The sequence below is a fragment of the Oncorhynchus nerka genome, linkage group LG7 (assembly GCF_034236695.1).
Source record: "Oncorhynchus nerka isolate Pitt River linkage group LG7, Oner_Uvic_2.0, whole genome shotgun sequence".
Classification (NCBI taxonomy): Eukaryota; Metazoa; Chordata; class Actinopteri; order Salmoniformes; family Salmonidae; genus Oncorhynchus; species Oncorhynchus nerka.
The window spans coordinates 48,333,260-48,405,348 of NC_088402.1; the positions used below are offsets into that span (position 1 = coordinate 48,333,260).

Here is a 72,089-nt window from a genome sequence, read left to right on the forward strand (position 1 = left end):
TAAAAGATCCCTTGGGTTTGTAGTCTAGCCATGTTTTTTGAGAGTCAGCAGGAAGATAACTGTGGGCTAATTTGTCATGTAGGGTAGGACATCTGTTAAAGCTTATGACTGGTGGCTCTGGGAAGACTTGGCGTTGTAGCCTATCACTTTGGATGATTCCCTAATTATTTTTTATGATTATCTTAATGTTCTCTGCTTCAGTGCTGTATTTTGTAACAAAGTACACTCTCTCTGATGTATCATGAGGCACTCTCCTTCACAACAAGTTCTCTTTGTCAAGTCATTGGGCCCTTATATCTGCATCTTTCAGGACCTGAGTGCTGTAGCCCCGATTCAAGAAGCAATTCTCCAATTCAGCAGATTTGACACTGTAGTCTGTTTCCTGATCGCAAATTCTGCGGACTCTTTGGAATTGGCCTTTATTTAACCAGATAGGCCAGTTGAGAACAAGTTCTCATTTACTGTAACGGTATTCCTGTGGTGAAGTAAAGGCGGACCAAAATGCAGCATGGTTTCTTTGATTCATGTTTAATAACAAAAGATAAACACGAACAATAAACGTGGAAAACCAAAAATAGCCCTATCTGGTACAAAACACAGAGACAGGAACAATCACCCACAAACATACAGTGAAACCCAGGCTACCTAAATATGGTTCCCAATCAGAGACAATGACTAACACCTGCCTCTGATTGAGAACCATATCAGGCCAAACATAGAACTAGACAAACTAGACATGTAACATAGAATGCCCACTCAGATCACACCCTGACCAACCAAAACATAGAAACATACAAAGCAAACTATGGTCAGGGTGTGACATTTACAACTGCGACCTGGCCAAATAACACAGTTACGCATGGGATAAACAAACGTACAGTCAATAATACAATAGAAAAGTCTACATACAGTGTGTGCAAATGTATTAAGATGTTGGAGGTAAGGCAATAAATAGGCCATAGTGGCGAAATAATTACAATTGAGCAATTAAACACTGGAGTGATAGGTGTCCAGAAGATGAATGTGCAAGTAGAGATACTGGGGTGCAAAGGAGCAAAAAAATTATTTGTTCCAGTCATTGGCAGCAGAGAACTGGAAGGAAAGGCGGCCAAACGAGGACTTGGCTTTGGGGGTGACCCAGTGAATATACCTGCTGGAGCACATGCTACGTGTGGTTGCTGCTATGGTGACCAGTGAGCTGAGATAAGGCGGGGCTTTACCTAGCAAAGACTTATAGATGACCCGGAGCTAGCGGGTTTAGCGACGAATATGATGCGAGGGACAGCCAACGAGAGCATACAGGTATTATATGGGGCTTGGGTGACAAAACGGATGGCACTGTGATAGACTACATTCAATTTGCTGAGTAGAGTGTTGGAGGCTATTTTGTAAATGACATCTCTGAAGTCGAGGATCGGTAGGATAGTCAGTTTTACGAGGGAATGTTTGGCAGCATCAGTGAAGGATGCTTTGTTGCTAAATAGGAAGCCGATTCTAGATTTAATTTAGGATTGGAGATGCTTAATGTGAGTCTGCAAACAACTTTTGACATTTTTACTGATGTCAATGTCCGGAAAATGAATGTTATCCTTGCTGTACTCCATAGTTAGTTTGATATTAGGGTTAATACTGTTAAGGTATTGGTGGAAGGAAATAAGTTTATCTTCTGAGACGGACCAAAACAGGCAAACATCATCAATATAGCGTCCCCACCATATAATCCGGTCAAAGAAATGGTTATTAGAAGGATCCAAAATTAAGTCACTTTCCCATATACCCAAGTACAAACCAGCGTAGGAAGGGCTGTAAGCAAACTCCCATGGCACACCCTGTTAAAAATACGTTCCTAAAAAATAAAGATGTTATGATTAAGAGTCCATTCAGTCAGTGAGACAATAAATTCTGTAGGAGGCATCTCAGTTTCAGGTCGGGTACTCAAGAAATGGTGCATAGCTGCCAAACCCTGTTCATGCTCAATGGTGGTGTATAGAGACTCCACATCCATGGTGACTAAAAAGGAAGCTGTAGCTATATTGTTCAATTCCTTAATTTTGTTCAACACATCTGTAGTATATTGAAGATAGGCTGGGAGTGACGGCAGAAAAGGCTTAATAAAGCAATCAATGTACTTAGAGATGGGTTCTGTCAGATTTTCATTACCACTAATGACTGGTCTGTCTGTTTTTTTTTCAAGATTCTTGTGGACATTTGGAAGAAGGTCAAAAGAAGCCATACGCGGACTGCCATTTAAAAGAACTTTGAACTCCTTGTCTGAAATGTAGCCATTCTCCTTAGCTTCTGTGAGGATCCCTTTCGATTCAGTTTTTAGGTCCTCTGTAGGGTTGAAGGTAAGAGATTGGTAGAATTTGATGGTGGTAGGCTTCTGTCACATATTTGTCCTTACTCCACACTACTGTCTGTTTTTTTTAACCACAATCCATCCATTTTTGAACAATGATTGAACTGCATCCCTTTCTGTCTTAAATTACGTTGTGTTTGGTTAGAGTCAATTTTACCCCTAAAACATATTCTCCAGATCAAAATTCACCTTCTTGGCAAATGTATTTAGTGTGGCATTCTGGACGATGGGACAACTGCGCCCAATGTTAAGTGCCCTCTCTGCTTAGCAGCATACTCTGCTCAGTTTGGCAGCCGCGCAAGTGGGAGATCTCCGTGTGCTTCAGTTTACCAGATCTTTTTTTCTCAGTTAACTTGAAGATCACTCCACGACCCACATGTTGCAGCGCTGTCGTTCAGCAGCAGATGATGCGCTGTCTCAGCCACTGCCTTGTCATTCCCACTCGCCTTCACTCACCACTGTCATCAAATGGACTCAAGCTAGCCACAAGTTCTGGCTGAGCTCAATCGTCATGAAACGCAAACACAGCGATGAGTTTCTCTCTCTTGGTTTCACACAAATTTGAGAACTAACGAGGAGCGCCCACAAAACAAATAATTTCTAATTTGGGTCCCAGGCTGAAAAAGTTTAAGAACCCCATGCTCTAGATCATCATGGTATTTGTAGTTCTTTGTGATAGCCACATTATCAGCTAATTAGCGTTTCACTTTTTGGGGGGTAAATACAGGTGAACATATTTATAAAAGTCACCCTGTCCTACCTAGAGAGATTTACACAGTTATCAAAACAGCACACCAGGGTAAACATAAGCCCTTATTTGAAGTGTTTCTAAAATCCCATATGGGAAAAATATATGATGGAAAAACGGTTGGAACCATTTCCCGTGTGACCGCTAGGTTTTATGGGTAGTATGACAAAGATTAGCCGTCGAGCCAGCTCTATGATCCACTCTAATCAAACAAGTAGTTGAGAAGTCTAAATGTTATCTCAGCACGCCATCTTGTGGCAATAATCGGACAGCGTTTGTTGTAAAAGTCACAGGTTTGGCAGGAACGCAAATCACAGGTGACAACTCCGAGTAGCACAATATGGCTGAACAAGCCTTCTTTATCCGCGTTTATTGGTTTTGCAAATGGGTTTTTAAGGAAACCTGGTGATAGGACAGGTTCATTTGCACACAGTTTATGTTGAACGAAGTGTCCGATTAACTCCACCAACGGTTCATCGGGTTACCAGAAATTGACTCCACCATGGAGTTGAGTTTAGTCAGCTAATATTACCCACTCAGTGGTGTGCTGTCTCTGGAAAGCTTACCTACACAGCCTTTTAAAACGAGAAGTTGAATGTCCACAAGGGACCACTAGGCTACACCTTCTGCATTTCTCGCATAGAAATCGAAACCAAAATGAAGCTGTCTCGAAAGAAATCCTGTGAGGTGACAATTAAACGAATGTCATAGAGCAATACAAGACGAGACTTAAAGATCAAACGTGCGCTGCTGGAGACAACACAATTAAACTGGCTCCTCTAAACAAAAGAAATGGATCCACGGCAGCAGGAATCTTCACAGGGCAAGGTAAATAAACCCGCTATTATGTCCTAATCATTCAAAGCCTCCTCTGGTTTGTCTCATTGAAGGAAACATCTGTCAAACGGTCAGTTCGTTTGTTATGTTATTAACCAAGTGTTTTACACAAGAAGTGAAGTGCACCCTAATTCTGTAATCCCTACCCAAAACTCCACTTCCTGATTGTTTCATTGTGAATGAATTATTGTCCAGCCAATGCAATATCCTGTTCACAACTGAAACAAACATGCATTGTTTTGGGGGATCGGCTAAATTATTGTTGCAAGAATATTATTCAAGAATTGTGGTCATTCTAGCACAAGTAAATATTGCACATTCGGTTTGTACTGGCAGTCCCATCCCAGAAACAAATGCATTAGTTACACATCAGCTAAAAACACTAGAGTAAAGTTCAACACCCCCCCATATTATTGATATGATTGTACTTTCACTTTCAAGAGCTCCACCATGCCACACAAAGAACGCAGTGAAGAGTCACGTGACAAGAGGCCCAGCGACGTACCTATCAAACATAACACTGAGGTATATAATCCATACACCAATCAGTCATTCAATCAATTTAACTGTAGTTGTGTTTGAGTGATTGTGTGTAACGGCCGCCTTAGCATGGTCCCAGACAGTCTCAGATCTGTATGTGCTTTTGCCAACTCTTCTGTCATATTCATTTTATTGTGTTTACTGCATAAAGATCTGGCAAAAAGGCTAGAGCACTGTGAAAATAGTTTCTCATCCGGAACAGTAATTAGCTTACTATGTGACATTTTCAGGAGGAGAAACAACCTTTCAGAAGAATGAGAAGTCCACCTAGACCCAGAATAACTGGTTCATTTAGACCAAGATTTGGAGGAAGATTCTACAGACCGCGGTAAGATTAGAGGGCATTTCAGAGCAACCTTGTAAATGTTCAAGGGTTTGCTCTTGATAATTTCAACATTTCCTTATCTTCACCCACTTTCGTCCAATTCAGATTTAGGTTGTAGAAATATTCACTCACTCACTCATCCATATACACTACTTTTCAAAAGTTTGGGGTCACTTAGAAATGTCTTTGTTTTACATGAAAACATGCATCAAATTTACATTTAACATTTACATTTAAGTCATTTAGCAGACGCTCTTATCCAGAGCGACTTACAAATTGGTGCGTTCACCTTAAGACATCCAGTGGAACAGCCACTTTACAATAGTGTCTAAATATTTTAAGGGGGGGGTGGAGAGAAGGATTACTTTATCCTATCCTAGGTATTCCTGAAAGAGGTGGGGTTTCAGGTGTCTCCGGAAGGTGGTGATTGACTCCGCTGTCCTGGCGTCGTGAGGAGTTTGTTCCACCATTGGGGGCCAGAGCAGCGATTTTGACTGGGCTGCGCAGGAACTGTACTTCCTCAGTGGTAGGGAGGCGAGCAGGCCAGAGGTGGATGAACGCAGTGCCCTTGTTTGGGTGTAGGGCCTGATCAGAGCCTGGAGGTACTGAGGTGCCGTTCCCCTCACAGCTCCGTAGGCAAGCACCATGGTCTTGTAGCGGATGCGAGCTTCAACTGGAAGCCAGTGGAGAGAGCGGAGGAGCGGGTGACGTGAGAGAACTTGGGAAGGTTGAACACCAGACGGGCTGCGGCGTTCTGGATGAGTTGTAGGGGTTTAATGGCACAGGCAGGAGCCCAGCCAACAGCGAGTTGCAGTAATCCAGACGGGAGATGACAAGTGCCTGGATTAGGACCTGCGCTGCTTCCTGTGTGAGGCAGGGTCCACTCTCAAATGAACCTACAAGAACGGGCCACCGCCTTGATGTTAGTTGAGAACACAGGGTGTTGTCCAGGATCACGCCAAGGTTCTTAGCGCTCTGGGAGGAGGACACAATGGAGTTGTCAACCGTGATGGCGAGATCATGGAATGGGCAGTCCTTCCCGGGAGGAAGAGCAGCTCCGTCTTGCCGAGGTTCAGCTTGAGGTGGTGATCCGTCATCCACACTGATATGTCTGCCAGACATGCAGAGATGCGATTCGCCACCTGGTCATCAGAAGGGGGAAAGGAGAAGATTAATTGTGTGTCGTCTGCATAGCAATGATAGGAGAGACCATGTGAGGTTTGACTGAGCCAAGTGACTTGGTGTATAGCGAGAATAGGAGAGGGCCTAGAACAGAGCCCTGGGGGACGCCAGTGGTGAGAGCGCGTGGTGAGGAGACAGATTCTCGCCACGCCACCTGGTAGGAGCGACCTGTCAGGTAGGACGAATCAAGCGTGGGCCGCGCCGGAGATGCCCAACTCGGAGAGGGTGGAGAGGAGGATCTGATGGTTCACAGTATCGAAGGCAGCCGATAGGTCTAGAAGGATGAGAGCAGAGGAGAGAGAGTTAGCTTTAGCAGTGCGGAGGGCCTCCGTGATACAGAGAAGAGCAGTCTCAGTTGAATGACTAGTCTTGAAACCTGACTGATTTGGATCAAGAAGGTCATTCTGAGAGAGATAGCGGGAGAGCTGGCCAAGGACGGCACGTTCAAGAGTTTTGGAGAGAAAAGAAAGAAGGGATACTGGTCTGTAGTTGTTGACATCGGAGGGATCGAGTGTAGGTTTTTTCAGAAGGGGTGCAACTCTCGCTCTCTTGAAGACAGAAGGGACGTAGCCAGCGGTCAGGGATGAGTTGATGATCAAATGAGTTGCAAAATGAATAGGAAATATAGTCAAGATGATGACAAGGTTATAAATAATGATTTTTAATTGAAATAATAATTTTGTCCTTCAAACTTTGCTTTTGTCAAAGAATCCTCCATTTGCATTAATTACAGCCTTGCAGACCTTTGGCATTCTAGTTGTCAAGTTGTTGAGGTAATCTGAACAGATTTCACCCAATGCTTCCTGAAGCGCCACCCACAAATTGGATTGGCTTGATGGGCACTTCTTTACGTACCATTCGGTCAAGCTCTCTCTCACAACAGCTCAATAGGGTTGAGATCCGGTGACTGTGCTGGCCACTCCATTATAGACAGAATACCAGCTGACTGCTTCTTCCCTAAATAGTTGTTGCATAGTTTGGGGTGGCAGGTTAGGGGCAGCAGGTTTGGGACAGCAGGTAGCCTAGTGGTTAGAGTGTTGGGCCAGTAACCGAAAGGTTGCTAGATCAAATCCCCAAGCTGACAAGGTAAAAGTTAACCCACTGTTCCTAGGCCGTCATTGTAAATAATAATTTGTTCTTACCTGACTTGCCTAGTTAAATGAAGGTTAAATAAAAAATAATAATGATAGTTTGGAGCTGTGCTTTGGGTTGTTGTCCTACTGTAGGAGGAAATTTGCTCCAATTAAGCGCCGTTGCAAAATGGAGATATAGCCTTCCTTCTTCAAGATCCCTTTTACCCTGTACAAATCTCCCACTTTTCCACCACCAAAGCACCCCCAGACCTACACATTGCCTCCACCATGATTGACAGATGGCGTCAAGCACTCCGCCAGCATCTTTTCATTTTTTCTGCATCTCACGAATGTTCTTCTTTGTGATCCTTCATTTCTCAGAACAAGAATAGACTGACGAGTTTCAGAAGAAAGGTCTTTGTTTCTGGCCATTTTGAGCTTGTAATCACCCACAAATGCTGATGCTCCAGATACTCAACTAGTCTAAAGAAGGCCAGTTTTATTGCTTCTTTAATCAGAACAACAGTTTTCAGCTGTGCTAGCATAATTGCGAAAGGGTCTTCTAATGATCAATTAGCCTTTTCAAATGATAAACTTGAATTAGCTAACACAATGTGCCATTGGAACACAGGAGTGATGGTTGCTGATAATGGGCCTCTGTACGCCTATGTAGATATTCCATTAAAAATCAGCCGTTTCCAGCTACAATAGTCATTTACAACATTAACAATTTCTACACTGTATTTCTGATCAATTTGATGTTATTTTAATGGACAAAATGTTTTGCTTTTCTTTCAAAAACAAGGACATTTCTAAGTGACCCCAATCTTTTGAACGGTAGTATAAATATTTTTTTTACTGTTTTCCTTCCTGTATAGATTCATAAGGGACGATCATTCATTCCGGAAGCCCCGCTTCAGTTTTGGGTTCCAAAGGTACCACCCTTTCACCCCTCGCCCACGGTTCAACTGGAGGGACCAGTCCGACCCACCACAAGGCCCCCCGTGCCCTAACAACCAGTACAACAACCAGAGGAACATGGACAGGAGCGGTCCCGCCAGGGCCTCTACTCCTAAAGAACACAGCAGTAGGTTTATACTCACGTAGCAGTTTAGGGAGGGTTAGACCAAATGACTCGGTGGTTACAGGGTAAGAGCTCTACCATCTGTGCCATGAACCAAATATCTTGGCAGTTTAAAAGTACAGGCAATACATACTTAGACCTATATCACTTTCCTCTTGTGAACACTAGAGAGCAGTGTGAGCAAGCAGTGGCCATGTTGACTAGGAATAATATTTCCATTCTAACATATAGGCTACGTTTGGAATGTGTTTTGCTCATCAGCATTCCCGGTGGTTGATATTCACCAAGCAATAACATGACAATGTTACATAATGCTGGCTGCACAAGGCATTGGTAGATATTCATCAAATTATAGGTGCTGTCTTTGCGTTTTGAATCAGTGGATAACTAATTGGTCTCTAGACTCTACCCACACACTCACACATACCATTTTGTTCGTGTTTCTGTTTCATTTATTTGTTTCCTGCAAATATTTGTCTTACATTTGAACTCTGCATTGTCGCGAATGGGCTCGTACTGTAAGTAAAGCCTTTCACAGTAAAGTCTACACCTGTTGTAATCGGAGCATGTGACCAATAACATTTGATTTGGTCACTATTAACCATTTGTATTTAGCCACTGTATATTCCTACATGTTTCTGATCATCAGATTTCTCCTCATCACGTTATTATCATGAAGAGTTTTGTAAGACCACAGTCGATGTGCTTGCAAGTCAACAATTAGCACTTATGGTTTAGCCCCATTCTCTTATCATGTTTGAAAGTGTTTTCTTGAATAACTTTGCATTGCCTGAAGAAGAACTTTGTCTTGTTACCTGCAATAGAAACCATACATGTCATCTTTACTCTCTTTGGTGTTGATAACATGAGCTGTATTGCTTTTCTCAACCACAGTGGTGTTTTCTTCTCCTATTTAATTCAGCTGCTAAGTCTCTGCGCAGACTGCAGTGCTGTGGAAGTGTGTGAGAGAGAGATTGTGTGAGGAACAGGTTGCTCTATGTGCCTGAGAGATATGCTATTATGGTGACTCATCTCTATAGTGTGTTACAGAAAGAGAGAGAAAATGAGAGCGAGAAAGCAAAAGAAAATGAGGAGAAAGAGGGAGTGAAGTACCGGGCAGACAGCCAGCTGTATATACTGAGCCCTAACAAAGCTATCGCCTCATATAGGCACACTGCAGTCAAACGTTGCTAGGCAGCTTTCTCAAATCACACCCAATGGATTGTGCTTAAAGAAACATTCATTTTAGCCCCTGCACACTGCCTGTAGACAATAAACCTCCCGCTGCCCGCAGAGAGATGGGGAAGCTTAAGCCTGAATTGTACCTGCAGCTAGAGACACCAATGTGATGAGAGTTGAGGACACTGGGTAGATTGAGGAGTCCCAGCATCAATCAGAGATAGTTAATTTAGAGATACCACCTATGCCAATCAAAGATTTTCGAGTTTATCACAGATGTCAGCTGCTGTAGTTTAGCTCTAACTTATCCCCCCATCTGTTCCCGAGCTGGTAGAGTGTGTTGTGTTGAATTGTTGTGAAGACGTGGTTTGTCTGTGTTATGTTGCAGGTGCTCTCAGGTCTTCTGCAGGCCCCAGCAGAGAGAAGGAGAAGCAGCCTGTGTCGTTCATAGTAAGTCCACATTCCACCACTCCTCTCTGCCTCTTCTGGGATGGGGGGAGTCTGCGCTGTACACAGTAGTGCACACATACTGTATCTGCTGTCCTACTCCCGTAGTGTATGGTGGTGGCCGAAAAAGTCTAATCATTCCCTTCATCTTCCAAAAAGTACAACATGCAGGCCTCTTTCATCATAAAAAACTTTTAGCCACTAAGGTAGCTTCACACAAATGATCCCTCCCTGCTTGACTGCTGCTTCAATTTCTCAGAAGTGAGATGCTCCACACTGGGAGGTACGCATTGCAACACATTTCCTCATGTTGAATAGAAACCTGAGTGCATCTCTTTTCCCATGATGTTCGCGATCAAAAATATTTAGTACACACACAGACTTTCACAGTCCTTCAAATCACAGAATGAAAAGAACCCTCAAACATTTGAGCAATCTTGGCTAGACTGCTCGGGAAGATTATTAACGTGTGTGTGTATGCATGTGTGTGTGTGTGTGTCCTCCACGCCCCTTGGTGTGATAGGAATTGGAAGGACAGAGAAAGCACAGACGCAGCATAAAGAATGAGAAAGTTGGAGTAATTGTGTGGTCTGACTTGGAGAGGAGCACAAGGTCGTCGTCGTCTTCAGTTTAAACATGCTCATTATTCAAATAGCCTGGCTGCCTGCTAACTTTAATGAGAGAGAGAGATGCACTTTTAAGGAACTCAACAACAGTCAGATGGGCTCTGAAAGGCAAACACAGGCAGACTAGCCACGTGCTGCCAGAGTACTGACGGTGTGTTAAGGTCTTAAGGAATACTTATAACTGTCTCTCACCCCTGTGTTTCTGTAGGTGGCTCAAGAGAAGGAGAGATCCCACAGCAAAGAAAGAGAGAGGGGTAGAGAGCTCCCCTCCACCATAAGCAGGGCCACAGCACGAAACAGAGCCATCCAACAGAAGAGGAGAGAAATCGAGCAGGTATAGCACCATTCACAGTACAGGGAAACAGATCGAGAAAGAGAGGGGATGTACCACATTGCAGCAGCAGGTGAGGAGAGAGGTAAAAGGATTTACACTAGTGTAAACACCAAAAACCGAGATTTGATCACTGCGGCGCCAAAACTAATTGAGAAATGGCCAGCTGAAGCTGCCTCGAATTTATCATAATTTGTTTCTTCCTTTTAGTAGCTGAAATGTTGAATAGGTAATCAGTCATGATCAGAGCCAATACATGGTGATGTTGTACATCCCTGGGTTGTTTACCTCCAATCACTCTTAAGCGCCTATCAGAGTCCAAAATGTGTACACGTGCACACAGCAGTGTTCTAGAATATTGGACCGTTGGCTTTCATACTTTTTGAATGATCTGTGCGGCTCAAGCAATTTCTCCAACTGTCAACACATTGAAATGGATAGAGGACGCGTACACGGAGCCATGTTGGATGGGAATTGTGAGGAGGTGTGCATTCGGGCTGTGCGGATTGTGTTCTCAGAGCAGCTATGTCACAATGGGACCCCGGACTATCACCTCTCTGCGTCTGTGGACTCTGAATTATGCCGAAGATGGAGCTCCTGTTATTGTCAGGTTGTTTGTCCAGGTTTTTTCATCATAAATCAGTCATCAGATGGGCGTAGTTCGGTTGTCTTTCAATAGGTTTTTAAACACGCGCTGTAATGGATACGTCACAGTTAATATGACAGAACATCACATGAAGCGTTGTCAGTGGGAGGTGTGTGTGTGTTGGGTGTTGTCTCTCCATCCACTCGACTGATGAGAAGTTCACTCTCGCTCTTCACATCTCCATGGTAACTGGAGAAGGTAGGCTCTGTCAGAGAGCAGTCTGGCAACAGGTAGCTGAAATACTCGTCCTCCAAAGACACACACACAATAAATATAACATTTTTGTTGTGGGGGATTAATTGCTTTGCTATAAAGGGCAGAATGACAGATTTTTCCCGTTGTCGGTTCGGTGATTCGAACTAGCCACCTTTCGGTTACTGGCCCAACGCTCTAACCGCTAGGCTGCGCATTCATGCACCAACCAACCCTAATTGTAACCCTAACCTTAAAATAGCCTTTGTCCTCATGAGATGTGGGAAATGTCCCCAAAAGAATCGAAGAACCAACCAACATACACCTTTGCATGGTGTGAACAGCTCTCTGTGCGTGAGTGCTGCTACCTTGGACTATTAATCCACTCCGTGGTAATGGCACACACATGACGGGACCTCTTGCCCCAAGCATCTCTCCCAGAACTCTCTCTCCCTATTTCCCACTTTTACTTTCTAACCTCTCTCTTTCACCTTTTTTCTTTCACCCTCTCTTCACATCCGCTCTATCTCTAGTGATTATTCTCTCTTCACCCCCCCTCTCTTTCTCTATCTCTCCCTCACTCCTATTTCCCCCTCTCCAGTCTCTTGTTTGCCTGCTCCTCTCCTGTGTCTGAATACTTCTGGTAATTCTGTGAGCTGAGTTTCTTTAGACCATCTGTGCTAAGCTCCTCACTGGAACAGGAGCCACAAAACAACCTCTCACGTGCCATGAAAATATGTTTGTGTGTGTGTGTGTTTTATGTCACGCTGGTGTACAGTTAGGACTGTGCCATCGTTTGGTTGCGTTTAGAAGATATAGTTTAGATTAGAAGATGATGTGGTTTAGTAGATAGATTTAGTGTGTACAGTATGTGTTTTAGGACTGTGATGCACAGTTAAGTGTGGTGGTGAAAATGCTGACTGTCTGTGTTTTTTATGCAGGTGTACCGTCAGGACTGTGACACGTTTGGCGTGGTGGTGAAGATGCTGATTGCCAAGGACCCGTCTCTGGAGCGGCCCATCCAGCCGTCTCTGAAGGAGAACCTCGGGGAGATCGGCCTGCGCTGTGTAGAGGCCATGCAACAGTTCATAGAGGAGTATGACACCAGGGAACCATCACCACAGTGACACACACTCCCCTTTGTCTTAACCTGTGTAAGTGGTGTGCTTGTATACCAAAACATACACACACAGTCATATCTCACAAAGCTCAGAAATGAAACTCAATATTGTATACGTGCTGATTGGGTATGTGACATTGCCGATGTTGAATAGCACGAGTCTATGTCATGACTCATGAGCTGGCCTGTCCTAGTGTCCTTGGTCAGTCAGGCCAAAGTCACTCCTGGTGCTCAGCCTTCTGGAAGCTCTGTCTTGACCAGTGATCGTGACTGCTACTGAAACTCAATAATTTATGATGTGTTATCAACTTTCAATATTGCTCTTGACAATGTGATGGAAGATATAGCTATTGCCCTTGTGTTTCCTACTGAAGTATAGCTAATGAATTCTAAGCCCTGTGACATATATATATAAAAAAATAAAAATACATGACATGATAATTGTACATATATGAGCTATGTTGATATACAAGGATGATTATATCTAATACAGAGGAAGAATCTATTTACACACAACGTTTGAATGTTTTCACTCTAATAAAATAAATCTGCTCTTAAAAATGATATGGGTGTTTGATTCAGTGTTGTATTGTATAGTGCTATTCCCTAGACCCCCTGATCTGCAAATCACCCCGATCTACCAGTAACTGCAAATTCTCTGTACCTCAGTTGGTAGAACATGGCGCATGCAATGCCAGGATACTGGGTTTGAATCCCGGGACCACCCGTATGTAAAATGTATGCATTTAACTTGCTAAATGGCATAAAATTATATTTACAGTATTAAATCAACCTGATCTACATATTTTTCTCATTTACCCAATAAAGGTGGTCAATGTGTGCAGCAGTCAGCTCAGGGCCATCGTATTGAGCATGTAAATTCAGCAAAAAAAGAAACGTCCCTGTCTTTCAAAGATAAATTGTAAAAATCCAAATAACTTTACAGATCGTCATTGTAAAGGGTTTAAACACTGTTTCCCATGCTTGTTCAATAAACCATAAACAATTAATGAACATGCACCTGTAGAACGGTTGTTAAGGCACTAACAGCTTACAGACGGTAGGCAACTAAGGTCACAGTTATGAAAATTTAGGACACTAAAGAGGCCTTTCTACTGACTCTGAAAAACACCAAAAGAAAGATGCCCAGGGTCCCTCATCTGCGTGAACGTGCCCTAGGCATGAGGACTGCAGATGTGGCCACAGCAATAAATTGCAATGTCCGTACTGTGAGACGCCTAAGACAGTGCTACAGGGAGACAGGACAGACAGCTGATAATCCTCGCAGTGGCAGACTATATGTAACAACATCTGCACAGGATCGGTACATCCGAACATCACACCTGCAGGACAGGTACAGGATGGCAACAACAACTGCCCGAGTTACACCAGGAACGCACAATCCCTCCATCAGTGCTCAGACTGTCCACAATAGGCTGAGAGAGGCTGGACTGAGGGCTTGTAGACCTGTTGTAAGGCAGGACATTACCGGAAACAACTTCGCCTATGGGCACAAACCCACCGTCGCTGGATCAGGCAAGACTGTCAAAAAGTGCTCTTCACTGACGAGTCGCGCCAGGGGTGATGGTCGGATTTGCGTTTATCGTCGAAGGAATGAGCATTACACAGAGGACTGTACTCTGGATCGGGATCGATTCGGAGGTGGAGGGTCCATCATGGTCTGGGGCGGTGTGTCACAGCATCATCGGAGTGAGCTTGTTCATTGCAGGCAATCGCAACGCTGTGCGTTACAGGGAAGACATCCTCCTCCGTCATGTGGTACCCTTCCTGCAGGCTCATCCTGACATGACCCTCCAGCATGATAATGCCACCAGCCATACTGCTCGTTCTGTGCGGCATTTCCTGCAAGACAGGAATGTCATTGTTCTGCCATGGCCAGCGAAGAGCCCTGATCTCAATCCCATTGAGCACGTCTGGGATCTGTTGGATCGGAGGTTGAAGGCTAGGGCCATTCTCCCCAGAAATGTCCGGGAACTTGCCAGGTGCCTTGGTGGAAGAGTGCGGTAACATCTCACAGCAAGAACTGGCAAATCTGGTGCAGTCCATGAGGAGGAGATGCACTGCAGTACTTAATGCAACTGGTGGCCACACCAGATGCTGACTGTTTAATTTAGATTTTGATCCCCCCTTTCTGTTAGTCACGTCTGTGGAACTTGTTCAGTTTATGTCTCAGTTGTTGAATCTTGTTATGTTCATACAAATATTTACACATGTTAAGTTTGCTGAAAATAAACATAGTTGACAGTGAGAGGACATTTCTTTTTTGGCTGCGTTTAGATTGATGTATGATCACTAAGCAGCCAGCCAGTAAGGCAGTCTAATAACAGCAGACTGGTAATGAACAGATCGTATTTCCACACCAGTATTTGGAGCGGTGTCCGGAGGAACGGAGACTGTCAGTCAACCAAAACAACATGGGATTCCAGCTAGAACCAACCACAGAAATCTGGAACAAGCAGCATTACAGCATTCATATACACTTATAAACATTTATAATGGCCTATTAAACATGGTTATTGTTATCGTGTCACCAAAAGATGTGACATTTCCATTGCTCATTGAAATCCACTTTAATTCCAATATGACACAACATCAACAAATAAACATGCAAGCCTTTTCTATCTCTACATCATGTTATACAAATAATGGTTCTGTAGTTACAAAATATATATAAATATTTAGGACCATTATGTACAGAACATTTACATTACTACATCCAAAACTTAAATAACATTTATTTTACTGTTATATACATTTAACAGGTATTATTATTGTTATTATCTGTTTTATCTAGTAGTAATATTATAACGTTGAAAAACAAAGCATGTTGCGGGAGAAAACAGGACTATACAGGACGTTACTGTGCCTGAATGGCCAAGGAGCGTAGGCTAGAGCTGTCCTTGGTAAGCGTGGAGAGCAGGGCAGTGTAGTTAGGTTCAACGGCTATTTATACAGGATGATAACACAATCTGCTAGCCAACTGTACTGTAGATCCAGCAGCTCTTGGTTTCCACTGAGGTAAACGACAACACTGTATGGCATCTATCTAGCACACATCGTCCGCAATCGCACTTCCAGCTGACTGGTTTTGGAGGGCTGTGGTGTTTGCCAGACAGTTTTTGGTTCTCCTTAGTAAGTGATGGACTGATTATAAGTCATTGGTTGGTCAATGCTATGAGAGGGTCCACTCAGGTGGTTTTCCAAGGTCCAGTAGATACATAAAATATGTGAGCACTTCAGCCATTAGTGCTCTTGGAGTTGTGTACCAATACTTATTTGAAACTGAGTCATTTAGGAGCATTCATTAAACTTTACAGACATGGTGAATTTATCCCTTGTCGGTTTCAAGACAGAAAAAATAATGCTAAAGAGTTGGTAAACTCCAGCATGAATTGCAATGAATTGCTCTATTATCTGTATGCCTTGTTGACGTACTGAACATTATGCATGCATAAACCCAATTTCTAGACATTGTTAAACTGGTTTTAAATAACAGCTGGTAAATTCACTACAGCAGTAAAATGTTATGAATTTGTCCCATATTTCTGTTATGTATCTGTGGAAGGCACACACACACACACACACACACACACACACACACACACACACACACACACACACACACACACACACACACACACACACACACACACACACACACACACTCTATTTATCAATCAAATGCTGTGACCTTTCTTGGGCTATATAATAATATACGGTTAACAATACAAATGTGATGTTTTTGCCAATTGTTAGTCACCTGACTCCATTGCAGGCTTCTTGTCCTGATTAGCTCATACTGTGTAGGTGTATACCCCCCCCCCCCCACCGCATAGAGCTAGTTGTGTAACTCACACACATCAAATATATATAGGCCTCTCTTTGACACACACACACGATCACTATTTCATATACTCTCTCTCCCCCCTTTCTCTCCCCCCTCCCACTCCCTCTCCTTCCTTTCTTTCTCACTTTCTTTTTCTCTGTCACCCTCCCACTCCCTCTCTCTCCATTCTCACAATCCCTAACTCTATCTATGAGATGATGCAGTTCTTGCTCTTCCTCCTCTGGCGCATGTGGAGCTGTCCGTGCAGCTGCCCTTGGTTTCCTCCATGTAGGGGTCCATGTATGGGTCCATGGGGGACCCCCATCCCTCCCATCCCTGTAGGGCTGTATCTGTGGCGCAGCTCCTCATTGTGGAGGTAGCGTAGCTGGACAGGTCTGGGGATGGGCTCCCCCAGGAAGTAACCCTTGTCTTCTTCAGACTCAGAGGATGAGGAGCAGCTGGAGCACCAGGGGTCTGCCCCCTCCCCGTATCCCTCCCCACCCAAGTGTGGTCCCCCAAGGCCCAGCGGCTGCATCCCCCCACCCCCCGCTGCATTGTGCAGGGTGAGGTCTGAGGTGGTGCGGGGGCAGGGTCTGTAAGGCTGCTGTCTGTACCCGCCTATGCCCTCCACCCCAAACAGGTCCCGGGCGGTACGGCCGGCGGGGAAACGGTCATAGTCCTCCTGAACACGACGGTGCGGGGGTTCCATCATATGACTTCCCCGGTCGGCCGTCAGGTGGAGGGCATTGTCAGAGCGTGAGCGTCGAGAACGCCGGTAGTGGCGACCGCTGCTGCGGTGGTTGCCGTTTCCATCATTACCATTGCCACAGTGTTTGCGTCGCCGTGATTGTGTTGGTTGTTGTTGCTGTATGGGCTCTGGCCCTTTTGGCCGACGACGAGGGATCCTCTCACTCATGGGGGTCATGCGGAGGTTACCACTACTCCCTATTAGGCCCACGCGACCTGTACCCTTAAAGGCCAGGGGCTGGGGGGAATCCCAGTACCCCAGGGGGTACCCCACCTGCACAGGTGCATTCAGGTACCCGTAGGGCCGAGAGGTCAGGGACTCAGAGCTGCGGAACTGGACAGAGGAACCCAGTGTGCCAATGTTACTCTTCTCAGACACATTCATCCCAGAGTCCTTACTAAGGTCTGGCATGGAGTATCGGGACAGGTGCTCTTGACGCTTACTTACCCCATCCAGTGAGTTACCTGGGAAAGATACACACACAGGTTATTCATGTATATAGATATTGAAGGTATTAAATAATCATTCATGATCCCTATTATCATATTATCAAATATTTGTACTATTTTTACTGAGGGAATTATAAACTCAATAGCTGACAGTGGCTCGAAAGGGCTGGGTTTTGATGAATAAATAAATGATAGGTGTGACGAGTCCTTGACCCCTCACTGGTCAATACTGCATGCCATTGTCTCAAGTTCTGTTGCTTATTGATGGTCTTTGCGTCATCATCAACTCCAATTCGGCTGTGGTCACCGAATATTATTTTCCTAGTCCATTGTGGATTGATACAGTTTATTAAATAGCATCGGCTACAGTAACAAGTAACAGCAATATTAAAACAAAAAAAGATCTGTGTTTGCTCAATATGTTTTGAGTGTTGACAGTCAACGTTGTTGTAATTGGCTTCAGTATAGTATAGGCCTTTACTCGTCGCACTTATCCTCAAATAAAAAATACTAGGCTCCTGTAAATTGTATTCTATGTGTGAGGCACGTAATCAATAAGCAAGATATAACCTAGGCCTGCTGTTATAGGACTGAATCATTTGCATATGTTTGGAGGAGCCGCACATATGTTGGATTACCGGACAAGAGGTGGGGGTGGATACAAGCCAAATGGAGTAGCCTATACACTGCAGGTAGGCCTATGTGAATAATGCCTCACAAGTAGACCATTTAGAAACAGGCTACTTGACGAATGCATGGAAATACAAATACATTTAGCAGATGCTCTTATCCAGAGCATTAAGGTCTAAGTGCCTTGCTCAAGGGCACATCAACTGTTTTTTCACCAAGTCATCTCAGGAATTCAACCAGCGACCTTTTGGTTACTGGCCCAATGCTCTTAATCGCTAGGCTACCTGCCACCCTAGGCCAGTATAAGAAAGTCACTAGACTCATTGCTGTTGAACCAGCTTTCAATGTACTGTAGTAGGGTAAGGGTGGCCTATTAGGCAGCATTTCCCAAACTAGGGGTCGCCTGATAAGAAAATGAGGTAGCGGGAGATTTTCCAAAATCCTGGTTATACATATACAGTACCAGTCAAAAGTTTGTACACCTACTCATTCAAGGGTTTTTCTTTATTTCTTTATTTTTCTACATTGTAGAATAATAGTGAAGACATCACAACTATGAAATAACACATATGGAATCATGTAGTAACCCAACAAGTGTTAAACAAATCTAAATATATTTTATATTTGAGATTCTTCAAAGTAGCCACCCTTTTGCCTTGATGACAGCTTTGCACACTCTTGGCACACTCTCACATCAACACCTTTGTCAGATTACACTGTGAAACTAAGAATTGATTCTATAGCTAGCAATCAAGAGGGCGACACAAAATGGGGCTCCATCTATCACAGGATGGCGGGCAGGCCTCTGCACTCTAGTTATGAATGTCTCCTCTGCAATATGGACGCATTGTATTATACACCCACTGTGCTATAATGGATACACTGAGAGCAAATGGCAGGCAAAAGAGCTGAGCGCCAAACTTGGAGATATGTAAGCAGGTAACTGTCACGCCCTGGTCTTAGTATTTTGTGTTTTCTTTATTATTTTGGTCAGGCCAGGGTGTGACATGGGTTAATTATGTGGTGTGTTTTGTCTTGGGGTTTTTGTAGGAATTGGAATTGTGGTATAGTGGGGTTATCTAGAAAAGTCTATGGTTGCCTGAAGTGGTTCTCAATCAGAGGCAGGTGTTTATCGTTGTCTCTGATTGGGAACCATATTTAGGCAGCCATATTCTTTGAGTGTTTCGTGGGTGATTGTTCCTGTCTCTGTGTTTGTTTGCACCAGATAGGGCTGGTTCGGTTTTTTCACGTTACGTTTTTGTAATGTTCGTTATCATCTTTAATAAAGATGTTTAATAATCGACCACGCTGCAATTTGGTCCTCCTCTCTTTCATCGGAAGAAAGCCTTAACAGTAACTCCAATTGTAAACTACATTGCCTATGCCTGTTTGTAAAACTGCAGTGCATTTGGAAAGTGTTCAGACCCTTTGACTTTTTCCACATTTTGTTACATTACAGCCTTATTCTAAAATGGATTTCCCCTCATCAATCTACACTCAATACCCCATGATGAAAAAGCACAACAGGCTTTTATAAAATTTTGCAAAAAAGAAAATCACATCACAAGTATTCAGACCCTTTACTCAGTACTTGATTGAAGTATATTTGGCAGCGATTACATTATTGAGTCTTCTTGGGTATGATGCTACAAGAGTGGCACACCTGTATTTTGGGATTTTCTCCCATTCTTCTCTGCAGATCCTCCCAAGCTCTGTCAGGTTGGATGGGGAGCGTCACTGCACAGCTAGTTTCAGGTCTCTCGATTGAGTTCAAGTCCAGGCTCTGGCGGGGCCACTCAAGGACATTCAGAGACTTGTCCCGAAGCTACTCCTGCGTTGTCTTGGCTGTTTGTTTAGGGTGGATGTCCTGTTGGAAGGTGAACATTCTCACCAGTCTGGGGTCCTGAGCGCTCTGGAGCATGTTTTCATCAGGGATCTCTCTGTACTTTGCTCCGTTCATCTTTCACTCGATCCTGACTAGTCTCCCAGTCCCTGCTGCTGAAAAATATCCCCATGCTGCCACCACCATGCTTCACCGTTGGGCCAGAGAATCTTGTTTCTCATGGTCAGAGAGTCTTTAGGTGCCTTTTGGCAAACTCCAAGCATGCTGTCATGTGCCTTTTACTGAAGAGTGGCTTCTGTCTGGCCACTCTACCATAAAAGCTTGATCGGTGAAGTGCTGCAGAGATGGATGTCCTTCTGGAAGGTTCTCCCATCTCCATAGAGGAAGTCTGAAGCTCTGTCAGAGTGACCATTGAGTTTTTGGTCACTTCCCTGACCAAGGCTCTTCTCCCCCGATTACTCAGTTTGGCTGGGCGGCCAGCGCTAAGAACAGTCTTGGTGGTTCTAAACTTTTTCCATTTAAGAATGATGGAGGCCATGGTGTTCTTGGGGACCTTTGATGATGCAGAAATGTTTTGATACTCTACCCCAGATTTTTCCTCGGCACGATCCTGTCTTAGAGCTCTACGGCCAATTCCTTCGACCTCATAGCTTGGTTTTTGCTCTAACATTCAATGTCAACAGTGGGACCTTATATAGGCAGGTATGTGCCTTTCCAAATCATGTCCAACCAATTGAATTTACCACAGGTGGACTCCAATCAAGTTGTAGAAACACCTCAAGGATGATCAATGGAAACAGGATGAACCAGAGCTCAATTTCGAGTCATATAGCAAAGGGTCTGAATACTTATGTAAATAAGGTCTGCCTGTTAACATACACTGCTCAAAAAAATAAAGGGAACACTAAAATAACACATCCTAGATCTGAATGAATGAAATATTCTTATTAAATACTTTTTTCTTTACATAGTTGAATGTGCTGACAACAAAATCACACAAAAATTATCAATGGAAATCAAATTTATCAACCCATGGAGGTCTGGATTTGGAGTCACACTCAAAATTAAAGTGGAAAACCACACTACAGGCTGATCCAACTTTGATGTAATGTCCTTAAAACAAGTCAAAATGAGGCTCAGTAGTGTGTGTGGCCTCCACGTGCCTGTATGATCTCCCTACAATGTCTGGGCATGCTCCTGATGAGGCGGTGGATGGTCTCCTGAGGGATCATCTCCCAAACCTGGACTAAAGCATCCGCCAACTCCTGGACAGTCTGTGGTGCAACGTGGCTCTGGATGGAGCGACATGATGTCCCAGATGTGCTCAATTGGACCTGGAGGAGATTTGGTTAGCATCAATGACACTGACACACTCCACCATAGTCTTTGTCCCCTCTCAACCCGCCTCCGTGGCCTCTTTAGGCAGCAGAACGTTCTCCACGGAATCGGCAACCTGCTTTCATCTGTGAAGAGCTCACAGGGCGCCAGTGAATGACCTCTGGCAAATGCAGGACTGGGGACCCTGACCATTTGAGCCACGGGTCCCGGATGGACGGGAGATTCCGGCAGCTCCGGGAGTGAAAATTTCCCTGTTGTCTATTCCATTTGCACAACAGCTGAAATGGTTGACTTGAGTTACATTAAGGTTCCCTTTATTTTTTTGAGCAGTGTAGATTCCGGACACTCCGGGTGAAGAGGCGCAGCGCCGGAGAGACGGGTGATTCCGGCAGTTCCGGAGTGAAGGGCGATTCCGGCAGCACCGGAGTAACGGACGGCTCTGGCAGCTCCTGACTGACAGGTGGCTCTGGCAGCTCCTGACTGACGGGAGACTCTGGCATCTCAGGACAGACGGGAGACTCTGGCAGCTCAGGACAGACGGGAGACTCTGGCAGCTCAGGACAGACGGGAGACTCTGGCAGCTCAGGACAGATGGGAGCACCTGTAGGGAAGAGACGGAGAGACAGCCTGGTGCGGGGGGCTGCCACCGGAGGCCTGGTGTGTGGAGGAGGCACCGGATAGACCGGACCGTGGAGGCGCACTGGAGGTCTCGAGCACCGAGCCTGTACAACCCTACCTGGCTGGATGCTCCCCGTAGACAGGCCCGTGAGGCGAGGTGGAATAGACCACACTGGGCTGTGCTGACGAACCGGGGACACCATGCGCAGGGCTGGTGCCATGTGCCTCTGATTGACCCCTGCCCACCCCAACTCATGCCCTGACCATACTAAAACAAAGACAAAACAAAGGAACTAAGGTCAGCCCGAGGAGACGACGCACTGAAGTAAGTATCCCATGTGTTATTATCATGAACACAAAATAACACAGAGATCAGATGCGCTGAGCCGGCTTCATGGCACCTGGCTCAATGCCCACTCTAGCCCGGCCGATACGAGGCGCTGCTATGTAGCGCACCGGGCTATGCCTGAACACCGGGGACACCGTGCGCCTCACGGCATAACACGGTGCCTGCCCGGTCCACCTCTCTCCATGGTAAGCACGGGGAGTTGGCTCAGGTCTCCTACCTGACTTAGCCACACTCCCAGTGTGCCCCCTCCAAGACATTTTTGGGGCTGCCTCTCGTCCTAGCCGACTCATACCACCGCCTTTCGGCTTTTGCTGTCTCCAGCTCTGCCTTGGGGCGGCGATATTCTCCCGGCTGTACCCAGGGTCCCTTGCCATCTAAGATCTCCTCCCAAGTCCAGGAGTCTTGAACCCGCTGCTCCTGGGTACCACCGGTTGTGGTGGGTGATTCTGTAACGGCCGTTGTTGTTGGAAGAAGAGGAGGATCAATGCGCAGCGTGGTAAGTGTCCATATTGATAATTTATTATCATGAACACAAAATAACGAGAACGAAACAAAACAGTCCTGAACGGTAAATACAAAAAACACTGAACAGAAAAGAATGACTCACCACTCAAAGGTGAAACCAGGGTACCTAAGTATGGTTCTCAATCAGGGACAACGATTGACAGCTCCCTCTGATTGAGAACCATACCAGGCCAAACACAGAAATCCCAAATTATAGAAAAAAGAGCATAGACTGCCCACCCCAACACACGCCCTGACCATACTAAAACAAAAACAGAACAAAGGAACTAAGGTCAGAACGTGACATTGCAACTCATGGTACGCTGATTCAGTACTCTCGTCTGCATTAAAAACAAATATCGATCCAGGTTGGATGAGGTGTGCACTGTCAACCACGCCCCCTGACTTTGAGAAGCTCCGACGGGACATGCATTAAGCACACCCATCTCATTAGTGCTGGTGAGATAAGAGAAATTATGTCAGACTAATTTGCAATTGTCATAGCCCCACATTTAAAGTACATGATGGTGAGTTCAGAAATACTGTTAGAAGGTTTTGCAATTGACTGCGTAGCCCCAATTAAAAAAGTAAACATAGGCTGTTAATTACATAATTTGTTTCACATGGTTCGGGTCACGAGAATTTTTAGACATCAAAATGGGGCCACGGGACAAAAACGTTTGGGAACCCCTGCAATAAGGGCTTGATTTTTAATCTAAAAAAAACAGAAAACGAGCTATTGTTACAGGATATTCACTTAAATGTTTTTAAATACGAGTGTCACCGGATCATCCTATCTCTCGTTCAATGATGGGCATGGAGGGGTTTTTACATACATGCAAATAATAACAGTAGCTGGATAAAATAATGTACAATAGCCCACATATATAAAACATAGATGCTCCCCAACTTGGTAATTAAGATTTATTTCAAAGCAGTCACATGAGCCAAACCTTTTATGATAGTCTTCTCAGCAAACCGGGAACATTCCCAGAACATTAGCTAAGATTCCCAATACGTTCTAGTTCTAGTTTTATCTAACATTAGGATGATAACATCCTAAAAACGTTTTTTTTTAAGGAAATATCATTGGTATGTTCTCCTAACATTCACTAAAATGTTGTGCACAACATCTGTAACAACCACCACAGAACATTCCCCAAACATTCTCAGTAGGTTTCTAGGTAATATAATAACACAATGTACCTGTAATGTTTTCCCAGCAAACCAGAATTGGTTCTGTGAAAGTTCCCAGAACATTTGATAGGTCGTGGCAAATGTTTTCATGACACACAAACTGTCCAGCCGTACTGATGATTATAGAATGTTTGCATAAAGCATTCGCCAGATGTTGCAAGAATGTTCCTAGAACACATTTAATTTGTTATTTTTTTACCTATTTTTTCTCCCCAATATCGTGGTATCCAATTGTTAGTTACAGTCTTGTCTCATCCTTGCAACTCCCGTATGGAATCGTGAGAGGGGAAGGTCAAGAGCCGTGTGTCCTCCGAAACACAACCCACCCAAGCCGCCCTGCTTCTTCACACAACCCAGAAGCCAGCCGCATCAATGTGTCAGAGGAAACACTGTACACCTGGCGACCGTGTCTGCGATACAGTGCCTTAGACCACTGCGCCACTCGGGAGGCCCAATTTGTTCTTTAACTTCTTGGATATAGGGGGTGCTATTTTAATTTTTGGATGAAAAACGTTCCCGTTTTAAACAAGATATTTTGTCAGGAAAAGATGCTTGACTATGCAGATAAATGACAGCTTTGGAAAGAAAACACTCTGACGTTTCCAAAACTGCAAAGATATTGTCTGTGAGTGCCACAGAACTGATGTTACAGGCGAAACCCAGATAAAGATCCAATCAGGAAGTGCCACATTTTTTGAAACAGCCTCATGCCAATGACTCCTTATATGGCTGCGGAGGAGCTAGGAGTCAGCTTACGTTTTCCACGTTTTCCCCAAGGTGTCTGCAGCCTTGTGACGTCTTTTTAGGCATTTCCATTGGAGAATGGCTGTAAGAGACCATATAGGGCGAGTGGACGCATGGTGTCTCCCGGAGAAAACGTTGCGTAAAATACTGAGGTAGCCATTTTTCCAATAGTTTCTTATGAGAAACCAACTGCCTCCACGGATATATTATTGAATACATATGTTAAAAACACTTTGAGGATGGATCCTAAACAACGTTTGCCGTGTTTCTGTCGATATTATGGAGCAAATTTTGAAAAAAGTTCGGCGTTATAGTTGAAGTATTTTCGGTCGATTTCTCGCCTCCAAAAATATTATTTTTAGAAAAAAGGAACATTTGCTATCTAACTGGGAGTCTCCTGAGTGAAAGCATCTGAAGTTCTTCAAAGGTAAATTATTTAATTTGGTTGCTTTTCTTATTTTTGTGAAAATGTTGCCTGCTGCCAGCACAGCCTAGCATAGCATTATGCCATGCTAAACTTACACAAATGCTTGTCTAGCGTTGGCTGTAAACGCATATATTGAAAATCTGAGATGATAGTGTTGTTAACAAAAGGATAAGCTTGTGTTTCAATATATTTATTTCATTTCATTTGCGATTTTCATGAATAGGAAACGTTGCGTTATGGTAATGGGCTTGAGGCTATGATTACGCTCCCGGATATGGGATTGCTCGTCGCTAGAGGTTAAACATTGCCAGAATGTTTCATTAGATCGTGGGGACCAGCGTTACCTGAAATTTGCACAAGTTTTTAAGGCTACACCCCAAATATTGCCAAACCTCCCACCTCAGCGCAAGCTAGGTCATTTACCAATCCTGATGCTAGGGTTTGAAAACAGAAGAGTGCTGGCTTTAACAGGTCGAAATTGCAAAACAAGCATGCATTTGACAATTGTGCTGGCTTAACACCCGCCGAAAATAAAGCCCCTTGTCTACAATGTAGCTTCTAAACTCAGTTGAGAGGGTACAGTACCTGTAGCATTGGACAGGGCCAGAGACTCCATAGATCCTCGGGGGGTCTGTTCCAGAGGGGTGAGGGGCTCTGTGAAGCTCATGCCATTGCTCATTGCTTTCCTGTTCTTGGTCAGGGGGGGCCTGCTGTCCTTCTGGAAGCCATGCATGCTGATGTTCCTCTTGTCCGAGAAGCCCTGGCCTTGGCTGGACACCTCGTTGAAGCTCATCTGGGTCCTCAGCTTGGGTGGGCGGAACTCGTCTTGGCTGTGGTGGATCCAGTTGTCCTGGAAGGATTGACCCCTCAGTGCCGCCATGGGCGTTCGCTTCGTGTTGCCCTGCACTTTAGCTCTGGACTCAGGCCTTTTTCCTGGGTTGACAGGGCTCTGGGCTGGGGGCAGGGGGTTGTGGGAGCTGGGGCTGTAGCCTTTCCTGGGGTTACACAGGCCCAGGAGCAGGGAATTGGGGGTTGGAGAGGCATCCTGCTGGGAGCCCTCGTTGGCTGTCTCATAGGCTGGGGGGTAAGGTTCATCCCGGCTCATCCACACTTGGTTGAGACTAGGGGTGCAGCTGGGGGCGTGACTGGGTGTGCGGCTAGAGCCAAGGCTCAGACGGTCCATTTGGATAGACAGCGGTTCCACCTCAACAGATAGACGATCAGTCATGGGTGCTGGCTGGCGACGCTCCTGCTCGGCATTTCGGCGCTCCGGTTTTAGAATCTTGATGCTGTGGTGAGACTCACGGGAGCGGGCACTCTGGAAGGCCGAGTCAGATGAGTCTGACTCGTCTGGGTCCTGATTGATGGAATTTATAACATATAATTGAAATACATATAAAATACACATACTATACAATGGTCAACTGAACATTCAGTCAAGTGGTGGTTGTTCACCTGTCCGGTGCTGCAGGAGCGTGAGCAGTAGATCTGTCCCTGTTTGGGCAGGAAGGGGCGCCCCAGGAGGGAACGCTTACAGCGGGCACAGCAGAAACACTCCTCTGTGGCGTGCCAATGCTGCCCGTCATATGTCATCTGGCCCTGGTCAATGCCTGGGGAAAGGATTAGATCCTGTCATTATGGGCTTCCATCCCTCTCCTCGCCCCTACCTGGGCTTGAACCAGGGACCCTCTGCACACGTCAACAACTGCGACCCACACATCATCGTTACCTATCACTCCACAAAAGCCGCAGCCCTTGCAGAGCAAGGAATACAACTACTTCAAGGTCTCAGAGCGAGTAACTTCACCGATTGAAATGTTGCTAGCGTGCGCCCCGCTAGTTAGCTAGCCATTTCACACCGGTTACGATTAGAATTTGAAATAATACTACTACTTACTACTAATAAGGTGTCAGTGTTGGGATATCACATACTGAGTCTAATAAACCCATTATCTACAGTGAGACTGTATCACTCCTCAGTAAGCCAACAGCTAATCTGTAAAATATGAGCCTGCAAAATATTTTAATGATATTTACTGGATGAAGAAATTAAGTACAGTACAAACTGATATTGTGATTTTACCCAAAACTGGGATTATGCGGTCTATATAATAATTTAAAAATACATTTATAGAAAGCCCTTCTCCTAAACCAAGGGAACTAATAATATTTCACATGGTCCATCTGGACACAACATGGCATCCTCTGGGTCTGAATGGCTCATAGCTTCCCCCTGTCTAACTGGATTCTGGGCAGCAGATAATAACCACCTTCATTTCCCTAGCCAGTCATGTCTTAGCACAGCTGAATGATGCACATGGCTCTGAGTGTTCTGTTCTGCTATCGAGTGACAGCTGCTTTCAAAATGACTTCTACTGTAAATTGGTATGTAATGTTTTCTATTATAAGCTTTAGTCATGAATGCTTGAAGCTATGGATTTCTATCTCAGATTTTATGACTATTCTCTCTTAACGACTACAGGGTCCTTGAATGACGCCATTGTGTTTTGTCACACAAAAAAACATGTCAATAATGAAATGAGTTGAGACATGGAGAGATGGCGGTAATGACACAGAGAAAGACAAAGTGAGTTTTATAGAGTGTGTGAACAACACAGTCAAAGAGAGAGGCTGGAAGACAGGGGGTAAGATACATGTAAAGAGACACAGAGACAAAGAAAGGGTGAAAAATAGAGCAAGGGAAGAAATGCTATAAAGAAAAACGGGGATTGATATAAAGTTACCAAGAGAGACTGAGTGGGATGGCAGGAGATGAACAGCAGTGGAGAGAGTGGCAGAGACAGAGAAAGACAGAAAAACAGGAAAAGGATGCAGGTGCGTTTTGAAGAATAGAATCTTTGCATGATTTATCTATTTCCATGTCTAAACGTACAATCTGATAATAATCAATAGAAAGAAAGAGAAGAGTGCAGTAAGCATGTATAAATCGTGTTTAGGAAACATCTAGAACCATGTACCTATGTGTTCACCGCAGGCGTCACAGTACTCTGCATACAGGGACTCGAAGCAGTGGCAGCAGTGTGGACGTCCATCCTTCATGATGTAGCGCTGGCCGCCCAGCGGAGCCTCACACTCATAGCAGCAGAAGTGCTTCATGTGCCAGTGCCTGCCTTCTGCCTCTGTGCACTCATCAGCAAAAATAATCTAAAAAAGAGAGTGAGAGAGAGTGACAGGCAGACAGAGAGAGAGAGCGCAAAGATAATCATCAGCAAAATCATCTAAAGCTATTAGAGAGACACCAAGCTCATCAGCAAAGACAATGAAATATAATATGCAGGAGAGACAGAGAACAGACTGTCAAACCATAGAACACCAGAGGGGGAGAGAGATAGACAGATTCTGGGCTTGCACGCATCTTAGCAGCAGAAATAAGACTCAGTCAAACGGAGCAAAACCTCTGCAGAGCTGGATAACTGAGATGTGGAAGGACGGATGAGATCCCTCAACACTCTTTACCCTGTAAAACCCAATCTCACCCTTCTGAGCTCCAGCTCCAGTTCCTCCCAACTTCCCACCACCTTAAACCCAATCTCAACCTTCTGAGCTCCAGCTAACCCAGCCAACCCTCCCACCACCCCAGCCGGGCTCACCTCATCGCAGGCACAGCAGCGGGGTTTGAGCATCTCTGAATGGTGCCGGCCGCAGTAGATCTTCCCTTCCTGGTGAAAGTAGATGAGGTCCACCAGGAGCTCCTCACACATGCTGCACACAAAGCAGTGAGGGTGCCACACCAGGCCGTGGCCTGCCCGTGACGCAAACACCACAATGTCCCCTCCATTTATCTGGCCCCCACACTGAGAGAGAGAGAGCGAGAAAGGGAGGGGAGGCAGGGGAGACAGGGAGAGGGAGTGAGAGATAAATAGATGAAAAGAGAGAGAAAGAGAGAGTCAAAGAAAGGAATTGACCGAGGGGGAGGGGGAGCAAGACGCCAGTTACATGATATAAATAATCCAATCTTTTTAAATGTGCATGACCTAATCACAAAAGGGCTTCTATGGCTAATCCTTCTGATTAGACATCAAACAGAATACCAAGGCAAGCTGATTATTTTCAAATATTTGATTTGCTGTGGCAAAGATTTTATCCCATTTGCACTGTCCCCTAGTGCAGTGGTTCCCAAACTTTTTATAGCCCCGTACCCCTTCAAACATTCATCCTCCAGCTGCGTACCCCCCCCCCCCCCTCTAGCACCAGGGTCAGTACACTTTCAAATGTTGTTTTTTGCCATCTTAAGTCTGCCAAATTAATTAATAAAAAATTCTACAATGTGATTTTCTGGATTTTTTTCTCATTTTGTCTGTCATAGTTGAAGTGTACCTATGATGAAAATTACAGGCCTCTCATCTTTTTAAAGTGGGAGAACTTGCACAATTGGTGGCTGACTAAATACTTTTTTGCCCCACTGTACATGCAAACCTTATTTGTTCATCAAAAATTGTGAATAACTAACCACAGGTTAATGAGAACAGTATGTTAGAAAGGATGCATATACAGTTGAAGTCGGAAGTTTACATACACCTTAGCCAAATACATTTAAATTCTTCACAATTCCTGACATTTAATCCTAGTAAAAATTCCCTGTCTTAGGTCAGTTATGATCACCACTTTATTTTAAGAATGTGAAATGTCAGAATAATAGTGGAGAGAACGATTTATTTCAGCTTTTATTTATTTCATCACATTCACAGTGGGTCAGAAGTTTACATACACTCAATTAGTCTTTGGTAGCATTGCCTTAAAATTGTGTAACTTGGGTCAAATGTTTCAGGATGAACCAAATTTGCGGAGGTCTATAATTTTTTTCTGAGGTCTTGGCTGATTTTTTGGGATTTTCCCATGATGTCAAGCAAAGAGGCACTGAGTTTGAAGGCAGGCCTTGAAATACATCCACAGCTACACCTCCAATTTACAAAAATTATGTCAATTAGCCTATCAGAAACTTCTAAAGCCATGACATAATTGTCTGGAATTTTCCAAGCTGTTTAAAGGCACAGTCAACTTAGTGTATGTAAACTTCTGACTCACATTAACAATTTTCTACACTGTATTTCTGATCAATATGATGTTATTTTGATGGACAAAAAATGTGCTTTTCTTTAAAAAACAAGGACATTTCTAAGTGATCCCAAACTTTTGAACGGTAGTGTAAGTGAACCCCAAATCAATGTATTTCTCATTACATTTACATTTAAGTCATTTAGCAGACGCTCTTATCCAGAGCGACTTACAAATTGGTGCATTCACCTTATGACATCCAGTGGAGCAGCCACTTTACAATAGTGCATCTAAATCTTTTAAGGGGGGAGGGTGAGAAGGATTACTTTATCCTATCCTAGGTATTCCTTAAAGAGGTGGGGTTTCAGGTGTCTCCGGAAGGTGGTGATTGACTCCGCTGTCCTGGCGTCGTGAGGGAGTTTGTTCCACCATTGGGGGGCCAGAGCAGCGAACAGTTTTGACTGGGCTGAGCGGGAACTGTACTTCCTCAGTGGTAGGGAGGCGAGCAGGCCAGAGGTGGATGAACGCAGTGCCCTTGTTTGGGTGTAGGGCCTGATCAGAGCCTGGAGGTACTGAGGTGCTGTTCCCCTCACAGCTCCGTAGGCAAGCACCATGGTCTTGTAGCGGATGCGAGCTTCAACTGGAAGCCAGTGGAGAGAGCGGAGGAGCGGGGTGACGTGAGAGAACTTGGGAAGGTTGAACACCAGACGGGCTGCGGCGTTCTGGATGAGTTGTAGGGGTTTAATGGCACAGGCAGGGAGCCCAGCCAACAGCGAGTTGCAGTAATCCAGACGGGAGATGACAAGTGCCTGGATTAGGACCTGCGCCGCTTCCTGCGTGAGGCAGGGTCGTACTCTGCGGATGTTGTAGAGCATGAACCTACAGGAACGGGCCACCGCCTTGATGTTAGTTGAGAACGACAGGGTGTTGTCCAGGATCACGCCAAGGTTCTTAGCGCTCTGGGAGGAGGACACAGTGGAGTTGTCAACCGTGATGGCGAGATCATGGAAGGGCAGTCCTTCCCCGGGAGGAAGAGCAGCTCCGTCTTGCCGATGTTCAGCTTGAGGTGGTGATCCGTCATCCACACTGATATGTCTGCCAGACATGCAGAGATGCACCCGCCACCTGGTCATCAGAAGGGGGAAAGGAGAAGATTAATTGTGTGTCATCTGCATAGCAATGATAGGAGAGACCATGTGAGGTTATGACAGAGCCAAGTGACTTGGTGTATAGCGAGAATAGGAGAGGGCCTAGAACAGAGCCCTGGGGGACACCAGTGGTGAGAGCACGTGGTGAGGAGACGGATTCTCGCCACGCCACCTGGTAGGAGCGACCTGTCAGGTAGGACGCAATCCAAGCGTGGGCCGCGCCGGAGATGCCCAACTCGGAGAGGGTGGAGAGGAGGATCTGATGGTTCACAGTATCGAAGGCAGCCGATAGGTCTAGAAGGATGAGAGCAGAGGTCTAGAAGGATGAGAGCAGAGGAGAGAGAGTTAGCTTTAGCAGTGCGGAGCGCCTCCGTGATACAGAGAAGAGCAGTCTCAGTTGAATGACTAGTCTTGAAACCTGACTGATTTGGATCAAGAAGGTCATTCTGAGAGAGATAGCGGGAGAGCTGGCCAAGGACGGCACGTTCAAGAGTTTTGGAGAGAAAAGAAAGAAGGGATACTGGTCTGTAGTTGTTGACATCGGAGGGATCGAGTGTAGGTTTTTTCAGAAGGGGTGCAACTCTCGCTCTCTTGAAGACGGAAGGGACGTAGCCAGCGGTCAGGGATGAGTTGATGAGCGAGGTGAGGTAAGGGAGAAGGTCTCCGGAAATGGTCTGGAGAAGAGAGGAGGGGATAGGGTCAAGCGGGCAGGTTGTTGGGCGGCCGGCCGTCACAAGACGCGAGATTTCATCTGGAGAGAGAGGGGAGAAAGAGGTCAGAGCACAGGGTAGGGCAGTGTGAGCAGAACCAGCGGTGTTGTTTGACTTAGCAAACGAGGATCGGATGTCGTCGACCTTCTTTTCAAAATGGTTGACGAAGTGCACTGCAGTTGGTTCCGGGTTGGAGCGAGCGGTCGCATCTGCACTCCGTCCGCAGGTAGTATTACATTTCATTATTTCATTATAGTACAACGGTTTGATTTGTCTAATCTTAGCAATTTCTTCTTAGCTAGCTACATAGCCGTCTTTGTATCATAGATAATTGCGTAATTATCGTATTTCGTCGTCCTAACGCAGTCTACACTGCCTGCAGCTAGCCAGCTAGCTAACGTCCACCGTTAGCTAGTCCACCGTCTACCGATTAGCAGCACAACTATTACACTCAACTGAACGACTTGATTAGTGTAGTGTTAGCTAGCTACATAGTTGTCTTGCTGTCTTCGTATCCAAGATAATTGTGTAGTTTAGAGTGTGTAGTTTTAGAGTGATTATCTTAATTTACCGAGGTTAGCTAGCCAGCTATTTGTCGTCCTTAACGTAGGAGACTCTGCTAGCTAGCCAACAGCTAGCCAACGTCTACCGAACAGAACTTCTGCACTCAACAATCCGGTCGCATTTCGCTTCGCTCCACAGGTAGTATCACATTTTTCATTTCATTTCATTACAGTACAACGGCTTGATTTGTTTGATCGTAGCTAGCTACATAGCCGTCTTTGTATCAAAGATAATTGTGTAGTCTAGAGCGATTTCCTAGGTTAGCTAGCCAGCTATTGTCGTTCTTTTAACGCAACGTAACGTAATCAACACTGCTAGCTAGCCAGCTAGCCCCGAATAGCAGCACAGTAGAAACTATTACACTCAACGGAACGACTTGATTAGTGTAGTGTCAACAACGCAGCCAATGCCAGCTAGCCTACATAGTCAACAACGCAGCCTCTGCCAGCTAGCCTACTTCAGCAGTACTGTATCATTTTAATCATTTTAGTCAATAAGATTCTTGCTACGTAAGCTTAACTTTCTGAACACTCGAGACGTGTAGTCCACTTGTCATTCCAATCTCCTTTGCATTAGCGTAGCCTCTTGTGTAGCCTGTCAACTATGTGTCTGTCTATCCCTGTTCTCTCCTCTCTGCACAGACCATACAAACGCTCCACACCGCGTGGCCGCGGCCACCCTAATCTGGTGGTCCCAGCGCGCACGACCCACGTGGAGTTCCAGGTCTCCGGTAGCCTCTGGAACTGCCGATCTGCGGCCAACAAGGCAGAGTTCATCTCAGCCTATGCCTCCCTCCAGTCCCTCGACTTCTTGGCACTGACGGAAACATGGATCACCACAGACAACACTGCTACTCCTACTGCTCTCTCTTCGTCTGTCCACGTGTTCTCGCACACCCCGAGAGCTTCTGGTCAGCGGGGTGGTGGCACCGGGATCCTCATCTCTCCCAAGTGGTCATTCTCTCTTTCTCCCCTTACCCATCTGTCTATCGCCTCCTTTGAATTCCATGCTGTCACAGTTACCAGCCCTTTCAAGCTTAACATCCTTATCATTTATCGCCCTCCAGGTTCCCTCGGAGAGTTCATCAATGAGCTTGATGCCTTGATAAGCTCCCTTCCTGAGGACGGCTCACCTCTCACAGTTCTGGGCGACTTTAACCTCCCCATGTCTACCTTTGACTCATTCCTCTCTGCCTCCTTCTTTCCACTCCTCTCCTCTTTTGACCTCACCCTCTCACCTTCCCCCCCTACTCACAAGGCAGGAAATACGCTCGACCTCATCTTTACTAGATGCTGTTCTTCCACTAACCTCATTGCAACTCCCCTCCAAGTCTCCGACCACTACCTTGTATCCTTTTCCTCTCGCTCTCATCCAACACTTCCCACACTGCCCCTACTCGGATGGTATCGCGCCGTCCCAACCTTCGCTCTCTCTCCCCGCTACTCTCTCCTCTTCCATCCTATCATCTCTTCCCTCTGCTCAAACCTTCTCCAACCTATCTCCTGATTCTGCCTCCTCAACCCTCCTCTCCTCCCTTTCTGCATCCTTTGACTCTCTATGTCCCCTATCCTCCAGGCCGGCTCGGTCCTCCCCTCCCGCTCCGTGGCTCGATGACTCATTGCGAGCTCACAGAACAGGGCTCCGGGCAGCCGAGCGGAAATGGAGGTAAAACTCGCCTCCCTGCGGACCTGACATCCTTTCACTCCCTCCTCTCTACATTTTCCTCTTCTCTCTCTGCTGCTAAAGCCACTTTCTACCACTCTAATGATTCCAAGCATCTTTGAAAAGAAGGTCCTCTAACCCTAGGAAGCTCTTTGCAACCTTCTCCTCCCTCCTGAAATCCTCCTCCCCCCCCCCCCTCCTCCTCTCTCTGCAGATGACTTCCCTGACCGCTCAACCATTTTGAAAGAGAGAGGTCTGAAAAAACCTACATCCGATCCAACTACAGACCAGTTTGCTAAAACTCTTGAACGTCAAATCTCTCTCAGGATGACACCAAATCAGTCAGGTTTCAAGACTAGTTCTGCTGCTCTTCTCTGTACACTGCCTACCCTGCTCTCATCCTTCTAGACCTATCGGCTGCCTTCGATACTGTGAACCATCAGATCCTCCTCTCCACCCTCTCCGAGTTGGGCATCTCCGGCGCGGCCCACGCTTGGATTGCGTCCTACCTGACAGGTCGCTCCTACCAGGTGGCGTGGCGAGAATCCATCTCCACACCACGTGCTCTCACCACTGGTGTCCCCCAGGGCTCTGTTCTAGGCCCTCTCCTATTCTCGCTATACACCAAGTCACTTGGCTCTGTCATAACCTCACATGGTCTCTCCTATCATTGCTATGCAGATGACACACAATTAATCTTCTCCTTTCCCCCTTCTGATGACCAGGTGGCGAATCGCATCTCTGCATGTCTGGCAGACATATCAGTGTGGATGACGGATCACCACCTCAAGCTGAACCTCGGCAAGACGGAGCTGCTCTTCCTCCCGGGGAAGGACTGCCCGTTCCATGATCTCGCCATCACGGTTGACAACTCCATTGTGTCCTCCTCCCAGAGCGCTAAGAACCTTGGCGTGATCCTGGACAACACCCTGTCGTTCTCAACTAACATCAAGGCGGTGGCCCGTTCCTGTAGGTTCATGCTCTACAACATCCGCAGAGTACGACCCTGCCTCACACAGGAAGCGGCGCAGGTCCTAATCCAGGCACTTGTCATCTCCCGTCTGGATTACTGCAACTCGCTGTTGGCTGGGCTCCCTGCCTGTGCCATTAAACCCCTACAACTCATCCAGAACACCGCAGCCCGTCTGGTGTTCAACCTTCCCAAGTTCTCTCACGTCACCCCGCTCCTCCGCTCTCTCCACTGGCTTCCAGTTGAAGCTCGCATCCGCTGCAAGACCATGGTGCTTGCCTACGGAGCTGTGAGGGGAACGGCACCTCCAGGCTCTGATCAGGCCCTACACACAAACAAGGGCACTGCGTTCATCCACCTCTGGCCTGCTCGCCTCCCTACCACTGAGGAAGTACAGTTCCCGCTCAGCCCAGTCAAAACTGTTCGCTGCTCTGGCAGCGGAGTCAATCACCACCTTCCGGAGACACCTGAAACCCCACCTCTTTAAGGAATACCTAGGATAGGATCAAGTAATCCCTCTCACCCCCCCTTAAAAGATTTAGATGCACTGCTGTTCCACTGGATGTCATAAGGTGAATGCACCAATTTGTAAGTCGCTCTGGATAAGAGCGTCTGCTAAATGACTTAAATGTAAATGTAAATGAAGTCATCTGCAGAGAGGGAGGAGGGGGGGGGAGGATTCAGGAGGGAGGAGAAGGTGGCAAAGAGCTTCCTAGGGTTAGAGGCAGATGCTTGGAATTTAGAGTGGTAGAAAGTGGCTTTAGCAGCAGAGAGAGAAGAGGAAAATGTAGAGAGGAGGGAGTGAAAGGATGTCAGGTCCGCAGGGAGGCGAGTTTTCCTCCATTTCCGCTCGGCTGCCCGGAGCCCTGTTCTGTGAGCTCGCAATGAGTCGTCGAGCCACGGAGCGGGAGGGGAGGACCGAGCCGGCCTGGAGGATAGGGGACATAGAGAGTCAAAGGATGCAGAAAGGGAGGAGAGGAGGGTTGAGGAGGCAGAATCAGGAGATAGGTTGGAGAAGGTTTGAGCAGAGGGAAGAGATGATAGGATGGAAGAGGAGAGAGTAGCGGGGAGAGAGAGCGAAGGTTGGGACGGCGCGATACCATCCGAGTAGGGGCAGTGTGGGAAGTGTTGGATGAGAGCGAGAGGGAAAAGGATACAAGGTAGTGGTCGGAGACTTGGAGGGGAGTTGCAATGAGGTTAGTGGAAGAACAGCATCTAGTAAAGATGAGGTCGAGCGTATTGCCTGCCTTGTGAGTAGGGGGAAGGTAAGACGGAGAGGTCAAAAGAGGAGAGGAGTGGAAAGAAGGAGGCAGAGAGGAATGAGTCAAAGGTAGACGTGGGGAGGTTAAAGTCGCCCAGAACTGTGAGAGGTGAGCCGTCCTCAGGAAAGGAGCTTATCAAGGCATCAAGCTCATTGATGAACTCTCCGAGGGAACCTGGAGGGTGATAAATGATAAGGCTGTTAAGCTTGAAAGGGCTGGTAACTGTGACAGCATGGAATTCAAAGGAGGCGATAGACAGATGGGTAAGGGGAGAAAGAGAGAATGACCACTTGGGAGAGATGAGGATCCCGGTGCCACCACCCCGCTGACCAGAAGCTCTCGGGGTGTGCGAGAACACGTGGGCGGACGAAGAGAGAGCAGTAGGAGTAGCAGTGTTATCTGTGGTGATCCATGTTTCCGTCAGTGCCAAGAAGTCGAGGGACTGGAGGGAGGCATAGGCTGAGATGAACTCTGCCTTGTTGGCCGCAGATCGGCAGTTCCAGAGGCTACCGGAGACCTGGAACTCCACGTGGGTTGTGCGCTGGGACCACCAGATTAGGGTGGCCTCGGCCACGCGGTGTGGAGCGTTTGTATGGTCTGTGCAGAGAGGAGAGAACAGGGATAGACAGACACATAGTTGACAGGCTACAGAAGAGGCTACGCTAATGCAAAGGAGATTGGAATGACAAGTGGACTACACGTCTCGAATGTTCAGAAAGTTGAGCTTACGTAGCAAGAATCTTATTGACTAAAATGATTAAAAATGATACAGTACTGCTGAAGTAGGCTAGCTGGCAGTGGCTGCGTTGTTGACTTTGTAGGCTAGCTGGCAGTGGCTGCGTTGTTGATTCGGGGGCTAGCTGGCTAGCTAGCAGTGTTGATTACGTTACGTTGCGTTAAAAGAACGACAATAGCTGGCTAGGTAACCTAGAAAATCGCTCTAGACTACACAATTATCTTTGATACAGAGACGGCTATGTAGCTAGCTATGTAGCTAGCTACGATCAAACAAATCAAACCGTTGTACTGTAATGAAATTAAAAGAAAATGTGATACTACCTGTGGAGCGAGGCGGAATGCGACCGGGTTGTTGAGTTCTAATCGGTAGACGTTGGCTAGCTGTTGGCTAGCTAGCAGTGTCTCCTACGTTAAGGACGACAAATAGCTGGCTAGCTAACCTCGGTAAATTAAGATAATCACTCTAAAAACTACACACTCTAAACTACACAATTATCTTGGATACGAAGACAGCAAAGACAACTATGTAGCTAGCTAACACTACACTAATCAAGTCGTTCAGTTGAGGGTAATAGTTTCTACAGTGCTGCTATTCTTATTGACTAAAATGATTAAAAATGATACAGTACTGCTGAAGTAGGCTAGCTGGCAGTGGCTGCGTTGTTGACTTTGTAGGCTAGCTGGCAGTGGCTGCGTTGTTGATTCAGGGGCTAGCTGGCTAGCTAGCAGTGTTGATTACGTTACGTTGCGTTAAAAGAACGACAATAGCTGGCTAGGTAAATAAGAAAATCGCTCTAGACTACACAATTATCTACACAATTATCTTTGATACAGAGACGGCTATGTAGCTAGCTATGTAGACGGTGGGCGTTAGCTAGCTGGCTAGCTGCTGGGCAGATACGTTAGGACAACGAAATACGATAATTACGCAATTATCTTTGATACAAAGACGGCTATGTAGCTAGCTAAGAAGAAATTGCTAAGATTAGACAAATCAAACCGTTGTACTATAATGAAATGTAATGAAATGTAATGAAAAGTTATACTACCTGCAGACCGAAGTGCAGACCGAAGTGCGGATGCGACTGCTCGCTCCAACCCGGAAGTATGTTATCTCATCATATTTGTGCCTCTTCGATGGTCAAATGTCTCTGTCTGTTGTTCTGTGCTTTCCCGGGTATGGGGGCAGCAGTTCTTCGGCTGCATCAGAGTCACAACCGTCAGTGTCTATGCTAGCTGGGCTAACAACACATGTAGAATTACTGATGCTAGCATTGGATGTGTTCGTGGAAGCAGAACAACTTAGCAGTACTACCAGTAGAGCTGGTATGTGTCTCTATGGACGCGGGCCTTACTTATTTTTTTACGATTGATCCATTTTCCAGCAAGTGCAATGAGCAGCAGCTGTGAGAGCGTAACGGTTAATGTGATTGGATGTTAATTATTTGAGTAGGCTACCTGTATTTGACATTGTGTTGCTATTTCGCTGAACACTAGATGGTTTCATTTTATTTTTGGCAGTGAAACGAAACCTCACCCAAATGTATAGCCCCGTTGGAAAATATAAATGGACTGTTTGAAAATGTAAAGAATTCTTATTGTTATATATATTTTTTAATTGTTATTGTACATGTGAATCACATTTTTATTTGGCGTACCCCGACAGCATTGGGCCCCCTATGTGTCTGCTCTTTGTGCTGTAGGATTTCTGTGATGATTGTTTTGTGTCAGCAGTGTGTACCTGTTCACAGATGGCCCCACTGACGGACAGTGGGAAAGGGCGGACATTGCCTCGGCCCAGGTTGTCCCTTTTCCTCTGGTTACTGAAGAGCTTGAGCTCCCTCTTCTCCTCGTCGTCCAGCGTGTTACAGTACCGGACCTGACAACCGGATCAACATACTCCATCATCATCATTATCAAACACATCATCCATACCTGCGTGAATGTGTCAATAGTCACTAGACACAGTGTATCAGGTAAACTAGTGTGTCACCTCGTTGTCGTGCGGGGGCAGCTGGTGAATCAGCTGTTTGATGCGGTGCTTCTCTCCTGGGCTGTTCACATACGGCACCCTGTCCTCAGGTAGAGAACTGTAGTACTGATGCACCTGACAGGGACACAAACCATAGATGAGTGATTTGATTTGAGTGGCTAGTGTGGTCCTCCCTTCCTGAAGTAAGACATGTGCATCCCTGTCATTATCTCTGTCGCCGACCCCAACCGGCCCCATGAGAACAAGGTTGGATGGAAGAGAAAAACAGAATTGGTTTCTAATGGTCAAATGTCTGTCAATTGAAAGCATACCTTGAGTTTTAAAGAGCCCTCCCAGATGAACCTGAAAGCTGCTGTTTCTAATGAATTGATGATGCGCTTCATATTCTGCTGTGTTGGTTATTGGTCTGTCTTCCATCAGCCTTATTCTTGAGAACAATGGCTGGAACCATGAGTGTCTGGGACAAAGGATCCTGTGGCACTGCAGCAGATGCAGCCATGGAGAGCAATGTTCTCTTTCAATAGCTGACTGATCAAATTAAATGCGCCGAATACAACAAGTGTAGACTTTACCGTGAAATGCTTACTTGCAAAGCCCTTAACCAACAGTGCAGTTCAAGAAAAGTTAAGAAAACAATTTTTAAAAATTAAAAGTAACACAATAACATAACAATAGCGATGCTAGGGGGTACCGGTACCGAGTCAGTGTGCGGGGGTAGGTACAGGTTAGAGATAGCTGGTTTACAGAATGCCAAGCGTGTGCAAAGCTGTCATCAAGCCAAAGGGTGGCTACATTGAAGAATCTAAAATCTAAAATATATTTTGATTTGTTTATTAATATTTTTTTGTTTTTTTACGTGATTCCATATGTGTTATTTCATAGTTTTGATGTCTTCACTATTATTCTACAATGTAGAAAATAAAGAAAAATAAAGAAAAACCCTTTGAATGAGTAGGTGTGTCCAAACCTTTGGCTGGTACTGTATCTATGGTATCTATGACTTTACTGTAGGCGACAATCAAAGTAATTTCAGGCATTCAGTTAAACTTGTTGAGCTAAAGTCACGTGATGAAATGGAGGGGAAACGCTTCAGGTAATTATTCTCCAAGAACACAATGATCTGATCGTATTATTATAATGATTTGCAACATAATCCTTGTCACATACAGAGCAGATTTAAACTAAAATCATCTTGTGGCTCACACCTCCCACAAGAAAAAAACTTACAGTTTGCCATAGAATTCTTCAGTACTTACTATAGAATTCTGTAGTAAACTGTATTATACTTAAGCAATAAGGCACAAGGGAGTGTGGTATATGGACAACATACCACAGCTAAGGGCTGTTCTTAGGCACTTCGCATCGCCGTGATATATTGGCCATATACAACAAACCTCCGTGGTGCCTTATTGCTAGTATAAACTGATTACCAATGTATTTAGAGCAGTAAAAATACATGTTTTGTCATACCCGTGGTATACCATGGCTGTTAGCCAATCGAACTTCCCAATTCATAATGTAGAATGCTATACTCCACACTGTAGTATCCCTCGATCAGGTGTAGTACTTACTATATCATTTTGTAGTATATTGTAAAATACGATACTACACTCTGTAGTATCCCTCGATCGTGTAGGGCTTACTCTATAATTGTGTAGTATAGTATAGTATACTATACTACACACTGTAGTGTCCATCGATCATGTAGTGCTTAATATGGAACTGTGTAGTATACCGTAGAATACTATACTACATGCTGTACTATCCCTCGATCATGTGTAGCCCTTACTATAGCATTTTGTATTATACTGTAGAATACTTCAGTAAATAATACAGTATTATCTCCATAAAACACTGTGTAAATACTACAGTATTTTTACACTACAGTGTCTGCAAAAAAAACTATAGTAATACTACAGTATTCAGTTTGCATATACCTCACCCATTCCCTTCCCCATATCCCAATTTGTGCCTCCCATGAGTGAGAAACCTACATGCCAAGTATAGACCATATGTTATGTTCCCTACAGGTAATAGAGGGGCCTTTGATATGGATTGACAAGATAGTGGAAAGTGAAGTTTTGTTTGAAACTGCTAGCGAATCGGGTGAAGATAATTGCACAGAGTGAGAATGAGTAGGGTACAGAGGCGAGGAAGAAGGTTAGCAAGAGATGTAGTTGTTGTGGTGGAAGCTAGCAAACCCCCTAGACTCGTTTTTAATAGGAGTGAGGGTATTGGACCAATGCTACCTGGGAAATCCATTTAACGTCTCAAGGGAAATCTGGAATGTGTTGGAGGAAAGTGTTGAGAGTCACAAGAAGTGGTTTTATTTAGATTTTTTTTGTGCCTGCTTAGCAGAGGAAGCGTGTCGTAAGTCTCATAAAGATATCAGAGTAGAGTGTTTCCTGTATGGATTTTCAAAGCAAGGCGCCTATCAAGGGGGTCATTTCTGGGGTGGCGCATGAGAAAAGGCAGAGGATACTGTAACTGACGACATACTGTAGATGGAGTGCTTGGTGCCCGTTGACTGATCTGAGGGGTGGATGGAGAGAAAAACTACTGTTCTTTGATGAAGAGTCTCTCCCTTCTAATATAAAGATAGGATTCATGAGATATCCTGTAAGAACTTTTGTGCACAAGCCCCTTCAGTGTCATAAATGCAGAAGATTTGGTCATCTGTCAAGTGTGTGCAGATGGGAAGAGTATAGTATGCCAGATTAAGTGAAATGCTGCAATTTTGGTGGCAAACATGCCCCCTAAATTCCTGGAGTGCCCTGTTAGGCTGAAGGAGATCGAGGTGGCAAGAGAAAGGAGTGTCCAGCTTGTTCCCTATCTGGAGGCGATAAGAAGAATGGAAGGAACGAGTGGCAAGCAAGAAACAAAGGTTCTATAGCCACCACCACAAGTGAAGGTTTCTCATAAAATGTTACATGTTAAAAAGGTGGACATTTGACTATTTAACTGAACAGCACAAGCGAAGAAAAGAAAATTGAAATCATTGTGAATGCAGCTGAAATTTCACTGCCGAGGCCTTGCAAGAAATCCTGTTGGTGAATGTTCTTGCATCACAGGCCCCTGAGCCTGTGTAGGGATGTATCTTAGAATGGACTGTGATTGAAGAAGTGGGATGGGTTTTGTTTGTTGACGTGTCTACTTTTGATATTTGGTATGATGTCATTTTCCCCCTTTCCCACAATGTTTTTTAAAATGATATTTTTAGATTCCATTAATAATAATGCACCATTAACGTTGGATGCAAACCGCCGTTAAACCCTATCGAAGAAGTAGAGCAGAAGCTCTGAACTATCCGTTCAGACGTCAGTCATTACAGGTTATGGAAATTGTGGTCTTAGTAATTATCCAGTTTCCTCAATGTGAAAGAACCAACTTCTGTGTCAAACATAATAAAACAAAAACAGTATAGTAAATACAACAGTATAATATAGTGTCATGACGTTGGCCTGTGGGTAAGGTTTATGACCCCCCCATAAATACCTTTCTCCCTTCCCTCTCTCTTGACTCTACAGAGGGACTCTTGAATATTCTTTGTTAAACAGGGATTCTGGGAATATCAGAAGGTGGGGGGAAATGAACCATATTTTGGTAATCCAACCAGTTGAACACATGCGTTGGTACTTAATGAATATGATGTCAGTTCGGTTGGCATCTGAGACATTCTCATCAATGATAGGATGACATAAATGGTACAGTGGAAAGTCTACACATTATAGTTATCAGATTCACATGGAATTGTTGTGCAATTTGAATATGAAATTAATTTGGGAGGGGATGAAATGTGATTTTAGCTTCCAAAATGTGAGAATTGGGTTTTCATGAGTGAATTAGGCCCGACTCAGTGGCCCGCTCACGTGAAGAGACATTGGTTATAAACAATGAAACACGCCCTCCTCTCCCTTCCTATATAAAGCCTTGATGACAATATAACTTTCTGTTCCAGGTACATTAGGATGACGATCCGATGTCAGAAGGGTTCAGATAATAACTACAGAACAATGCCAACCTCAGTGTGAGCTCTGGTTGCGAATGGCATGAACTTTGAACTCTTATTCACTACAGAAGTGATACATCCTAGCCGTTGAGTTAGCAACAGCAGCTGAAAATGTGGGCTAGGAGAGGACAGACAGAATATACTGTCTACCACACAACAACGACACTACAACATTTCCTGTTCACCGCCAGAGTCACTCTTCAAAGGACAAAGGACTCTGTTGGGCAACACGGCCTTCCATCTACCACCAACCTACCGAAGCACAGCTCAGAGTAAATATTTATTGCATTTACCTTTTTCAAATGGGCGGTAATTTAGAATGCATAAGATTCTGTATTTACGATAGAGTAGCTGCCTACGGCCTGATATGGCTTCTCCCTTTGCTCTTCAGTCTTCCCCCTCTTTCACTCAAACCCGCCCTCTTTTCTTTGTGTAACCAGCTGTCATACCTGTTCCGTCCGCTAGGGACGTTTTCCTTTATGACATCATTTGTAATCAATGTATGATTAATTCTGTGTATATGTAAATCTGTGTGATTAGTTAGGTATTTAGTAAATAAATAATTAAACCCAATTTGTATTGCTGATTCAACTTGTTAGCCAGGGTTCGTGAAGATAACCAAGAATTTACAACTTTCAGATGAGACTGAAATAAGGGGACGATTGATATTGACTGCTATTGATGTAAAATATTACTAGGTCTTTAAGAGGTTATTCGGAGGATAACTGCTCCATAAATATTATTTCGTGGTGCCCCGACTTTCTAGTTAATTACATTTACATGATTAGCTCAATCAGGTAATATTAATTACAGAGAAAGGATTTTATAGAGTAGCATGTCATATCACTTAACCTCTTACCTCTACCTGGGACGCTTGCGTCCCAACTAGAGCTCTGGAAATGCAAATGCGCTACGCTAAATGCTAATAGTATTAGTTAAAACTCAAAAGTTCATTAAAATACACATGCAGGGTATCAAATTAAAGCTACACTCGTTGTGAATCCAGGCAACAAGTCAGATTTTTAAAATGCTTTTCGGCGACAGCATGAGAAGCTATTATCTGATAGCATGCACCAATACACTACAACAGAAAAGCACAGCAGGGGACGTAAACAAAATTAGCATTTCGGCGTTACACAAACCGCACAATAAAATAGAAAACAGTCATTACCTTTCACCATCTTCTTTGTTGGCACTCCTAGATGTTCCATAAACACTATTGGGTCTTTATTTCGATTAAATCGGGCCATATAAAGCCAAGATATCGTTATATGTAGACTGTGTGATAAACGAAAAAAACAGCGATTTCACAACGTAACGTCATTTTTTAAAATTCAAAAAGTAGACGATAAACTTTCACAAAACACTTCGAAATACGTTTGTAATGCTACTTTAGGTATTAGTAAACGTTAATAAGCGATAAAAATCATCCGTAGGCGATGTACATATCACTAGCTGTCGTCTTGGAAAAAAATTCAGGAGAGAGCTCTTCCGGAATGATCTGGGCGGAGACCGGAGGTACGTCGTGCCCCTCTTTCGGTTCAACCAAGAATCAAAGAGGATTAAATTCACAAGATACTCGACAACATGGGGATGCTGTGGGAGTTGAATGCTCGGTCTTATCTAATTCGGCTCACTGTTAACAATTGCGGTAGTGGCGCAAGGATATTTATTTCCATTTTCTGTGATCAGGTTTTCCTGCGCTTTCCGATGTAACGCACGTTATGTAATAGCCACAGTCGTGATTTAACCAGTTTTAAAAACGTCCGAGGGTTTCCTATACACACATTCTAACCATATGAACGTACTATATTCCTGGCATGAGTAGCAGGGCGCTGAAATGTTGCGCGATTTTTAACAAAATGTTCAAAAAAGTAGAGGGTCGACTGAAGAGGTTTTAAGTGCAGACACGACAGCAGTCATGTCTGCAAAAACACTACTGTAAATACAACAGTTTAATACACTAATGTCCCCCAAAACACTGCAGTAAATACTACAGTATACTACAGTCATGTCCGTAAAAACAATGTAATTACTACAGTAGAGTCCGAAATAACCCTGCAGTGAATACTATAGTATATAAATATAGCAATACTAGAGTATTTATACCATAGAATACTATAGTATTTTTCATGTGGGCTAGCATTGCACCAAAACACTAATAATCTCCAATCCTGTAGAAAACAGTCACTTAGGCAACAGTAGACGCCAAACTAAGTTGTCTTGATTTCATTCATCTCCTGACGGTTCAGAGAAAGGCCACAGCTTCCATCAGCATCCTGTCAAGATGGCTGACTAGAGAAAATAACTATCATCAGCAATACCTGTCATCTATTAACAGCCCCGGGAGCGAGCGAGGGAGAGAGCGAGCAAGGGCGGGAGGTACAGCACTTTACTGTGGAGACAGGAGTTTTAACTTCAGCCTGATCGACCTGAGAACAAACACGGAACTAATTTCTCGATCATATGGACAGCTCCAGTCTATGGAAAGTACAAGGAATGTTTATGTCTGTGCTATTTTCTCTCTGTGCTTGAAGTTTATGCTTTAGTTTGTTCCAATTTTGTTCCTGATCGAATAAAAACATCGCAATCCAACAAACAGCATAAAATGAAATGTTGATTTAACCATTATATATAATTTGATTTAACCATTATATAGCCAGGGATTCATGCTGAGACCATGGTCTCTTTTGCATATGAGCCCTGCATGAACACATCAATAAACAACAATTACACTATACATAGCTACAGTATATACTGTACACATCAATTACACAATACATGGAAAGCAAACACAAAACATGAAAAACAAAACACATTCTTCAGCCCTCTAACATCCACCTGAATTGCCCTAGAGCAGGGGTCTCCAACCGTTCCTAGAATGAGAGCTACTTTTAAAAAAATGATGAGCTAGTAATTTTTTTCTAACTTTCAAATAGGTACTTCCTTCTCTTCTCATCTCCACCCCGGGTCTTTAGTTTACAAGAGAAAGTAGTGTCGTGACGTTGTATTAGTTAATGTGACGACTGTTGCTCATCGAATGATTAAAGGTTTCTAATTCCGTGATTAACTGAACCAAGCAATTATTAACTCATTAACTTGGGGCACCATGGGAAAATTAGTTTTATTGAGTTTACATTTCCCAAATTAACTCAAAGAATATCAGAATATCGATTTTACAACAGCCGTTAATTAACCAGTTACTTCTACAGTCTCGTTCTGAACGTCTCATAATCCTGGAATCTGCACGGACCCGGGTCTCACCAATGAGTTCGTACCACACCAATCTTAGTTGAGTATTTATTTACTAGAAAGCTAAAATGATGATAAAAGATATACATACACAAAAACACATTCTAGGCTATTGATTAGAACTTAATATAATGGGCCAATACACTATGGCGCATGTTACCCAAAATGGGGATTTAAAAGAGAGAGAAAAAGAGAAAGTACACGAGAGAAATATACATTTGGGTGAATTTGTCAGCTATGCTTATTCTAACCATAGCCTTGCCCCAAACTGCCGCTCTTATGGGTCAGAATATAATGATGTAATTACGTGGGGAAGGTCTCAGTGGATTCTCTGCGTGGACCGTTCAGGCTGCTCAATGACTCTTTGGTTGTCCTCACGATGTCAGTGTCCTTTTTAGCTTAGGAGTCTGTTCCCTCGCCCTTGCTCTGGAAGGGCTCTTCTGAGGACAGACAGCTCTGTAGCTCAGAGCTCACAGCGTAGGAATGAAACAGTGTAGATACCACGATTCGATGGGGAGTGGAGGCTAGGTGGTTCGACTTGAATTAACCCGCTTAGACACAGCTACTCATCCGTAGCTTGGGTAGAAAAATATTTCTTTGTCTTCAAACTTGTGTTGCATTTTGGGTTCGTTGACTTTTTAGACATCGGCTTCAGCTAGGGTCACTTAGTCTGATATGTTAATTCTTCACTCACAGGTTTTATAGCCTCGGGTCAGAAGTGGACGTAACCACCTTTAGGGCAATTCTCTGTGCGTACCAAGTTAAGAGCAAGGTCTAGATTTGACTCAAATCCAATTTTAGACAACTAACTTCACATTTCATCAACAACCTTGTTGTTGCGGCTTGATTGTCCCTCGAGATCTGATTTCTCCATCATTGTTATTTATCATGGATTCACACACAGAACTGATGTCCTCTCTCAATGACTTACAGATTGCTGTCATCTTGCCGTTTTCCTGTTTCAACTCATTGAGTTGACCCTGGGAGAACTGAAAACTGTCCTTCAGATCCTGGACCTCTCTGGTCAGGTCGTCCATTCTTTTATTAGTTGAATCCACCAGTATTTGGACAAAACACTTGAAGCTATTTTCTGCTTATAGATCTCTTTGTGTTTGTTTAAAATATCCTTCAACTGTGATAGAGAAACACCACTGTCCTCAACTCTACTTGCATCGGCTTTGGTATTTGTCATGGTAGCTGTAAACCATGTACTCCTCGCAGTTCCAGACAGGGCAGGTCACAAGGAAGATTGAAAACAACAACAAATAGCAGGGATCTAGACAGCCACAATCCCGGACAATCCGCGGTCCCAGCCACAATGGCTAACCGCGTCGTGGGCTGCAGTCACGGGCTGCTAGCATGATAGGTATCTAGCTAGCCTATCATTCTTCACCAAATAGATGCCAGCCTTGGCATCCCATGATCCAAACTCAAAAGTTATCTAGCTACTAAGAAACTTCCCAATACACTTTCAAAACAACAAACTTTCCAAAACAACAAACCAAGCTCTCCCTGGTTCCATGTTCAACAGGAAGGGATTTGAGACAATTACAATAAAGGCAGATTGAAGCTCTGACAGAGCCTGGTCAGCTGTGGGGGCAATAGCATACACCACAGTGTCATCTGCAAACAGATTAAAGTTTGAATTATTACAGATACAGTAAACCAATATTGTTTGAAAGGTTGCTGGATAGAATCCCCGAGCTGACAAGGTAAACATATGTTTTTCTGCCCCTTAGCAAGGCAGTTAACCCACTGTTCCCGGGGCGCTGAAGACGTTGATGTCGATTAAGGCAGCCCACCGCACCTCTCTTATTCAGAGGGGTTGAATGTGGAAGACACATTTCAGTTGAAGGCATTCAGTTGTACAACTGACTAGGTATCCCCCTTTCCCCTTTCATGTAAATAGTGAAAAGAACCGTACCAAGAACCGATCCCTGTGGAACACCCTTTGTTAGGTGTTCTGTCCTTAATTTATTTTTCAAACCATCTACATGTTGCCTGGTTCTGTCACGTTCTGACCTTAGTTCTTTTATTATGTCTTTGTTTTGGTATGGTCAGGGAGTGAGTTGGGTGGGTTGTCTATGTTCCGTTTTCTATGTTGTGTTTGCGTTTGGCCTGGTATGGTTCTCAATCAGAGGCAGGTGTCGTTAGTTGTCTCTGATTGAGAATCATACTTAGGTAGCCTTTTCCCACTTGTGTTTCGTGGGTGTTTATTTTCTGTGTCTGTGTGTTCCACACAGAACTGTTTCAGTTAGTTATTTCACGTGTAGTTTATTGTTTTGTTTCAGTGTTCTTTTAGTTTAATAAAGAGCATGAACACATACGACGCTGCGCATTGGTCCTCCGATCCTTACTACTCCTCCTCGTCAGAGGAGAGGAGGAAGAGGAAGAAGACAGCCGTTACAGAATCACCCACCAACCAAGGACCAAGCAGCGTGGTAACGGGCAGCGACCGAAATCGCAAGACTCCTGGACATGGGAGGAGATTTTGGACGGCAAGGGACCCTGGGCACAGGCTGGGGAATATCGCCGCTGGAGGCAGCGAAAGGCGAGAGGCGGTGGTATGAGGAAGCAGCACGGCAGCGCGGCTGGAAGCCCGAGAGGCAGCCCCAAAAATGTCTTGGGGGGGGGGAGCACACGGGGAGTGTGGCTAAGTCAGGTAGGAGACCTGAGCCAACTCCCCTTGCTTACCGTGGAGAGAGGTGGACCGTGCGTCTCCTCGGGCCGGGGTACATGGCACCAGCCTTACGCATTGTGTCCCCGGTTCGCCAGCACATCCCAGTCCGGGCTATTCCACCTCGCCGCACTGGCCTGGCTACGGGGAACATTCAACCAGGTAAGGTTGGGCAGGCTCGGTGCTCGAGAGCTCCAATGAGCCTTCACGGTCCGGTCTATCCGGTGCCACCTCCACGCACCAGCCCTCTGGTGGCAGCCCCCCGCACCAGGCTGTCTCTCCGTCTCCTCCCTATAGCTGCTCCCGCCTGTCCTGAGCTGCCAGAGTCTCCCGTCTGTCCTGAGCTGCCAGAGTCTTCCTTCTGTCCTGAGCTGCCAGAGTCTCCCGTCTGTCCAGAGCTGCCATAGTCGCCCGTTTGTCCTGAGCTGCCAGAGCCGTCAGTCAACCAGGAGCTGCCAGAGCCATCAGTCAGCCAGGAGCTGCCAGAGCCATCAGTCAACCAGGAGCTGCCAGAGCCGTCAATCAGCCAGGAGCTGCCAGAGCCGTCAGTCAGCCAGGAGCTGACAGAACCGTCAGTCAGCCAGGAGCTGCCAGAGCCGTCCGTCAGCCAGGAACTGCCAGAATCGCCCTTCACCACGGAGCTGCCGGAGTCTCCCGCCTGTCCGGTGCTGCCGGAATCTCCCGTCAATTCGGGACCCGTGGTTTGGGTCCCCAGTCCGAGGTCGGCGGCGAGGGTCGCCGCGTTAAAGAGGCCACAGAGGCGAATAAAGAGGCGGAGAAGGACTATGGTGGAGTGGGGTCCACGTCCCGCGCCAGAGCCGCCACCACGGACAGACACCCACCCAGACCCTCCCCTACAGGTTTAGGTTTTGAGTCCGCACCTTTGGGGGGGGGGGGGGGGGGAGTACTGTCACGTTCTGACCTTAGTTCTTTTATTATGTCTTTGTTTTAGTATGGTCAGGGCGTGAGTTGGGTGGGTTGTCTATGTTCCGTTTTCTATGTTGTGTTTGCGTTTGGCCTGGTATGGTTCTCAATCAGAGGCAGGTGTCGTTGTCTCTGATTGAGATTCATACTTAGGTAGCCTTTTCCCACTTGTGTTTTGTTGGTGTTTATTTTCTGTGTCTGTGTGTTCCACACAAACTGTTTCGGTTAGTTATTTCACGTGTCGTTTATTGTTTTGTTTCAGTGTTCGCTTGGTTTAATAAAGAGCATGAACACGTACCACGCTGCGCATTGGTCCTCCGATCCTTACTACTCCTCCTCGTCAGAGGAGACAGAGACAGCCGTTACAGGTTCAGACCAATTGATGAAAGCCTCTGAATAAGTAATGAGGTATCTACTGTGTTGAATGCTTTAGACAGGTCCAAAAAAGTAGCATAGATGGTGCTATGACCAGGTCTGAAACCTGACTGGTGTACATTTAGAATACATGTTATAGTTAAAAATGATCTAAGCTGACTATTTTCAATCAAATCAAATCAAATGTTATTTGTCACACCGCACAAATACAACAGGTTACAGTGAAATGCTTACTTACAAGCACTTAACCAACAATGCGGTTTTCATTTAAAAACTTAAAATAAAAAATATAAAAGTAACAAAGTGCTTGTAAGACCACTGAAATCTTTATTTTAATTTTGTACCTTTATTTAACCAGGCAAGACAGTTAAGAACAAATTCTTATTTACAATGAAGGCCTATCGGGGAACAATGGGTTAACTGCCTTGTTCAGGAGCAGATCAACATATTTTTACCTTGTCAGCTTGTGGGTTTCGATCCAACAACCTTTCGGTTACTGGCCAAATGCTCAAACCACTAGGCTACCTGCCGCCCACAAAACACAAAATACAACCATAATTTCATTACTTTCATATTTCATGTTCGTCAGACAATGCATTCCACAGATTATCCTCCAGCTCATCTTCAGTTTGGTCATGGTTTCTGGCTTTTTCTCCTCTATCCTTATCTCCTCAAACCACACGAGGGGATTGAAAATGAATTAATCATCAGTTCTGCTGCTCGTTTACCAATCAATGAATCCAGCTACAAATAATTGGACTGTTGTGACAAATACAGTTCAATTTGTTTCAGCCAGGGTTCAGAAAACTGTGGTAGGACACAGGAGACTTGAAGAGGCATGTGCGTGGCTAGATTAGTAGGTAGTTGGGATAAAGAGGTGACAGAAAGTCAGAATTGGGTTGTGTACCTGTTCAGGGCTGAGACCGAGGGGTGTAGTCAGCAGTGTGAGAGAAGGGGAAAACGGGGGTACAAAAGATGGGGTAACAGAGAGGTGGGTAGTGTACCTGTTCAGGGCTGAGGCCAGGGGGCACCCAGGCGTATTCCTCCAGCGCGCAGCCTGAGTCGTCGTCAGAAGTAGAGTTCCTCTGGAAGTCGTACATCAACTTAGTGACACTCTTCTCCATCTCCAGAGACATGGCCCTCACCACATGCTCCTCACTGGGACTCTTAGAGTGGACGCCAGTCTTCTTTTAGCAGAGAGTGCAAGAGAAAGGAGAGGGAGAGGGAGAGAAAGAGGGAGAGGGAGAGAGAGGGGAGAGGGAGAGGGGAGAGGCGAGAGAGAGCAAGAGAGGGAGAGGGAAAAAGAGAAAGGAAGAGAGTGAGAGAAATGGAGAGATAGGATAATTAGTATTCTAGGGCTCAGATTTCCCAGTGGCATACATCAGGGCTATGGCAGATATATTAAAGCATTTTAAGCAATTTGTTACAAGCAATTACACATTAATATTGTACAGAGACACACACACAAACACACACATTGGCTCAGACTTGATTAAAACAGTCAAAAGCACATTATGTTTATGCCATTATAGTTTTCAAAACGAATGTACAGTCTGGCTGGAGAGTGAAACAGCTGAACACATTACTATTAACAGGACAAGGTATCTGATGCCTATCGCTGCCTACCGACACCAGAAACATGGCATTGAAAGGCAATAATTTAGGGAGAATATTGAAAATCTAGCACCATGAGAGAGGCTTAATGGTTTGTGCATGCTAACATCACATGCCTTTTAAATTGTGTTCATGTATTTTGGTTGAAAAACAACCTAAATAAATCATCACATTCTTGTTTAATTTCTTGATTACATAAATCTATGGAATATCACGGCATCAATTTGGTATACAGGGTTCTTCTGCTAGCCATTCAAAGGTGTAAGTAGGGAATGGAGGGTGGGTGATAAGGGGACAGGCCCTTACAGTAAATTGGTTTACATGGAAAACAAGATCATGGGTTTACTGTAGCGAATTCAGTTCCAATAGAATCAGTCCCACCCCATCACATGCCACAGACCAGGCTCAAACATGATCTGTCCACATGAATCCAAAACATCATTCCCTCACCACAACCCTGTGGAACATCCAATACTTGGAATCTAGAAGATAACTAAAACAGCTTCTCAGAACCTATTACAAAACACACACAAAGCCACATGAGATAACTAAAGCCATGAAAGGACAATGACTTAACTAGTCTCCCTCTCTGTTCTTTGAGGGAGAGCCAGTGAGTGAGTCAGAGTGTATGAGGTACTGTGGTGTGTTGTTAATCTCTCTCTAAAATGGACGCTGCTGATTCCTCTAAGGGACAAGGTAAAGCTGGTGTAGCTGCTAGCCCCTGGCCTGGCCTGAGGAAGGCAGGCAGTGCACTACTTACATCACCACTGTATGGAGGATGAGTGGAGAGAGGAGAGGAGGCCTCATGGGAGACCAAAGATAGGCCTGTCTATCAGTCACAGTCAATCAAAGATAATATCCATTATGTGCAATGATAATGAAGATGGGCACATACAGTTGAAGTCGGAAGTTTACAAACACTTAGGTTGAGTCTTTAAAACTATTTTCAGCCCCTCCAGAAATGTCTTGTTAACGAAATATACACTGCTCAAAAAAATAAAGGGAACACTTAAACAACACAATGTAACTTCAAGTCAATCAGACTTCTGTGAAATCAAACTGTCCACTTAGGAAGCAACACTGATTGACAATAAATTTCACATGCTGTTGTGCAAATGGAATAGATTACAGGTGGAAATTATAGGCAATTAGCAAGACACCCCCAATAAAGGAGTGGTTCTGCAGGTAGAGACCACAGACCACTTCTCAGTTCCTATGCTTCCTGGCTGATGTTTTGGTCACTTTTGAATGCTGTCGGTGCTTTCACTCTAGTGGTAGCATGAGACGGAGTCTACAACCCACACAAGTGGCTCAGGTATTGCAGCTCATCCAGGATGGCACATCAATGCGAGCTGTGGCAAGACGGTTTGCTGTGTCTGTCAGCGTAGTGTCCAGAGCATGGAGGCGCTACCAGGAGACAGGCCAGTACACCAGGAGACGTGGAGGAGGCCGTAGGAGGGCAACAACCCAGCAGCAGGACCGCTACCTCCGCCTTTGTGCAAGGAGGAGCAGGAGGAGCACTGGCAGAGCCCTGCAAAATGACCTCCAGCAGGCCACAAATGTGCATGTATCTGCTCAAACGGTCAGAAACAGACTCCATGAGGGTGGTATGAGGGCCTGACGTCCACAGGTGGTGGTTGTGCTTACAGCCCAACACCGTGCAGGTCGTTTGGCATTTGCCAGAGAACACCAAGATTGGCAAATTCGCCACTGGCGCCCTGTGCTCTTCACAGATGAAAGCAGGTTCACACTGAGCACGTGACAGACGTGACAGAGTCTGGAGACGCCATGGCGAACATTCTGCTGCCTGCAACATCCTCCAGCATGACCGGTTTGGCGGTGGGTCAGTCATGGTGTGGGGTGGCATTTCTTTTGGGGGGCCGCACAACCCTCCATGTGCTCGCCAGAGGTAGCCTGACTGCCATTAGGTACCGAGATGAGATCCTCAGACCCCCTGTGAGACCATATGCTGGTGCAGTTGGCCCTGGGTTCCTCCTAATGCAAGACAATGCTAGACCTCATGTGGCTGGAGTGTGTCAGCAGTTCCTGCAAGAGGAAGGCATTGATGCTATGGACTGGCCCGCCCGTTCCCCAGACCTGAATCCAATTGAGCACATCTGGGACAGCATGTCTCGCTCCATCCACCAACGCCACGTTGCACCACAGACTGTCCAGGAGTTGGCGGATGCTTTAGTCCAGGTCTGGGAGGAGATCCCTCAGAAGACCATCCGCCACCTCATCAGGAGCATGCCCAGGCGTTGTAGGGAGGTCATACAGGCACGTGGAGGCCACACACACTACTGAGCCTCATTTGGACTTGTTTTAAGGACATTATATCAAAGTTGGATCAGCCTGTACTGTGGTTTTCCACTTTAATTTTGAGTGTCACTCCAAATCGAGACCTCCATGGGTTGATAAATTTGATTTCCATTGATGATGTTTGTATGATTTTGTTGTCAGCACATTCAACTATGTAAAGAAAAAAGTATTTAATAAGAATATTTCATTCATTCAGATCTAGGATGTGTTATTTTAGTGTTCCCTTTATTTTTTTGAGCAGTGTAGTTTTGGCAAGTTGGTTGGGCATCTACTTTGTGCATGACACAAGTAATTTTTCCAACAATTGTTTACTGACAGATTATTTCACTAATAATTCACTGTATCACATTTCCAGTGAGTCAGAAGTTTACATACACTAAGTTGACTGTGCCTTTAAACAGCTTGGAAAATTCCAGAAAAGTATGTGATGGCTTTAGAAGCTTCTGATTGGAGGTGTACCTGTGGATGTATTTCAAAGTCTACCTTCAAACTCAGTGCCTCTTTGCTTGACATCATGGGAAAATCCAAAGAAATCAGCCAAGACCTCATAAAAAATTGTAGACCTCCACAAGTCTGGTTCATCTTTGGGAGCAATTTCGAAACACCTGAAGGTACCACATTCATCTGTACAAAAAATAGTACGCAAGTACAAACACCATGGGACCACGCAGCCATCATACCACACAGGAGGGAGACGTGTTGTGTCCTAGAGATGAACGTACTTTGGTGCGAAAAGTGCAAATCAATCCCAGAACAACAGCAAAGGACATTGTGAAGATGCTGCAGGAAACAGGTACAAAAGTGTCTATATGCACAGTAAAATGAGTCCTATATCGACATAACCTGAAAGGCCGCTCAGCAAGGAAGAAGCCACTGCTCCAAAACCGCCATAAAAAAGCCAGACTACGGTTTGCAACTGCACATGGGGACAAAAATCTTACTTTTTTTGTCCTCTGGTCCGATGAAACAAAAATAGAACTGTTTGGCCATAATGATACTTTGAACGATCGGCTATGAAAAGCCAACTGACATGAACTCCTGAGGTGCTGACCTGTTGCACCCTCGACATCCACTGTGATTATTATTATTTGACCCTGCTGGTCATCTATGAACATTTGAACATCTTGGCCATGTTCTGTTATAATCTCCACCCGAAACAGCCAGAAGAGGACTGAGTGTCCTCCCCTCATAGCCACCCCTCAGCCTGGTTCCTCTCTAGGTTTCTTTCTAGGTTCTGGCCTTTCTAGTGAGTTTTTCCTAGCCACCGTGCTTCTTGCTGTTTGGGGTTTTAGGCTGGGTTTCTGTACAGCACTTTGAGATATCAGCTGATGTAAGAAGGGCTTATTAATTGTTTTTGATTTGATTTGATCGTTATGTTTGGAGGAAAAAGGGGGAGGCTTGCAAGACGAAGAACACCATCCCAACCGTGAAGCACGGGGTTGGCAGCATCATGTTGTGGGGGTGCTTTGCTGCACTTCACAAAATAGATAGCATCATGAGGGAGGACAATTATGTGGACATATTGAAGCAACATCTCAAGACATCAGTCAAGAAGTTAAAGTTTGGTCGCAAATGGGTCTTCCAAATGGACAATGAACCCAAGCATACTTCCAAAGTTGTGGAAAAATGGCTTAAACAAAGTTAAGGTATTGGAGTGGCCATCACAAAGCCTGGACCTCAATCTCAAAGACAATGTATTGGCAGAACTGAAAAAGCGTGTGAGCAAAGAGGCCTACAAACCTAACTCAGTTACACCAGCTCTGTCAGGAGGAAAGGGCCAAAATTCACCCAACTTATTGTGGGACGCCTGTGGAAGGCTACCCGGAATGTTTGACCCAAGTTAAACAATTTAAAGGCAATGCTACCAAATACTAATTGAGTGTATGTAAACTTCTGACCCACTGTGAATGTGATGAAAGAAATAAAAGCTGAAATTAAACATTCTCTCCACTATTATTCTGACATTTCACATTCTTAAAATAAAGTGGTGATTCTAACTGACCTAAGACAGGGAATTTTTACTTGGATTAAATATCAGGAATTGTGAAAAACTGAGTTTAAATGTATTTGGCTAAGGTGTGTGTAAACTTCCGACTTCAACTGTATCCTCTGCACCGCACGAATGACAGCTCTGTTCAGGAGCATCCTTTTTACCACTCTTGTTACATACTGGAAAGTTCAAGGAGGTTCAGTCAATAATCACCATGACATATCTTTGCCGTGGCTTCAGAAAAAGTTGATCAAGCAAATATCAATTGTCTGTTGGAGAAAAGACGATAATTACTTCATTTCAATCAAATGACAGAAGTATTCTTTCAACTGTGTCCAAAACTACAAAGGGCTTCATCTTCAGAGAGAGAAAGTGAGAGAATAAGAGGTAAAGATACTGTAAATGGAAAGAGAGTGATTTAGTGAGAGAGAAAAGGAGTGATAAAGAGCTGTTAATGCAGTGCCGAAATACATGTTTTTCCTTTTTCGCGTGTCATGCTTCACCTCCCTCCCAACTCCTCCTTCCATCCTTGTGTGGATCTGACAGGCTCTGTGTGGGTGGGCATGAGAGTTAGAGAGTGAGAGGGAGGGAGTAATAGAGAAAGAGCCTTTTACTCATGTAAAAGCTGACATGAGAAGAGGTGCTCGTCTGAAGCACTGAAAACCTAATCTCTCAAGGACAGATTTACGTTAACAACTGGTACCGTAGAATCCATCAGGAAGGAATGGGATGCTTGGGCTAACTAGCAGCAGTAGTTCCAGTGTTTTGTGTTTTTCGTCACTGGTTATTTGGACAAATCACAATTTCGCTGGTGTTAGCATCTTTAGAATTTCGGAATGGGAGGAAGGCCAGCAACTTGCAAAGAGAGAGGGGGGGAGCTCCTCACTCCAGTTTATTTCCCAGTTGTAGCATCTCTTAATCTCTTCTCTAAAAACACCTATGGACCCAGAACTGAATCGAGCAGCTGACTAATAACGTAAGACTTTAGTTCAGGACTGATAATGTTTTTTTTAATTGGCAAGAGTAGCAAACTTAGGCATGACATGCCAGCAACAAATGCCCGAACCTACACATCCAAGTACAACTGATCAAATTATGAAATACAAGCATTGTAAAAAATAAAATCTGTAAAGTGAGCGTGGAAGAGGTGACATTTTTTGTTGTTGTCTATCAACAATGAAAAGCCATCTGGGTCTACCAAACTTGGATGGAAAATTAGTGTGTGCTGTCCTGCTTGGAGGGAAGCAAAAGTCATTCCGCTACCCAAGCATAGTAAAACACCCTTTACTAGCTCAAATAGCTGACTAATCAGCCTGTTACCAACCCTTGGTAAACTTTTGGAATAACTTGTATTTGACCAGATACAATGATATTTTGCAGTAAATAAATTAACAAAATACTTTCTGCACGCTTATAGGGAAGGGCATTCAACATGCACGGTACTTACACAAATCATGGATGATTTGCTGGGAGAAATTGTTCATAAAAACATTGTGGGGGCTGTTTTGTTAGACTTAAATGTGGCTTTTGACATTATCAGTCATAGTATGCTGCTGGAAAAACGTATATGTTATGGCTTTACACCCCCGGCTATATTGAAGATTGAGAGTTACCTGTCTAACAGAACACAGAGGGTGTTCTTTAAATGGTAGCCTCCCTGTAACGGCTGTTGTTGGTGGAAGAAGAGGAGGACCAATGCGTGTGGTGAGTGTCCATATTGATAATTTATTATCATGAACACAAAACAAAATAACGAGAACGAAAAGAAACAGTCCTGAACAGTGAATACAAAAAACACTGAACAGAAGATAATCACCCACAACTCAAGGGTAAAAACAGGCTGCCTAAGTATGGTTCTCAATCAGGGACAATTATTGACAGCTGCCTCTGATTGAGAACCATACCAGGCCAAACACAGAAATACCAAATCATAGAAAAACGAACATAGACAACCCACCCGACTCACGCCCTGACCATACTAAAACAAAAGACATAACAAAATAACTAAGGTCAGAACGTGACAGTACCCCCCCCCCAAAGGTGCGGACTCCGGCCGCAAAACCTGAACCTATAGGGGAGGGTCTGGGTGGGTGTCTGTCCACGGTGGCGGCTCTGGCGCGGGACTAGGACCCTACTCCACCATAGTCTTTGCCTGCCTCTTTACCCGCCTCCGTGGCCTCTTTAGAGCGGCGACATTCGCCGCCGACCCCGGACTGGGGACCCTAGCAACGGGTCCCGAATGAACAGGAGATTCCGGCAGCACCGGACAGGCGGGAGACTCCGGCAGCACCGGAGTGAAGGGCGACTGGCGGGCGGCTCTGGCAGCTCCTGACTGGCGGGCGGCTCTGCCAGCTCCTGACTGGCGGGAGACTCTGGCAGCTCAGGACAGACGGGAGACTCTGGCAGCTCAGGACAGACGGGAGACTCTGGCAGCTCAGGACAGACGGGAGACTCTGGCAGCTCAGGACAGACGGGAGACTCTGGCAGCTCAGGACAGACGGGAAACTCTGGCAGCTCAGGACAGACGGGAGACTCTGGCAGCTCAGGACAGACGGGAGACTCTGGCAGCTCAGGACAGACGGGAGACTCTGGCAGCTCAGGACAGACGGGAGACTCTGGCAGCTCAGGACAGACGGGAAACTCTGGCAGCTCAGGACAGACGGGAAACTCTGGCAGCTCAGGACAGACGGGAGACTCTGGCAGCTCAGGACAGACGGGAGACTCTGGCAGCTCAGGACAGACGGGAGCACCTGCAGGAAGGAGACGGAGAGACAGCCTGGTGCGGGGGGCTGCCACCGGAGGCCTGGTGCGCGGAGGAGGCACCGGATAGACCGGACCGTGGAGGCGCACTGGAGGTCTCGAGCACCGAGCCTGCACAACCCTACCTGGCTGGATACTCCCCATAGGCAGGCCAGTGAGGCGAGGTGGAATAGACCGCACTGGGCTGGCTGTGCTGGCGAACCGGGGACACCATGCGTAGGGCTGGTGCCATGTACCCCGGCCCGAAGAGACTCACTGGAGCCCAGATGCGCTGAGCCGGCTTCATGGCACCTGGCTCGATGCCCAATCTTGCCTGGCCGATTAGAGGCACTGCGATGTAATGCACCGGGCTATGCCTGCGCACCGGGGACAACGTGCGCCTCACGGCATAACACGGTGCCTGCCCGGTCCACCTCTCTCCACGGTAAGCACGGGGAGTTGGCTCAGGTCTCCTACCTGACTTAGCCACACTCCCCGTGTGCACCTCCCTAAGACATTTTTGGGGCAGCCTTTCGTCCCAGCTGCGCTGCCGTGCTGCCTCCTCATACCACCGCCTCTCGGCTTTCGCTGCCTCCAGCTCTGCCTTGGGGAGGCGATATTCCCCAGCCTGTGCCCAGGGTCCTTTGCTGTCCAAAAAATCCTCCAATGTCCAGGAGTCTTGAGATTTCAGCCACTGCCTGTTACCATGCTGCTTGGTCCTTGGTTGGTGGGTGATTCGGTAACGGTCGTTATTGGTTGAAGAAGATGAGGACCAATGCGCAGCGTGGTAAGTGTCCATATTGATAATTTATTATCATGAACACAAAACAAAATAACGAGAACGAAACGAAACAGTCCTGAACGCTGAATACAAAAACACACTGAACAGAAAATAACCACACACAACTCAAGGGTGAAAACAGGCTGCGTAAGTATGGTTCTCAATGAGGGACAACGATTGACAGCTGCCTCTATTTGAGAACCATACAAGGCCAAACACAGAAATATCAAATCATAGAAAAACAAACATAGACAACCCACCCGACCATACTAAAGCAAAGACATAACAAAAGAACTAAGGTCAGAACGTGACACTCCCCAACATAATCCCGGAAGAATCAGGCATTCCCAAGGGCAGCTGTCTAGGCCCCTTACTTTCTTACATATTTAATAATGACCTGCCACTGGCTCTGAATAAACCTCATGTGTCTATGTATGCTGTTGACAACACTATACACGTCAGTTACTACAGCAAGTGAACTCACTACAACATTTAACAAAAAGCTGCAGTCAGTTGCAGAATGGGTGGCAGTAAATAAATTAGTCCTAAATATTTCAAAAACATAAAGTATTGTATTTGGAACAAATCATTCATTAAACCCTAAACCTCAACTAAATATTCTAATGAATAATGTAGAAACTAAGAAAGTTGGGGAGACTAAACTACTTGGAGTAACCCTGGATTGTAAACTGTTATGGTCAAAATATATTGATGCAACAGTAGGTAAGATGGGGAGAGGTCTGACCATAATAAAGGGCTGCTCTTCTTGCTTAACAACAATATCAACAAGACAGGTCCTACAGGCCCTAGTTGTGTCGTACCTGGACTACTGCCAGCTGTGTGGTCAGGTGCCACAAAGAGGGACTTGGGAAAATTACAACTGGCTCAGAACAGGGCAGCACGGCTGGCCCTTAAATGTACACTTAGAGCTAACAATAATACTATGCGTGTCAATCTCTCATGGCTCAAAGTAGAGAAGACGTTGTCACGACTTCTGCCGAAGTCGATGCCTCTCCTTGTTCGGGTGGTGTTCGGCGGTCGACGTCGCCGGTCTTCTAGCCATCACCGATCCATTTTGAATTTTCCATTTGTTTTGTCTCGTTTTCCCACACACCTGGTTTTCATTTCCCAATTAGTGGTCATGAATTTAACCCTCTGTTTCCCCCATGTCTTTGTGTGTGATTGTTTAGGTCGGTACGTTTCCAGGTGGTTTTCACCCGTGTTTTGTGGCAACCGTTATTGTTCGCACATAAGTATTGTTGCTTTGTGCTATTTTTTCTTTAGTAAAGAGCGTTGTTCACTCATCTCTGCTGTCCTGAGCCTGACTTCATGCACCAGCTACACCCACCGCCTGACAGAATCACACACCCCAATCGTCATGGAGTCAGCAGGAACAGGTACCCTTGTTATTGGGGTTGAGGAGCACGTCCAGGAGCAAGCAGCGATGCTCCATCCTCTCGGCGTCACCATGGATTGTGTCCTACAGACTATGGATCGCTTTCAGAGAAAGGGTGGTCCTCCAGCACCTCCACCAGCCCCACCAATGTCTCCACTACTTGCCCCTCTTTCACCCGGTCCCAGTGGGATTCGTTTGGCCTTCCCTAGGGAGTATGATGGGACTGCTAAACAATGTCAGGGTATCCTTTTACAACTGGAGCTCTACCTAGCAACCGTTCACCCGGCACCTTTGGACCGAGAGAGGGTGTCCGTCCACGTCTCATGCCTCTCAGGGAGAGCCCTGGAGTGGGCCAACATCATGTGGGAGGAAGGAGATGCGGCGCTGGACCACTTTGAAGATTTCACCCGCCGCTTCCCGGGCAGGCTTTGACCATCCACCTGAGGGTAGAGTGGTGGGTGAACGTCACGTACATCTGAGGCAGGGGACGAGGAGCGCCCAGCAGTTCCCTCTGGACTTCCGGACCCTGGCCGCTGGTGTGGGATGGAACGACAGGGCACTGATCGATCACTATCATTGCAGTTTGCATGAGGATGTCCGTCGGGAGTTGGCCTGCAGGGACACCACCCTCACTTTCGATCAGCTGGTGGACATGTCCATTCGGTTGGATCACCTGCTGGATACCTGCGAACGTCCAGATCTAGGTCTGTCGGTTCCATCCCCCAGTACCACCCAGAGCTCTCTGTTGCCTGCATGTTTTTAAGCATTACTTTTCCTGAGTTTTCCCTGCATTTCCAGCATAAGGTGCTTGTCGATTCAGGCGCAGCTGGGAATGTCATTGACAGATCATTTGCCCATAAATTAAGGATCCCCATTGTTCCAGTGGATATGCCCTTCCCAGTTCATGCCCTAGACAGTCGACCATTAGGGTCTGGGTTGATAAGGGAGGTCACCGTGCCCCTGGGCATGAGGGTCATAAGACGCATGAGGGTCATAAGGGTCATAAGGAGATAATCAGTCTCTTCTTTATTAATTCTCCTGCGTTTCCCGTGGTGCTAGGTCTACCCTGGTTAGTCTGTCATGATTCCACTGTTTTGTGGCAATGGAGTGCTCTCAGTGGGTGGTTACGAGAGTGCTCGGGGAGGTGTTTAGGGGTGTCCGTTGGTGCCAATATGGTGGAAATTCCAGACCAGGTCTCCATCATGCGCATTCCCCCTGAATATGCCGATTTGGCTCTCCTGGTAGATGCTGCACTTCCCAGGAGTCACGTGTATCCCCTGTCACAAGTGGAGACGGTGGCTATGTAGACATATGTCTCCGAATCCCTGCGTCAGGGGTACATTTCGGTCCTCCACTTCACCTGCCTCAAGTTTATTTTTTGTGAAGAAGACGGAGGGAGGTCTGCAGCCGTGTATTTACTATCGAGGTCTAAATCAAATCATGGTGAGGTACAGTTACCTGCTACCTCTCAAAGCCATGGCGATTGAGTCGATGCCTCTCCTTGTTCAGGTGGTGTTCAGTGGTCGACGTCGACAGTTTTCTAGCCATTGCCGATCCATTTTTTATTTTCCATTTGTTTTGTCTCGTTTTCCCACACACCTGGTTTCCATTTCCCAATTACTGGTCATTTATTTAACGTCTTAGTCCGCCCCATCCCGCATGCGGTATCGTTACTACAGCCTCAAGCTCATTAGCATAACGCAACATTAGCGATTTTTAAAAATCGCAAATGAAACGAAATAAATATGCCTGTTCTCAAGCTTATCCTTTTCTTAACAATCCTGCCGTCTCAGATTTTCAAAATATGCTTTAGAACCAGAGAAAATCACTAATTTGTGTAAGAGTGGTGATAGCTAGCTTAGCGTTAGCATTAGCATTTAGCACGCAACATATTCACAAAAACCAGATTTGAATGGAAAAATACCGGGACCTGACTTTTGCGCACCAATTGCCACGCAGCCACCTAGCGGGACACCTGGTAAATGTAGTCTCTTATGGTCAATCTTCCAATGATATGCCTACAAATACGTCACAATGCTGCAGAGACCTTGGGGAAACAAGAGAAAGAGTCCGTTGATTCCTGTCGCATTCACAGCCATATAAGGCGATCATGGAAAACGTAGCCTCAGAAATCCTGTGCATTTCCTGGTCGGTCATACATCTTGGTTTTGCCCGAAACATTTGTTCTAAGGGACTCACAGTGAAAATCTTTGCATTTCTGGAAACGTAAGACTGTCTTCTTTCCAAAGCTATCAATTCCAAGCATATTCGAGCATCTTTTCGTGACAAAATATTGCGCTTAAAACGGGCACGTCTTTTTATCCAAAAATGAAATACTGCCCCTATAGGACTAACAGGTTAACCCTCTGTTTCCCCCATGTCTTTGTGTGTAATTTTTTATTGTTTAGGTCGGTACGTTTCCGGCTGTTTTTTTTCTTGGTGCTGTGTTCACCCGTGTTTTGTGGCAACCGTTATTGTTCGCACATAAGTATTGTTACTTTGTGCTATTTTTTCTTAACCTCTCTAAGGTATGTGGGACGCTAGTGTCCCACCTGGCCAACATCCAGTGAGATTGCAGAGCACCAAATTCAAATACAGAAATAATTATAAAAATTCAGAAAATATACAATTATTTTACATAGGTTAAAGATGAACTTCTTGTGAATCCAACCACGGTGTCAGATTTTAAAAAAAGCATACCTTAAAATTATTTGAGAACTTCGCCCAGCAGACAAATCATTACAAACAGTAACCAGCCAAGTAGGAGAGTTACACAAGTCAGAAATAGAGATACAATTAATCACTTACCTTTGATGATCTTCATATGGTTGCACTCAGAAGACATTAATTTATTCAATAAATGTTCCTTTTGTTCAACAAAGACTCTCTTTATATCCAAAATATCCAAAAATCTCATTTTGTTCACACGTTTTCTTCAGTAATCCACAGGCTCAAACACAGTCACAACAGGCGGACAAAAAAATCCAAATTGTATCCGTGAAGTTCATAGAAACATGTCAAACGATGTTTCTACTCAATCATCAGTTTGTTTTTAGCCTAAATAATCGATCATATTTCAACCGGACAATAACATTGTCAATATAAAAGGTAAACAAGAATGGCACTCTCTCGGACGCGCGCATGAAAAAGCTCTGTGACACTGCAGGGTCCACTCATTCAGACTGCTCCTACCCCCTCATTTGTCAGAATACGACCCTGAAACAATTTCTAAAGACTGTTGACATCTAGTGGAAGGCATAGGAACTGCAATTTGAGTCCTAAGTCAATGGATACTGTAATGGCATTGAATAGAAAAAAGAAAAGAAAAACAATCCTACTTCCTGAATGGATTTTTCTCAGGCCTTTGCCTGCCAAATCAGTTCTGTTATACTCACAGACACTATTTTAACAGTTTTGGAAACTTTAGAGTGTTTTCTATCCAATTGTACACCCTAGAGAAGTTTAAGTAAAGTACGTTGTTCCCTCATCTCTGCTCTCCTGCGCCTGACGTCATGCAACAGCTACACCCACCGCCTGACAGAGGTGCACAGTACTACATAGAGCTATGGATACATGGTACTCTAATCCACATTAATTATCTCACACCTACAGTAAATTCAGAATTAAAAAATAGATAAAAATACACCTTATGGAACAGCAAGGACTGTGAAGAGTCACAAACACAGGTACAAACACACACTATACACACGCACATCTGGATTGTGTGTTGTTGTTGAGTAGTGTCCGGAAGGAACACACTTAATGTATTGTGAAATATGTTGTAAAATGTATTTGAATGTTTAAAAATGTTATTGTAATGTATATTACTGCCTTCTTTTTTGCAGGATACCAGGAAGAGCAGCTGATTTCTTGACAGCAGCCAATGGGGATTCAAAACAAATACAAATACAAACTGAGATGAATGAAAACCTATAACCAAGGTTTATTAGTTCTTCACTGACATATCTCCACAAATCACACACTGTTGTGGGTTCTCCATGTCACACCGTTGTTATTTAAAAACACATGTTTCTCTTACATCTTATACATGGCAGCTATACCTAAACACATGCCAATCTTTTTATAGGCTACAAAACATTAATCTGCTTCAAGGTTATGAGAAAATACTCTCTATTCACTGGTCAGTAGTTATTTTCTCATCTTATGCACAACAATGAAAATCAACATCTAAATTGTGATTTATTCTATTTGCAGCCACAGAAATCAGCAGTTGCATAACCTTCCCACGTACTCTATTATGATCTAGAATGGGAGAGATGATGTCAGCAAGTCGCTGTGCCAACGTTTACTAGATGTGTAGACCCTACATCATCAATGAAGACACCTGAAATCCATTCATTTGCATTTAGATGTAGGTCATGTTTATATAAGTAACCTGTCATTCACTCCTCTCCTGCACTGTACATCAATCAGTAACCAATATGTGGGACAGAGTGAGATAAATATTGTATGATACACGTTAGAATGGTCCTTTCTTTTTGCTCTAACTGTATAGAATGTGGGTTATTGCACCATAAAACAAGCTCTATAATGTATGTGATTTTAATGTACTATCCAATAAACCACTTCATGGGTTGTCTGAGTACAGCCATATATTAAATAAAGCCATATACTGTATTTCATATCTCTCTCACCTTTACAGTTCACGCATTGGCTATCATTTATGTAAGACAGGTTTGGTGAGAGAGCAGCGACAGAGCTGGATGTGGGTTACAGAAGCCTAAAGCTTGTGTCACACAAATGCTGGATCTAGCAGCCTAGGAATAATGGATATAACAGCCCAACAGCCAGGATGGACTAGGCTCCTCTGGCAGCTGTGTGACCTGTAGAGAACAGTCTGCCTGGATTAAACACACAGCATGTTGGTCTGTCTGGGTGACAGATATAAAGACACTTCTCTCTTCCTAGCTCTACTGACAGAACTTTATCACTCACAGCTATAGAGGAATTTTAATGATTCTGCTCATACAATGAAACATTGAAGAAAGAATATCTGTGAAGCCACTAAGCCATACACTTTACTAGATGAGAGGGTGTGTGTGTTTATTCCTCATGTTAAACAGTACTAGTGACTTAGTTCCACCCCCTAGGCCTGCTGTGTCCTTCCTTTGCAATACTGTAAAACATCAAAAACTTCTATAATATGCCCTTGGGCATTTGAGAAAGCTGTAGCAGACAAGTGCATAAATTACCAACGCGCTTAAGGGACAATTATTGCAAAACTGAAAATCCGGTGTATAATAGGCGGAATTATCAGAGTTGAGGTAAATAAATGTAGAATTTATGTTGAAAAGTGCTCTTCTCTAATGCCACACGTATCTGCAGATGTCAGCAGTGCATGGATTCATAAATATTAATTTGGCTGATAAGACCATTGTTCAATAATAACCTTGGACTGAAAGGCCATTTTCTCTTGTGTGGAGAGTTGATTTGGTGGTTTATTAAAGGGTTGTCTCCCTTTGAGGCATATTCTTGGTCTAATGTCCAACACAGAGACAGAAAATGACGATGGGGTAAACAGATAGATGCTACCGTACCTAACACCAACCCACTCTAATGAGGTTCCTGATGTAGAAGGCCACCCAAACTACCCAAGGATTGGTGGAAATCACACTACAGACAATTGAGACCACACTGTTATTTTGTCGTTGTTTAACAGCAAATATTGTGCAGCATTCTCTTGTGGCCATTGTTATTCAATGTGACTCACTATCCACATTCTGACTGACTATATATAAATGGAAACAATATGAAATGGCACTAAAACATTTTAGTCTGACAAACAGGTGCAAATGTGACCTTAGAGCAGGCACGGTCTCTACATCTTTCACAAAGGCAGCGTTGAAATAATGCACAATGACCGATCTGTTGTTTTACTGTTGGGCTTTGCTAGAATGTAACCGCGTCCCCGTGACACTGTGCTACATTAAGAAGTAGAACACTTATGACATTTTCACAGAGTCACGGTGACTGGAGAAAGCAGCGGTGGCGTTGTGAGAGAGGGAGTGCACTTACAGCAGCAGTCCAAATGTCCTCCTCTCTCTCCATTTGAACAAACAGCCATCCCCGATTAATAATGAAGTGTGATAGAGGGATGGGGGTGAGGGAGAGAGGGAGGGCAAGAGCATTCCCAACCCCCCTTCCCTTATTTAATTTAGGAAGAAAGCATTCCAGAACCCAGTGGTCTCCTCCCGCTTCCATCCTTACATCCTAACACCTTTTACATTTATCAAGAAACCAGTGTTCCAGAAGACAGCCGTGTCACCCCTCTTTTCTTCCTCTCTCCTTCCCCCTCTCTGTATGCCAATGGAGCTGGTTTCCATGGAGTCAGTTCATGCGAGTAGCCACGGTAACCCCAGTCCAGCCCTCCCTGGTACACCAGAGAGAGAAAACTCAATTACACAGTGGCAAAGATGGAGGAATCATGCAGAATGTCTGTCATCTGTTTATCTGAGTGTGGTGACAAAGAGACTCAGATGGAGATAAAGTAATAGAAGGGAGAGACTTTCCATACGGATGTGATGAAACTTAAGAGCATGTGTGGTCAAAGACATTCACGCTCGTTGAATACCATTAAAGGTCAAATGCATTTTTATCTCAATATCAAATCATTTTTGGGTAACAATTAGATAGCTTACTGTGATTGCTGTCAATTTAAATGGTCAAAAAGAAGCAAAAATAGCTTCTTAGCAAAGAGAAATTTCTCAAGCAAGAATTTTGCTAGGACTGTCTGAGGAGGGAGAAATTGAAAACAACCTGTTATTCTTATTGATCTATCACCAGGCAGGCCAAAACTCCATTTTACCAAAACTTGGCTCAAACACCTCTTACACTAAAAGGGCATTATCATCCTGTTCACAGTTTCACAGTACTATTCCAACCTCATATACACCTTTCAAACCACTACGTTTTTCTGCCAACTTCAGCATCCCGACAAATATTTGTTGACTTTTCTTTATGTATAAAAGGTATTGGTGGTGACAAAGCCTCTAGTTTTATTTCCACCAACCGACCTAGTCATGATTGCGATAAAGTTCTGCCTAGAGTTTAGTATGAAATGTAGCCGTAATGCCGTAATTTCTTTGCATAGCCCACCACGTGCACTGTTTTCTTAGCCTCAACTGGATGGATCCATAAAGACTTAATATGGGAATAAATATAACTGAATTACAAACATATCGGAATAAAGTAGGCTAACGCAATTGAAGGCATCAAATTGTAAAAAAAAAGAAATAAGAATTATATATGACATTTACATAAGTATTCAGACCCTTTACTCAAAACTTTGTTGAAGCACCTTTGGCAGCAATTACAGCCTTGAGTCTTCTTGAGTATGACTCTACAAGCTTGGCACACCTGTATTTGGAGAGATTCTCCCATTCTTCTCTACAGATCCTCTCAAGCTCTGCCAGGTTGGATGGGGAGCGTTGCTGCACATCTATTTTCAGGTCTCTCCAGAGATGTTAGATCGGGTTCAAGTCCGGGCTCTGGCTGGGACACTCAAGGACATTCAGAGACTTGTCCTGAAGCCACTCCTGTGTTGTCTTGGCTGTGTGCTTAGGGTCGTTGTCCTGTTGGAAGGAGAACCTTCGCCCCAGTCTGAGGACCTGAGCGCTTTGTAACAGGTTTTCATCAAGGATCTCTCTGTACTTTGCTCTGTTCATCTTTACCTCGATCCTGACTAGTCTCCCAGTCCCTGCCGCACACTGAAAAACATCCCCACAGCATGATGCTGCCACCACCGTGCTTCACCGTAGGGATGGTGCCAGGTTTACTCCAGATGGGATGCTTGGCATTCAGGCCAAAGAGTTCAATCTTGGTTTCATAAGACCAGAGAGTCTTGTTTCTCATGGTCTGAGGGTTTTTAGGTGCCTTGTGGCAAACTCCAAGTGGGCTGTCATGTGCCTTTTACTGAGGAGTGGCTTCTGTCTGGCAACTCTACCATAAAGGCCTAATTGGTGGAGTTCTGCAGAGATGGTTGTCCTTCTGGAAGGTTCTCCCATCTCCACAGAGGAAATCTAGAGCTCTGTCAGTGTTCTTGGTCATCTCCTTGTCTAAGGCCCTTCTCCCCCGATTTCTCTTCTGACCAAACATTTAAGAATGATAAAGGCCACTGTGTTCTTGTGGACCTTCAATGCTGCAGAAATGTTTTGGTACCCTAACCCAGATCTGTGACTACACAATCCTGTCTTGGAGCTCTATGGACAATTCGTACAAACTCATGGCTTGGTTTTTGCTCTGACAAACACAGTCAACTTTGGGACCTTGTATAGGCGGGTGTGTGCCTTTCCAAATTATGTCCAATCAATTGGATTTACCACAGGTGGACTCCAATCAAGTTGGAGAAACATCTCAAGGGTGATTCATGAGAACAGGATGCCCCTGAGCTCAATTTTAGGTCTCATAGCAAAGGGTCTGAATACTATACAGAAATATAAGGTATTTCAGATTTTCATTTTGAATACATTTGCAAACATTTGTAAAAACATGTTTTTGCTTTTCATTATAGGGTATTGTGTGTAGATTGCTGAGGATTATTTTTTGTTTTAAATCCATTTTAGAATAAGGCTGTAACGTAAGAAAATGTGGAAAAAGTCAAGGGGTCTGAATACTTTCCGAAGGCACTGTACGTCTGTATATTTAATTTATTCTCTGGCTGGGAAAATAAGTGGAGGTGGTAGAGCTTATCTCTTCGCTTGCTCATCTTTCACTAATCAGAAACTTTTAATCAAGTGTAGTCCGATTATTTTGCTCGATCATGTAAATGCAACTCAAAAAGCCAGTGACTCACAAGACTCACATGCTTTCGAAAATATAGATTGATATTATTTTCTACTGGTGTCATGATGAAGATACTCTCAATGTAAGGCCCTAGGCTTGCTCCCTAACAAAGTGGAGTCAGGGTAGAAAATACAGTTGAAGTCGGAAGTTTACATACACTTAGGTTGGAATTAACTAATTAATTAACTTATTTTTACAACCACTCCACAAATTTCTTGTTATTAACAAACTATAGTTTTGGCAAGTCGGTTAGGACATCTACTTTGTGCATGACAAAAGTAGATTCTTTCATTTATAAATCACTGTATCACAATTCCAGTGGGTCAGAAGTTTACATCCACTAAGTTGGCTTTAGAAGCTTCTGATAGGCTAATTGACAACATTTGAGTCAATTGGAGATGTACTTGTGGATGTATTTCAAGGCCTACCTTCAAACTCAGTGCCTCTTCATGGGAAAATCCAAAGAAATCAGCCAAGACCTCATAAAAAAAATTGTAGACCTCCACAAGTCTGGTTCATCCTTGGGAGAAATTTCCAAATGCTTGAAGGTACCACATTCATCTGAACAAACAATAGTACGCAAGCATAAACACCATGGGACCACACAGCCGTCATACCACTTTGTGCATGACGCGTTCTGTCTCCTAGAAATGAACGTACTTTGGTGCGAAAAGTGCAAATCAATCCCAGAACAACAGCAAAGGACATTGTGAAGATGCTGCAGGAAACAGGTACAAAAGTGTCTATATGCACAGTAAAATGAGTCCTATATTGACATAACCTGAAAGGCCGCTCAGCAAGGAAGAAGCCACTGCTCCAAAACCGCCATAAAAAAGCCAGACTACGGTTTGCAACTGCACATGGGGACAAAGATCGTACTTTTTGGAGAAATGTCCTCTGGTCTGATGAAACAAAAATGGAACCGTTTGGCCATAATGACCATCGTTATGTTTGGAGGAAAAAGGGGGAGGCTTGCAAGCCAAAGAACACCATCCCAACCATGAAGCACGGGGGTGGCAGCATCATGTTGTGGGGGTGCTTTGCTGCAGGAGGGACTGGTGCACTTCACAAAATAAATGTCATCATGAGGCTTGAAAATGATGCGGATATATTGAAGCAACATCTCAAGACATCAGTCAGGAAGTTAAAGCTTGGTCGCAAATGGGTCTTCCAAGTGGACAATGACCCCAAGCATACTTCCAAAGTTGTGGCTAAATGGCTTAAGGACAACAAAGTCAAGGTATTGGAGTGGCCATCACAAAGCCCTGACCTCAACCCTATAGAAAATTTGCGGGCAGAACTGGAAAAGCGTGTGTGAGTAAGGAGGCCTACAAACCTGACTCAGTTACACCAGCTCTGTCAGGAGGAATGGGCCAACATTTACCCAACTTATTGTAGGAAGCTTGTGAAGGCTACCCGGAACGTTTGACCCAAGTTAAACAATTTAAAGTCAATGCTACCAAATACTAATTGAGTGTATGTTAACTTCTGACCCACAGTGAATGTGATGAAATAAATAAAAGCTGAAATAAATAATTCTCTACTATTATTCTGACATTTAACATTCTTAAAATTAAGTAGTGATCCTAACTGACCTAAAACAGGGACTTTTTACTAGGATTAAATGTCAGGAATTGTGAAAAATGTAGTTTAAATGTATTTGTCTAAGGTGTGTGTAAACTTCCGACTTCAAATGTAGATTTAACGTGGATCAAAAAATCATGGGCTTACCTTGGGTTCTATTTAAAATATACCTTTTTTTGTA

General features: G+C 44.8%; 2 protein-coding genes across 2 annotated transcripts; one reads left to right on the forward strand and one right to left on the reverse strand.

Annotated features, from left to right (window-relative positions):
• The first annotated feature begins 3,406 nt into the window (after positions 1 to 3,406).
• LOC115131845 (periphilin-1-like) lies at positions 3,407 to 13,253 on the forward strand. The gene is made up of 7 exons (XM_029663871.1): positions 3,407 to 3,935; positions 4,386 to 4,469; positions 4,715 to 4,812; positions 7,943 to 8,151; positions 9,716 to 9,777; positions 10,609 to 10,734; positions 12,511 to 13,253. Exons 1-7 carry the CDS (start codon positions 3,900 to 3,902, stop codon positions 12,694 to 12,696), a joined length of 801 nt encoding a protein of 266 aa, XP_029519731.1. The 5' UTR covers positions 3,407 to 3,899; the 3' UTR covers positions 12,697 to 13,253.
• A 3,431-nt stretch (positions 13,254 to 16,684) lies between these two features.
• Positions 16,685 to 51,866, reverse strand: LOC115131844 (prickle-like protein 2). The gene is made up of 8 exons (XM_029663870.2): positions 51,688 to 51,866; positions 39,447 to 39,560; positions 39,195 to 39,332; positions 28,995 to 29,198; positions 28,362 to 28,548; positions 26,839 to 26,993; positions 25,969 to 26,740; positions 16,685 to 17,748 (listed from the first exon to the last, which is right to left on the reverse strand). Exons 1-8 carry the CDS (start codon positions 51,817 to 51,819, stop codon positions 16,745 to 16,747), a joined length of 2,706 nt encoding a protein of 901 aa, XP_029519730.2. The 5' UTR covers positions 51,820 to 51,866; the 3' UTR covers positions 16,685 to 16,744.
• Positions 51,867 to 72,089: the final 20,223 nt, after the last annotated feature.

Coding starts and splice junctions, on each gene's coding strand:
- LOC115131844 (XM_029663870.2), bottom strand. CDS start 51,819: ATGTCTCTGGAGATGGAGAAGAGTGTCACTAAGTTGATGTACGACTTC. Junction 39,333..39,446: donor TGCCCCCGCACGACAACGAG/GTGACACACTAG, acceptor TCCGGTTGTCAG/GTCCGGTACTGTAACACGCT. Junction 28,549..28,994: donor GCTGCTGTGCCTGCGATGAG/GTGAGCCCGGCT, acceptor TCTCTTTTTTAG/ATTATTTTTGCTGATGAGTG.
- LOC115131845 (XM_029663871.1), top strand. CDS start 3,900: ATGGATCCACGGCAGCAGGAATCTTCACAGGGCAAG. Junction 3,936..4,385: donor AGGAATCTTCACAGGGCAAG/GTAAATAAACCC, acceptor TTCACTTTCAAG/AGCTCCACCATGCCACACAA. Junction 4,813..7,942: donor GGAAGATTCTACAGACCGCG/GTAAGATTAGAG, acceptor CTTCCTGTATAG/ATTCATAAGGGACGATCATT.